At 38.8% G+C, this 65,546-nt stretch overlaps 1 protein-coding gene across 4 annotated transcripts; it reads left to right on the top strand.

The window, feature by feature from the left end:
- The first annotated feature begins 4,811 nt into the window (after positions 1-4,811).
- Smad4 (SMAD family member 4) lies at positions 4,812-62,592 on the top strand. 4 transcript variants are annotated; one of them, XR_011373476.1, is made up of 13 exons: positions 4,812-5,205; positions 28,155-28,531; positions 32,209-32,383; positions 33,018-33,047; positions 39,385-39,597; positions 45,170-45,289; positions 45,386-45,502; positions 46,780-46,830; positions 53,978-54,161; positions 54,837-55,005; positions 59,608-59,746; positions 60,210-60,322; positions 61,096-61,182. XR_011373476.1 is itself a non-coding variant. In XM_070029128.1 (13 exons), exons 3-13 carry the CDS (start codon positions 28,283-28,285, stop codon positions 61,305-61,307), a joined length of 1,659 nt encoding a protein of 552 aa, XP_069885229.1. In that variant the 5' UTR covers positions 4,812-5,205; positions 26,242-26,392; positions 28,155-28,282; the 3' UTR covers positions 61,308-62,592. The 4 variants fall into 4 exon arrangements, 3 of the variants coding, with proteins under 3 accessions (XP_069885229.1, XP_069885228.1, XP_069885230.1); XM_070029128.1 differs by lacking the exon at positions 60,210-60,322 and adding an exon at positions 26,242-26,392 and having other exon boundaries at positions 61,096-62,592; XM_070029127.1 differs by lacking the exon at positions 60,210-60,322 and having other exon boundaries at positions 61,096-62,592.
- Positions 62,593-65,546: the final 2,954 nt, after the last annotated feature.

Raw genomic sequence — 65,546 nt, 5'->3', positions numbered from 1 at the left:
GTAATCAAGGCCAGTGCTCTACCACTTGAGCCACAGCTCAACTTCTGGCTTTTTTCTGAGTAGTTTATTGGAGGTAAGAGTCTCATGGACTTTCCTGCATGGGTTGGCCTAGAACTGTGATCCTCCGATCTCAGCCTCCTAGTTGCTATGGTTATACGGCCTGAGCCACCAGCACCTGGCCTCCATGTGATCCTTTTTTTTTTTTTTGTCAGTCATGGGGCATGAACTCTGGGCCTGGGCACGATCCCTCAGCTTTTCAGCTCAAGGATAGTTCTCTACCACTTGAGCCACAGCATCCCTTCCAGATTTTTCTGCTTATGTGGTGCTGAGGAATCAAACCTAGGGCCTCATGCATGCAAGGCAAGCACTCTACCACTAAGCCACCGTCCCAGCCCTCCATGTGATTCTCATCTCCTATTAGTCACCAAATAGCTGAAAGTGAAGATCTGGATCAAGTGGCAGAGTGCCAGACTTGAATGAACACACCAACCAAAAGAGGGCCTGAATTCAAGCCCCAGTATCAGCACAAATGCGCACACACACACACACACATGCATACACACAGAAGAGGGAAAGTGTGAGTGGACAATTGCTGGAGAAAAGGTGATGTTGTTGATTAGGACTGGGAAGCATTGCCTTAGTACAGGGCCTTGTGCTAGCTAGGAGCATGGAACTGCAGATGCATGATGGAGACAAGGCAGAGAAAAGGCTGGTGTGTGGGTATGGGTAGCTGTGATAGTGGGATTTTGTGGAAGTTTTTGTCCCATTGTTTTAGTTTCCTCAATGAACTAGGAAGCAAGATTGTTCAGTGATAATGAGAGTAAAGAGGAGCAAGTATAGGTTAGAGGCAAGAAAAGCTAACAAATCTACAAAGAATAGAGGAGGCAGATTGCTGGGCAGGACTAAGAGTCAATCCAAGAGTCATGGTGATGGAATTGAAGGGAAAGTAGTCTGTGTGATTGTTCTCAAGAAAACAACCAGAAGAAGTTGGGGGGGGGGGACACAAGGGATTTGAGGGTATTCAGGAGTGATTATAATGACTAGCTGGGGTTTAAGCTGGGTAAAGAATGGATGGGGACCCAGGCGAGGGTTGATCTTTTAGTTTAATTCAGAAAGACCTGGAAAGAAGCAAGTTACGATAGTGTAAGCTAATCTAAGGTGACAAGGAACTGAGGGGGACTCCAGATGACAGCATAGGGGCTGATGTCCCAAGTCCCACTCTGTAAGCAACTGCAAAGAGGTGGTGATAGGAATGTGAGATATTTGAAATCCTGATTATGAAGAAGCTAGAATTTACAATGATTAGAAACAGGAGAGGGAGTGGCTGAGCCAGGAGAGAGAAGATCTTTGGAGTGGGAGGAGTCAAGGAACTAAGAGGCCAGGCCGGGCACTGGGCAGACCAACTAAGTGGCACATCACTAAGTGTGATGAAAAGGAGGCTGAATGAGGGTGATGGAGGGATTACTGGGTAATAAGATTTGAAGCGGCTGGTTGAGAGGGGTCACTGGTCTACAAGCATTCTTGCGGAGCAAGAAGGACTCCCTTCCACACCACCAGGCAGAGTCTAGGAGGCTTAGGGTTGTAAACACTCTTGCTCCTCCTACTTTACAGGTGGAAGGAAAAACAGCATCCAAGGGGGGAAATGTCAGCTTTTAAGAAAAAGTTGAAGGGAACCTGATGGGAAATTGGGAGAAGAGGCTGAACCTGTACGGAATGTCATTTGTATAAGCAAATGGCCTGACAGACAGACTATCATCTAGACTCATAGGATTCTCCTATCCTTTTTAGTCCTGTCCTTTTGAGTGAAGTTAGATAGACCCTGCATGAGTCTCCTCATGTGAGTCTATGCATGTGATTGTGGTACACAATATGATAACCAAGCTAGAAGTGGTGGTGCATGCCTGTAGTCCTAGCTACCTAGCTGAAGCAGAAGGGTCACTTTGAACTCAGGTGTTTACTGCCAGGTTGAGAAAGAAACACTGACTCTTTAAAAAAGTGGCATTGGCTGAGATAGGAGGATGGTGACTCGAAGCCAGCCTGGGTAACAAAGTCCGTGAGACTCTTCTTCATTTAACCATCAGAAAAACCAAAGTAGTAGCTTGGCTCAAAGTAGTAGAGCGCAAACCTTGAACAAAGAAAAACTCAGGGACAATACTCAGGCCCTGACTTGAAGCCCCGTAACCAACTTAAAAAAAAGTGGACTTCGAGTTCAAACCACAAACCGTAGTACCACCAGGCGCGTGTGTGTGTGTGTGTGTGTGCACGCGCACACACACACACACACACACACACACAAAGTAACCAGCATCTTGATGTTTTGATGAGATTCTTCTCTTTGCTAGCCGTGATCAAGCAAACTGCCATCAGAATGAACCTATGAGAGGACTACATGTCAAAGAATGAGGGGTACCTCAGGTGACAGCCACTGGTCTGCTGTCCTCAAGTTACTAAATGCTGCCAATGACCATGGGAACCTAGAAGCAGCTCAGTTTTCCTAGTGGAGCCTTACTTTGTAAGGCTCTGTACTCCATAAAATCTACAAGGTAATAAATGCGTGCTGTTTTACCTTCTAAATTTGTTATATTGTCACACAACATTAGTACAGATGAAATGGAAGATCCCTAATTAAAAAAAAAAAATTCCTAGGAAGAGTGCTGTGGTTCAAAGCAGGAGAGCTCTAGCCTTGAGCAAATGAGCCCAGGGACAGTGCCCAGGCTCTGAGTTCAAGCCCTACAACTGACCAAAAAACAAAACAAAACAAAACATGTATGCCTATATATGTGTGTGTGTGCGTGTGTGCTTGTGCACGCGCGCGCTCACACACACACCAATTCAAAAACCTCCTGAGGTGTATTACTGAAGAATCACATTGATCTATTACTAAATAATTTTTCATGACCTATCATATGACAGATCTTTCCTTCAATTTTGTTGACCTCAGGCAATTACAAACCACCTGACTTGCAAAATAATTTCATACACATTTATTATAGTCATTTCCTTTCTCAGCACAGATATGCTTTTGAACTCACCCTATTGATTGTCCTGGAACTTTTTATATCTTGAGTCACCTCACTCATGAGTGAGAATTAGAAAACAGTTCACAGTACATGGAAAATCTGGAAATGGATTCCCTTAAAACTAGTTTTGAAAAGTCTTCATAAATCACAGGCATCAGGGAGCACTAATTTGCAGATGGCAGCTTGCCATCTGGCTGTCACCTGGAGTACCTCAATTCTTTGACATGTGGTCCCCTCCACAGGTTCATTCTGATGGCAGTTTGCTTGATCACAGCTAGCAAAGGGAAGAATCTCATCAAGACATCAAGATCCTGGTTACACACACACACACACACACACACACACACACACACACACACACTGTCTCTCTCTCTCTCTGTCTCTCTCTCTCTGTTCCTAGTGGTACTATGGTTTGCGGTTTGAACTCAAAGGCCATTTTTTTTTAAAGTTGGTCATGGGACTTGAACTTAGGGCCTAGTGTTTGTCCCTAAGTTTTTCTTTGCTCAAGGCTAGCACTGTACTGCTTCCTGGTAGAAGAGGGAAGAGACCAGGCTATGATGTCTAGGAAGACACTCCCTAAGACATGACTTAGAACTGCCGAATAACTGGTCTTGGGGGGCTCCTGACAGAGGTAGTTCCTGGCTGCCTGCACATGGAAGGGAGATGCTTCATATAATTAGTATGTGTTTACTGGAACTTAAAAAAAATTTGCTGCAAAGGTTAACCCTATGGCCTTGCACATGCTAAAAATGTGTTTTTACCACTGAGAGTCACATATCTACCTATGGGTTGTATGTGTGTGTGTGTGTGTGTGTGTGTGTGTGTGTGTGTGTGTGTGTGTGTGTGTGCAGGAACTGGGGATTGAACTCAGGGCAGTGTTGTTGTTGTTGTTGTTTTTCCTCAAAGTGTTTTACTTTAGTGGTTAATTGGAGATGAGATTCTCATGGACTTTTCCTGCCCCAGCTGGCTTCGAATCTGGATCCTTAGATTTCAGCCCCCTGAGTAGCTAGGCTTACAAGTGAGAGTCACCAGCGTGCCTGGCTGACACTTTTAAATGATAAAAGAAATGCATATGCATCCTACTAAATTATCAACTACACAAAGTATATAGTCAGCGCAGCGACTGTGCCTTTCCTCCACCCCATCCACTGTTTTGTTTTGCACTTCCTTAGTTCTAGGCGAACTAGTGAATGGGACAGTGACAGGTTTGAGAGGTTGTTTCCAACTCGATTCCTTGCAGGTCTCTTCCAGCCGGAAGCGCAGCTATTCGGGAATCCCGCAAGGCTCCTTCTGCAGGCGTGACTCCCTGCCTGTCCAGCGCGTCTCTCGAGTTCGTGATTCCCAGTTGGTGGGAAGACAAGGCCAACTGCTTCTCAAAGAAGACCATGACCACACCACCACCACCACCCCCGGGCCCTGCAAAGTCTCGCATTCCCCCATCCGCTCAGGTCCTCCAAACAAAACAGAAGCCGAAGCCCGGGAGGCAGGGCCGAGGGACCTTCCTCAGCACTTCCTGCACGCAGGACTCGGACGCGATGCTCGGCTGTACTCGCCAGCACCGGGTGGCACTTTCTCCGACGACGCCCTCCAGGAGTAGCCAGTCCACGCGGAGACAGCGCAGCGCGCTCCGCCAGGGCAGGGCCGGGCCACTGCCCGCGGGCGCCTGCGCAGAGCGACCCTCTCGTCTCGGGGCGGGAGGCGGGAGCAGCCGGGAGAAAGGAGAGCAGCTGGGGAGAGGAGCCAAACCCTGAAATTACCCGGATGTGGTCCCCGCGTGCGCATGCTCAGTGTCCTCCCGACAAGTTGGCAGCAACAACACGGCCCTGGTCGTCGTCGCCGCTGCGGTAACGGAGCGGCTCGGGTGGCGGAGCCCGCGTTCGCCGCCACTGGCTCGGCTCCGGAGGTCCTCTCCGCTCCGTTCTCGGCCCTGCGGCCGTCCGGGGGGGGCGGGAGCGCGGGTGAGGGCTAGCGGGCGTCCCGCGGGAGAGGCCCTCCCCCACCCCTCCCGTCGCGGGGCCGCCCGGGAGCTCGAGGCGGCCCGGCCCGCGCGAGCCGCGGCGCCGAGGAGGGGCTGCCGTGCCCGGCCCGGACGGCCGGGGCGGGGGCCGAGGAGCGAGCGGGCGGGCGCCCCAGTCGGCTCCCCGGGAGCGACGAGCCGCGGCGGGAGAGCGGCGCCCGAGCCCAGGTAACGCGCCATGTCCCCTCCCCTTCCCCCGGGCCCGCGCGCCCCGCCCCGGGGCGGGGGCTCCCGGCGGCGGCGGCGGTCCCGGCCCGGGCGGCTGCGGCGAACGGGAGCGCGCGTCCGGGTGCGTCCCGGTAGCGAGCGTGGCCGCCGGCCCGGTCGGGCCGGGCAGGGTAGGGCAGGACCGGGGCCGGGCCGGACGGGCCGCGGTGTGCCCGGAGCCCCTCGGTCTCCCAACTTGGTCTCGCGGCCCCAACTCCACTCGCAGTTTGGCGGTCCATCCCGTTCAACTCCGGCGGCAGCCGCTCCAGCTCCTCTTTGTTGTTCCTGCGGAGTTGCGCCGGGGCCCCCGGCCGGGCCGGGCGCGGGGCGGGGGGCCGGGGCGCTGGGGGGGGGGGAGGCCGCGGCGAGTCGCTGCCTTTCATCTCCTCGGAAGAAATCGCTCCATTCCTTTTTATTTCCCCCTTCCCTTCCTCCCCGGCCAGGTTTTGCGTCCTCATTGTGCCTCACTTTCTCTTCCCGGTTGTATCTTTCCGGTCCGGGTCTCCCGCTTTGATTTGTTTACTTTTTGGGTATTGTGGGTGATGGCGGCGTGCGGGAACCCCCACCTCTCGGCCCCGCGCGGAGCCTTCGCTTCCCGTAGCGCCGGTCTCGGGGTGGGGTGGGGCGGGGTGGGGTGGGGGGGCCCTAGTTCACCTTGTGGTGGGGGCCGGGCCCGCGGGGTTGAAGTCGGAGTAGAGTTTGGTGTGGAATGGAGGGCGTTGGCTTCCGCACGCGTCCCCCGGCCGCTGTGCGGGTCTCTCCAGCTCGGTGTCCCCCGGACCCTGCGTGTGTTGAGTTCACTGATCCCCGTTACCGGGTGTGGAGGGAAAAGCCACGGTGAAGATGGATGGGTCTCCCGCTCGCTCTCCACCGCCGTGGTGAATTTGTTTTTGTTTTGAAAACATTAAAAACCTATTTTGGGGCTTTGTTTCGTCCCGTGTTGTAAGTGCTCCCGGTTACGGACCGCCGCTGAAGGTGGGATTGCTCCTTCCGTAGGAATAACATCCCAAGACAGTCAGGGGGTTAGACTTTTTGCAGGCTTGGAGTCTTGGGCCAGGTTTTGCATCCTTTCTGTTTCAGGAGCGGTTTGATTATTCCAGTGGTGTAAGAAATAGATTCGATACTTTTTTTTTGCTGGCAGAAACCAGGTAGAATCCCTAATTAAGAGATCCAGAAATACGCAATTGCAAACAGTAACCATTAGGACGCAGCGTTTGGGAATTTTTAAAGATAATTTCATAAATTACGTTTACTGTCTGGTGTCAAGACTAAATATCTTTCTGCTGAAATATATGCGGTAAGTTCTAACGCGTAACTTTCCCTTCTAAGGGCTTCTCTATATTGGCAAGTTCTGATATTAGCACCCGCTCTTCCAAAGTGTAAATAAATGGTCGATACATCTAACAATAGGGTTTCTCATTACTACTCGATAATGCTGCCCTAGTTTGTGTTTCTGAATGAGTTTGTTACAGAACAAATAGAGGTGGACCAGAATTAATTATTTTAGTAGCTTTAGCTCCAAATGTAGTGAGGAATTATGTAAATTACTGACATTAAAAGTCTTCCTCGGGAAAATATAACATTTTATGAAGTAGAAGTAGCATTTTCAGGTTTTTCGATGAGTTTTCTTTAAAAAATACTTCATGTTAAGTTTTAAATTCTTGAGGCAGGAATGCCTATTTCTAATTAGCTAAGTACCTTCAGTGCAAATCTTAAAGTCAGAGAAAAGAAACAATTGCAAGTCATTTTCAGAATTAATGAAAATTAGTGCTGAATAAGTCACTTGGAGATACTTTGTAGTGAGTTTTATAAGGACCATTCACTTTCTATGATGGCTTTGCTCTTGAAACAATTCGCTTGCATTAGGATGCAGCAGATGTTATTTTTGAAAATTAATCTTCATTTAGGTTACACTTCAGTTGAGGTGTTTCTCTCTTTGTGTATGAATACTTTTTCTGGATCTCTTTACTTTTCCCCTAAATTAAGCATCAAATATTTAAACTAATTCATGCAGCCCAGTCACACTCCAGCTCTCTCACTTGGAAGCTGTTTTTTTGTTTGTTTGTTTTTGTTTTTTGGTGCACTCCCCCTCCCCCATTAAGCCAGTGTTGTAGTAACATCATTAGACATCATTCTAAGTGAACTGTGGATTGCTGGCCTCCGGTGGGGCAGTTAACCTTACGGAATCTGCCTGGTTCTTTACATTTAAAATACATGCCTAATGTGGTGTTAAGTTTTTGTATTTGTGAGAACATTTTTTTTTTCTGATACTTTTGCCAGTTCTTTCTTTCCTCTTTAGTTCATGTCTTTTTCTTTCAGTTTTCATTGAGTGATTTTAGAATGAGTGGTTCTTGAATCACCTTGTAATAGCCATTTCAATACTCATTGAACATGACTGGATATCTTGTTTTACCCAGAAGATTATGTTAGATTGTTGTTTGTTTAAAATAATGAGGAGTAGTGACTCTGTAGTAACCCTTGGTCACATATAAAACTAAACTGAAAGGCTGGGGTGGTGGTTTACACTTGTACACCTCAGTTACTCTAGAGGTTGGGAAGATCTTGATTCATAAAAAGTTAAGGAGATTCAGGCCCATATCTCAACTGTGTATTATAGTGAGTGCCTGTAATATCATCTACTTGGGAGGCAAAGGTTAGGAGCATTGCAGTCCAAGGCCACCTTGGTAAATAGTTTAAGACTCTACATGAAAGGTGTATGTGCGTGACTCATGTAGAGCATCTGCCTAGCAACTTTGTTAAGGCCTTGAGTTTAAACCTCAGTAATGCCCTTTTCCCCCTCCCCCAATGTTCCCCTCCCCAGAGCCTCAATAGAACAGTTACATTTTATTATTTTCTGTTCTAAGTTGAAGTTAAAGGAATTAGACCAGTATAACAAGGCATCTAAGACAGTTTTCTTACATTATCAAGTTTTAAGCATTTTGCCCAAAATTGATGAAGACTCAGTCATTTGAAATAAGAATTTAAAACAGTTGACAAATATGTAAAGATTTTATTCACTTGAGCTATGTTCAGTGTGATTCTGTGGGCATCCTAATATTCCAAATATATGATAATGAGTCAATTTAGGATTGCTGGATTTTTTTTTCTTATTTTAAAATGTGTAATTTAGGCAATGGAAAATTTGACTGAATTTGTTCTTTAGGAGCAAGATAGTTTAGGTTGGGTCAACTTGACATTGTTACATGGTATAATGTGGCATCCAGAAAAATTTATTTTAAACAGGAGGAGTGAATGAAGACTAGGTAGTGCTTATGTTTGCAAGTCTAAGATGGTAAGTGGTCCAATTCTTATAATTATATGTATGTATGTATATAATTTATGGTAGTACCTGTGCTTGAACACATGGTCTTGTATTCTTTGGCTTTTTGTGTTCAAAGCGGGAATGCTACTCACATCTCCACTTGCTGTTTTTGCAGCTTAATTGGAGAGAACAGTCTCAGACTTTTCTGCCATGGCTAGTTTTGAACTGAAATTCTCAGATCTCAGTCTCCTGAGTAGCTAGAATTACAGGCGTGATTATAGTGCTTGGCTATAAACTTAATAATTGAGTGGTGATAATGTGGCCCTGAAGATTAGATCATAGGACAGCTATAGGAGCTGGTGAATTTATTGTTACATCTTAATCAAGTTAAATTTAAAGATAATTATAAATACATTCCAATACTAGTACTCTACATTTCATATTTATGTTTATATTTTATTTTTTGTCAGTTGTGGGGCCGAACTCAGAATCTGGGTAGTGTCCTTGAGCTCTTTTGCTCAAGGCTACCATTTGGAGCCACACCTCCACTTCAGTTTTCTGGCCTTTCCTACCTGAGCTGGCTTTGAACCGTAATCCACACATCTCAATCTCCTGAGTAGCTAGGATTATAGGTGTGAGTCACTAGTGCCAGCTTTAATTTTTGTGTTGATATCAGAGCTAGACACAATGTCTAGGTGCTGCCCCTTAGCCTTTTTACTGAAGGCTGGCTTTCTGCCATTTGAGCCCTAGTTCCACTTCCAGATTTAGGTGATTAATAGGATATAAAGAGTTTGGCCGACTTTTCTGCCTTGGCTGGCTTTGAACTGCAATCCTCAGATCTTAACCTCTTTAGTATAGGATTACAGGTGTTAGCCATAGGTGTCTGGTTTCATATTTTTATTTTAAATGAGAATTTGTAGTGGTTTAGAAAACTCGTTGGTATATGGATTTTCCTTTTCTCAGTTGTGCCTTGGCTTACTTTCCCACTGGTAGGAATGAAACATAGGCTATATGAATGATAGACAAGCACTCTTAACACTGAACTGCACCCAAGTTTTAGAGCAGAAGATTTCAACCTTGGCCATAAATGGAGATTTCTTAGTGAGCTACCCACAGAAATTTTGATTTCAGTTGGACTGAGGTGGAGCCAGGTTCATTGAACCACAGTAGGTTAGCCATTAGGGTTCTCTTTTTCCCTGTGTCAACTTTACATTCTTTTAAAAAGAAAATAAAATTTTTATTTCTTGCAAGGCTGTCTGTCTTTCTGTCACTCTCATCTTGTCTTCACCCTTCTCTTAATCTTATTTTTAAATTTTTGCAATACTGGACATTGAACCAAGGACCTGTAGCTTCAGCACTATACAACTCGAGCCACATTCACAGCCATTTGGTTTGTATTTGCTTAGAGACAGGATCCTTTGCCCAGACTGGCCTTGGACTTTCTTCCTGCTTCTACCTTTGCCTTCTCAGTAGCTAGGATTGCAGCATGTACCATAGTATCTGGCTTCTTTCCCCATTTTTCAGTTTACTTGTAAGGAGCAAGTTTTAGGAAGCTTTAGTTTCCATGATGAGAAGTTAGTATATCATTATTTTAAGTAGGAAGTTGGTCTTGTTTTAAAACATTATTCTCTAAAGTGTTACTTTGTGTTTTTTTTTGTAGAAAAAAGATGACTTTAGGTCCCTAAATCAACATCTAAGCTTCCAGTGGAATTTCATCTTCACAGGAGGCTACCTTGCTTGGAAATCATAAAATTTTCTAGCTCCCTGCTAACTAGTTATTTTACTGGTTTTAAAGAAGGAAGTTATATTGATTTAGCTTTTGTTGTCAGGGATTAATTATACACTGAAGAAGTTGCTCCACTATCTCAACTAATTGACAAGTCTAAAAAGCTCATTCAAGAGCATGTTTACTTTTATTTCTTTTAGCAGTACTGGGATTTGAACTCAGGTCCTTTTGTTTACTAAGGAAGTGCTTTACCGCTTAAGGTACAGTTCCAGCCCTACAGTTCTCTTTACTTTTTTTTTTTTTTTTAACTGGTAATGGAGATTGAATTTGGGACCTCCAACATGGGTAGACAAGCATTCTACCACTGAACTACACTAGCCCTTAGTTCTCCATTTATATCACCTGAAGTAGCTCTCAAGTGCTGGTCAATACAATAGTCACTTTTGTCACTGGAAGAGCTATTAAAAAAAAAAAAAAAAGCAGTATTTTTTTGTCATTCTATGTCAAACCATCCTGATTCAGAATGAGAATGAAGAGGCATTATTTTTTGAAGAAGCATTATTAAGAACAAACAAAAAATGAAAAAAGAAAAAAATTAAAAACTTTTAAATTGAAACAGCTTTGATTATTGATGATTATTATTTGTTTTAGTTTAGTATACTTTGTTTTTAAATCAGTACACTGGGACAATTTTTTTTTGGGGGGGGGTCCGGTCGTGGGGCCTGAACTCTGGGCCTGGGCGCTGTCTCTCAACTCTTCAGCTCAAGGCTAGCGCTCTACCACTTGAGCCACAGCGCCACTTCCGGCTTTTTTTCTTTTTGCTTATGTGGTGCTGAGAATTGAACCCAGGGCCTCATGTATGCAAGGCAAGCGCTCTACCACTGAGCCACCTTCCCAGCCCCTGGGATAATTTTTTTAAATGTGAATGAATATATGCAGTTCAGGTCTTTAAAAATTGGTGTGTGTCTGTTTTTGTGTGTTCTGAGTGCAGGTGGCTCACACCTGTACTCCTGCTCAGAAGGCTGAGATCTAAGGATTGTGGTTTGAAGCCAGTTTGGACAGGAACATCCATGAAATTCTTGTTTCCAATAAACTACTGAAAGAGCTAGAAGTGAAGCTCTGGCTCAAATGGTAGCACGCTAGCCTTGAGCAAAAAGCTCTGGACAGTGCCTAGGCCCTGAGTTTCAGTCCCAGGAGTTGTCGTGTAGGCCTAGCTAGCCTGGTACTTGAGATCCACCTGCCTTAGCCTTCTGAGTATTGGGATTACAGGTGTGTGCTATCATACCAGAGTTTGAAGTTTATTTTAATTTATTTATTTTTGGTAGTAATAGGGGTTGAGTTCAGGATCTAGCACTTGCCAAGCATCTACCATGTGAACCATGTCAAACCCCTTTTACTTTATATATATGCCATATGTGTCTGGACCATGATCTTCCTATTTATGCTTTCTACATTCCTAGAGTAAGATAGAGATCTTGTAGGTCTTTTGCCCAGGCTAGCACTCTTGCTGATCTCTGCCCTGCAAGTAGCTAGGGTTACAGGTATGAACCACTATGTCTAGCTTCAAAATGTGCTTCCAAATATAAAACAATTAAAGTTATTTATCAGTAATATTCATTGGGTAAGTAGGTAGGTAGGCAGTCATTGTAACAATTGAATTGTTTGGTGAAAGAAGTGCAAGTAGTACTTAATGAACTAACTAAGCCAGCAATCATTGTACATAAACAAAGTGCATCAATGTCATTGATATCTCCTACTAAAATTAGTTGTAGAAAGAATTTTGTATTTACAAATACTGAAATAATGCAGCTAATTGTCAGAAAAATGGCACAAATTCTTTGTAATTGGTCTTGAAAATTAGTTGCATGTAATTATGTTGTTGTACTTTGTTTCACTATCTAGTTTGTAATCTATAAAGTGACATTTGTAAAGTACATCAGTGCCTAGTAAAACTGATAACTGAGACTCTTAGAGTGCTTTCTAAAGGCAGACGATCCACCGTGATTGCTGTTAGTAGACTTGGGCTACCCTGCATGGGATTCTTTTCAAAGAGTAAATTAGATAATATTAAATAGGTGTTTCAGTTGTCAGTTATTAAAATTCAACTTATTTTCCAATGTCCTAAAATAGTAGACTGGCTGTGTTCCATGGCTCATTTGTAATCCTAGCCACTCAATAGACTGAGATTGGAGGATCATGTTTTGAGGCCAGGAGACTTCATCTGATTCAGTGAATGTCATCCCAGCTATTTTGGCAAAATGGAAATAGGAGAACTGAAGGTATAAACACGATCTGGCATTTGAAAAATAACAGAAGCAAAAGGGCCGGGGTATAATGTTGCTCAGGTGATAGTCTAGCAAGCACCTGCCTAGTAAGCACCAGGCCCTGAGTTTAAACCCTAGTATTGCCAAAAAATAAACCAGTGATTCCCAAATGATAGTGCATACATTCCTGGGGATCCCTAGGACCATTTTATTAAAGTGATTCTTGAAATCAGAATTCTTTCCTTCCTTCCCTCCTTCCCTCTCTGCCCCCTCCTTCCCTCCTTTCCCTTCCTTCCTTCCTTCCTTCCTTCCTTCCTTCCTTCCTTCCTTCCTTCCTTCCTCCTTCCTTCCTTCCTTCTTTCCCTCCTTCCCTCCCTCCCTCCCTCCCTCCCTCCCTCTCTCCCTCTCCTTCCTTCCTTCCCTCCCTTCCTTCCTTCCTTCCTTCCTTCCTTCCTTCCTTCCTTCCTTCCTTCCTTCCTTCCTTTCTTTTTTTCTTCCTTCCTTCCTTCCTTCCTTCCTTCCTTCCTTCCTTCCTTCCTTCCTTCCTTCCTTCCTTCCTTCCTTCCTTCCTTCCTTCCTTCCTTCCTTCCTTCCTTTCATCGGTCCTGGGGCTTTGAACTCTGGGTCTGGGCACTGTCCCTGAGCTCTTCAGCTCAAGGCGAGTGCTCTACCACTTGAGCCACAGTGCTACTTCCAGTTTTCTTGTGGCTAATTGGAAATAAAGAGTCTCATGGACTTTCCTGCCTGGGCTGGCTTTGAACTGCAATCCTCAGATCTCAGCTTCCTGGGTATCTAGGATTGCAGGTGTTAGCTACCAGTGCCCAGCTCAGAATTATTTTCATAATGCAGCTAAAATGGTAATTTTCTTTCCATTGTTCAGATTTACAGTGAGAAGGCAAAAGGGGGGGGGGTGCAGAAAGGGAGGGAAGGAAGGGTAAACAAATGCAATCATGCTATTCATTCAGTATGTATTATGTGGAAAATGACCTATGTAATTTGTGCAGGGAGAGGAGGGCTGGGGATGACATTCAAAACAAGAAATATATTCATTACCTGACTTATGAAATGGTAACCCTTCTGTTCAACATCTTAATAATAACAATAAAATTATATTTTAATTATTTCTGTCAGTCGTGGGGCTTGAACTCAGGGCTTGGACAGTGTCCCTGAGCTTTATCACTCAAGGCTAACACTCTTCCACTTTGTGCCACAGTTCCACTTCCAGTTTTCTGGTGGTTAATTGAAGATAAGAGTCTTACAGACTTTCCTGCCTGGGCAAGCTTTGAACTGAGATCCTCAGATCTCAACCTTCTGAGATCAGCTAGCTGTAGCCACCAGCACCTAGCACTACATTAAAATTACAATGATAGTGGGATAGTAGTGGTAAATTGGTAATGTCCTAGAGTAAATTAGGATAGTTGCACCAAAACTATGAATCTTTATTGTATTCTTCACACATGGGAAACATTTGAAAATAATTTCAGCTTCACTTAAGAATGACATTGGTAGAGCACTAAAAAGTTGTAACTTTTAAAATCTATGCCCTTGAGTGTATGTCTTTAATATTTCATGTGATTAAATAGAAAGTATAAATACACAATTTCTACAACTTGAAGTACAATGTCCATTTCTTGGAAGTGTATTTGTATCACTTGAGTTGCATGCTGAACTTACTGCTTTTTAAAATGGAATAGTTAAACATTTTTTTTTTTGAACTTTATTATTTTGGTCCTGGTCCTCAGGTTTGAACTCAGGGCCTAGGCACTGTCCTTGAATTTTTACTCGTCTAGTGTTATACTACTTGAGCCACAGCTCCACTTCTGGCATTTTTCATGGTTAATTGGGGATAAGAGTCTCATGGACTTCCTTGCTTGGGCTGGTTTCTTATTGCATTCCTCAGATCTCAGCCTCCTGAGCAGCTAAGATTATAAGTGTGAGTCACTGGCACCCAGCTTGTTTTTATATTTACTTAAGAAATGACCAATAATGTGATAATATAAAATAATACTTAGGGGAATGAACTCCAGGAAATGGAAACAAGGGTTTTTTTTTTTTTTCCTGCTTTGATTCTGCTTTTGTTTTCTGTCATGCTTGTTTATCTGTCTTTGGGAGGATAAGGGGGCCACGGAAATGGAGGGACAAGGGGTGGACAAATACAGTAGGGGTACTCACTAGACCCTATGTTGAAAATGAAATATAAAACTTGTGGGTGGAGATGATAGGGAAAAACTGGGAGAGAGCAAGGAAAGGGGTGACATTGTCCAAAAAGAAATGTACTGTTGACCTGAGTTATGTAACTCTAACCCTGCTATACATCACCTTTATGATAATAATTTAAATTTTTTTATGTTTTTTGCTTTTTTTTTTTTGGTTGTGGGACTTGAACTCTGGGCTTGGGCACTATCCCTGAGCTCTTCAGCTCAAAGCTAACACTCTACCACTTGAGCCACAGCACTAGTTCTTTAAAAATTTTTAAAAAAATGACCAATAGATACATCATACTTCTTAAGATCTAGATATTTGGCAGGTATTTCTTTGAAAATGAATGAAATAGGCTCACCACATCAAGGAAACAACTATTGTTGCCAAAGATAAAATCTGATCTTTTAAAATGATAGTTACATTTTTGGAGAACTTGTATCTGTGATTGTAAAAAAAAACTGTATGTGTGTATGTGTATATGTGTATGTATTCTTTAGGGAAATGGGTCAATATGTGGCAGAATTTTCCCAAATGGCTAGTTATGTAACAAAATCATATAGGGTTAAGAGATCTACTCCCAAGTATAACACAGACCTATGGATTTTGTTTTTTTTTTCCCTGATGCTAAATCTTGTGGAAATTAAGATATCAATCCGGCTTTGCAATTTTCTTATCTAGTGTTGTTAGTATAGGAGAATGGGACAAACTGTAATAGCTAAAATATAAAAATCAAAAGTATGCTGGGTGCCAGTGGCTCACACCTATAATCCTAGTTATGTAGAAAGCTGAGGTCTGAGGATCATGGTTCAAAGCCAGCTGGGGTAGAAAAGTCCGTGAGACTCTTATCTGCAGCTAGCCACCAAAAAGCTGAAATGGAGCTATGGTTCAAGTGGTAGAGAACTATCTTTGAGTAATAAAGCTCAGGGACAGCACTAAGGCCCTGAGTTCAATCCCCAGGACTGGAACACACAGGAAAAAGCAAGTCAGAAGTATCTGTTGTTTAAGTTTAAAACGAAAAACATTACTAAAAGGAGAATGCAAGGAGGAGTCAGAAGACATCCAGCTAAATAAATTACTTAGGGAATCCTTTTTTGAAATAACTATATGATAATGGACTAATAAAAAGATACATGAGTTTTCCTTCCATCAAGAGTTGTATGAAAATATTTTAAAATCAAATAATGATAGATGCATAAGAACTTAAAAAAAAAAAACACAGTGGTCCAGTGGAACAGAACAAAAGGTCCAGAAATAAACCCATAGACCTACAGCCATCTATTATTTGATAAGGGAGCTAGAAACATAGGCTGAAAGACAGACTCTTGAACACATGGTGCTGGGAAAACTGGATATCCACATGCAGAAAATTGAAAATGGATCCCTATTACTTTGTACCAGTATCAAGTCAAAATGGATCAAAGACCTCCATGTAAGACCTGAAACCATGACGCTATTGCTGGGAGGAGTAGGAGAAACATTAGGACTCCTTGGTGCAGGTTAGAACTTTGTGTGTAAAGTTCCAGAAACACAGCAAACCAAAGAAAGTTTTAATAAATGGGATTGTATCAAACTAAAAAGTCTGCATGTCAAAGGACCTAGCCAACAAGCTAAAAAGATAGTCTACAGAATGGGAGATTTTTACCAACTGTATAATGACCTAATATACATATTATAGAGAGAGAACAAATTAAAACCCAACCAACAACCCAATTAATAAATGGGCTAATGAGCTAAAGAGTCTTCTCAGAAGAAGTAAAAATGGCCAATACATGAAGAAATACCTAGCATCTCTGGCCATAAAGGAAATGCAAATCAAAACAGCACTGAGATTCTATCTCCCCCCAATTACAGTGGCCTCTATCAAGAAGACAAACAATAACAGATGCCGGGGAAGTTGTAGCCAAAAGGGAAACCGGATGGGTTATGTAAATTTGTTCAACCACTATGGAAAGCATTATGGAGGTTCCTCAAAAAAACTAAACATAGACCTACAGACAATCCAGCAGTTCCACTCCTGGGCATTTATCCAAAAGATTACAAACCAAGGTACAGCACAAGCCACCAGCACAACCATGTTCATTACAGCACTATTCACCATAGTCAAGGTATAGAATCAGCCCAGATGCCCCCCTTAATGGATGAATGGATTAAGAAAATGTGGTATATATACACCCTTGAGTTTTACGCATCTATTAAAAAGAATGATATTGTACCATTTGTAAAGAGATGGAAAGACTTGGAAAAAAATTATGTTAAGTCAGGCCAAGAGACAAAAGTTGCATGTTTTCCCTCATAAGCTAGAATTAGTTTTTCAACTAATAGTTAAATTCATTTGTTGGTATTCAAGGGTATACAAATGTTTTAACCAAAATATGGCAGATTCAAGGGAGAGTTCAAATAGTGTACCTTAGAAAGGCATAGTCAAAGTTCAACAGATGAACACCAGGAGACAATTCTTGAGTGGGGAGGGGTCATGGTATGAGAGGCAGACAAATGAAGGGGAGAAATAGGGGAGAAATGCAGTTAATTCAGTATACTACAAAATTTATAAGAGTGAGGAAAAGAGTAGGTTGGGAGGGATAGATGAGAATGTTGAAAGAGGTGACATGATCAAGATGCATTATATTAATAAATTGCTTTGTTAAATGGCAATTTCCTTCTACAATTACTTAAAGATAATAAGATATTTTAAAATCCCAGTTTTGGTTACTTGTTTTACAAGCGCTAACACAAGTGACTATTTCTGACCATTTCCTCTTTTGTTTGAATAGTGGTTATTTTATTTTTAATTGTGTGTGTCTGAACAGTTTTCTCTGAAGATTCTACTGATTAATTACTCTGATTTGGCTTTTAATGCTCCATCTTTGCTAGAATTACCTTTTCCCCAAATGCCCCACAGTAGAGGAAGCTACAGATAGATCAGGTGGGACTCAGCACCAATGAGGAGCTCTTGGACAAATTTAAGCAACAGAGTTTTAGAAGAAAGTGTTTTTAGGCGGGGCTTACCTGGCATCCATTCTTGTCTTACTTCTTTCTGTCCTGTAGATGATGTCCTAGTCTCTGAAAAATGCTACACAACAGAGAACATTACAAAGTTTCACAAGGCAAACACAAAACCAAGTATTAATAAAAACCAACAGCAAGTATTAAAAGCTAACTCATTTGACAGGTAAATGCTTGATAGTCATTGACCAAATGTTTGAATGCAAATGCTTCAGAAGGATCCAAACAGACAAAACTTAGTCTAATCATGGCTAAAATTTTAGTGGTTAACAGAATAGTTATTACCATTTCACACAGCATTTTTGTATAATAATTATGATGTTATTGTCAACATCATCAAGCTCTTCTTGTCAGAATTAGGACTACCAGGATATAAGCCTGCAGAAGGCTAGCATCATCAACAATTTATTTTAGAGGACACCAGCTTGGCAAACTGTTCTCAGATTTTGCATTCTAGCCAGGTGTCAGTGGCTCATGCCTGTAATCCTCGCTACTCTGGAGGCTGATATTTGAGTATTGTGGTTTGAAGCCAGGCCAGGCAGGAAAGTCTGTGAGACTCTTATTTCCAGTTAACTACCAAAAAAAAAAAAAAAAAAAAAAAGCCAGAAGTGGAGCTGTGACTCAAGTGGTAGAGTGCTAATCTTGAGCAAAAGAAGCTCAACGACAGTGCTCATGCTTTGAGTTGAAGCCTCAAGGCTGGCAAATAAATAAATTCACATTCTAGAAAGCTTACATTATTTGGGAAACACAAATACACTTAACATACAAAAGAGCTAGAAACAATTATCACATTTACACATATGTCACACATACATATGAGTTTAGCTTTTATTTTTGGAATGAAATTTTGAATCTTAACCTATGCAGGGAAATAGGTGTCTGTCACTGACTCAGTGCCAATGACTTAGTCATGACTGTTTCTTAATTTTTTTTTTTGCTAATCCTGGGGCTTGAACTTAGGGCCTGAGCACTGTCCCTGGACCACAGCACCACTTCTGGCCTTTTCTGTTTATTTGGTGCTGAGGAATCGAACCCAGGACTTCATGCATGCTAGGCAAGCACTCTACCACTAAGCCACCTTCCCAACCCTAGTTCCTAAACACTTTGAAAGAGAGTCCCATGCTAAAGTTTATTAATCACATATCAAGACACATAATTTCTAGAATACAATACATTTGGCATGTGTAATGTAGTAAGCTCAAAAGTAAACAAACATCTTAGAAGTCAATGCCAACCCTCATTAACTAAAACAATTTAAATGTAAACCTTAGATTGATTCTCAACCTGTTTAATTTTAGAGTCTTTTAACAAGTTTGATTACCTGGCTTTGTAGTTTAAGAATTTGTTTTTCTAGTGAAAAACAGCTTATGATTAATAGCAAAGCTAGACGAAAAGTACACATTAGATAGATACAAGAACAAACCTGTTTCTGTTGCTGACTTTATGTCCCATTAACTCTTACCATGACTGTCTAGCACCTGTGTTGTTGTTATTGACTCTCATATAGCCCTAATATCTCTACTAGTTTTTCAGACTGAGCATATGTAAAACTGAATTTGTTTCCCCCTTTTAAAAGCTTTTATCCTTTATAATTCAGTTAACTTGGTTGGGAAGTGTATCATGTTTTTGCTGTCCTTCCCCCCTCTTTCCCCCCAATACACCCCCCCACTGACTCCGCTTTTTTCCTGTGCCCATACCCCAGTAGGCCTTTACTGTTTTGCTCATCATTGTTCTTTGATTCTTTCTTCCATGTTGTCACTGAAGTTTTTGTTTTATTTTGTTTTTCCTACTACAAATCTAATGCTGTTATTTTCCCTCACAAACCTAATCTATAATATAATACAAATCTTATTTGTCTGCTTTTTTTCCTGGAATTTTTCTTTAGCCTGCCTTTTTTTTTTTTTTTTTTTTTTTGCTAGTACTGGAAGATTTGAACTCAGGTCTCACACTTACTGGGCTTGCTTGCTCCTCTGGAACACTTGAAGCGTGCTTCTTTTTGTTAGTTATTTTGGAGATAGAGTCTTGTGGACTTTTCTACTCAGGTAGGCTTTGAACTGTGATCTTTCAGCTCTCAGTCTCCTAGATAGTGAGGATTTCTGGCCTAAATCATTGGCATTCTGCTTTGCCTGGAAAGTTTTTTTTTTTTTTTGGGTCCGGTCATGGGGCCTGAACTCCGGGCCTGGGCCTGGGCCTGGGCGCTGTCCCTCAGCTCTTCAGCTCAAGGCTAGTGCTCTACCACTGGAGCCACAGCGCCACTTCTGGCTTTTTTCTTTGTTCTTTGTGGTGCTGAGGAATCGAACCCAGGGCCTCAGGCATGCAAGGCAAGCGCTCTACCACTGAGCCACCTTCCCAGCCCCCCCTTTCAAAAATTTTTTTTATTTATTATTTTTTTGTGTGCTGGTACTATGGCTTGAACTCTACCTGGGTGCTGTCCCTGAGCTTTGTCTCTCTCATTGTGTCTGCCCTTTGAAACTAGTCATAGCTCAATTTCTCAGACTTGACATTCTAACACTTCAGGTTGGGTATTTGTCTTTGTTCTGAGGACTATCCTTTGTATTGGAGGATGTTTAGTAGTGACCTTTTCCATACCACTAGATTTCCGGTAGTACTAGCTCCAATTTTCTCCTTATATTTGTGGCTTTGTTCTGAGGACTATCGTTTGTATTGGAGGATGTTTAGTAGTGACCTTTTCCATACCACTAGATTTCCGGTAGTACTAGCTCCAATTTTCTCCTTATATTTGTGGCCATCAAAATTATCTCGAGCCAGACACTGGTGGCTCACACCTTTAATCCTAACCATGTAAGAGGCTGAGATCTGAGGATCTTGGTTTGAAGCTAGCCCAAGCAGAAAAGCCCCCATGAGACTCTTATCTCCAATTAACTACCCCTTGGTGCTGTGGCTCAAGGGGTAGAGAGCTAGCTAGCCTTGAGCACAAAGAGGCTCAGGGACATTGCCCAGGCCTTGAGTTTAAGCCCCATAACTGATCCCCCCCCCCAAAAAAAAAATCTTGTAAGCTGGGTGCTGAGATCCGAGGACTTTGGTTCAAAGTCAGCCCAAGTGGGAAAGTCAGTGAGACTTACCTTCACTTACCAAAAAATGCAGGAAGTGGAACTGTGACTCAAGTAGTAGAATGCTAGCCTTGAGTACTAAAGCTCAGGACAGTGCCCAGGCCCTGAGTTCAAGACCCAGGACCAGCACCAAAAAAATAAAAAATGCTAAGTATTTATCTAAGCTGGTTGCTGCTTGAGAATTGTTGTTATGGCCATATGACTCAGACCCGTCAAATGTGAGCATAAGCAATAGACTTTAGAAAACCATTTGAGCTATACTACTCCCTTCCTCTGTCATTTAATAATTTCATAACATATGTAAAGAAAAGTGTCTGTCTTCCTATTCCCTAAGAGATGGAATGAACAGTGCCACCATTTGACCTGTGATGAACAAGTAGCATATACAGAACATTGTTGCTTTAAGCAGTTGATGTTGTGGGGGTTTATTATAACTGCAACATACCCTATCCTATCCTGACTGATACATTATACCAAGGCATAGGTATAGTATAGTGTATACATACTATACATATATATGTTTAATAGGTGTGTGAATTTTCTGGGTTCCTTCTTATGTAGTCCCAAATTACTTTGCCACCCTGCCTCTTTTAGCATTTGTTACTTAAAGTGATCACGTATTTGAACTTCTTAGATCAGTATTTTTTTTTTTTTTTACTGAACCTAGAATTTCACACAAAGGCTAAGTAGATGTATACTACCAAGCCCTTCCCCATCCTCTAGATAAGGTTCGTTGTTATCTATAAGTGGTAATTCTCATTAATATGGGAGTACCAATTCCCTAGTAGTTGAGACTATAGGTGCACACCACTATACCCAGCCAAAATCAGTAATTCAGTAATTAAAAAAAATTTAAGTAGTTGTACAAAGGCGTTGCCATTTAATGCAGTAATTCTTTTGTTTTGTTTTTGTTGGTCCTGGGGCTTGAACTCTGGGCCTGGGCATTGTCCCTTAGCTCTTCAGCTCAAGGCAAGTGTTCTACCACTTGAGCCACAATGCCACTTCTAGTTTTCTGGAGGTTAATTGGAGATAAGAGTCTCATGGACGGACTATCCTGCTCAGGCTGGCTTTGAACCTCAATCCTCAGATTTCAGCCTTCTGAGTAGGATTAGAGGTGTGAGCCATTGGTGCCTGGCTTTACTGTAGTAGTTCTTAATGGAGTAAGAACTGTTTTTGTCCCTCCCACCCTTTTCCCCCCTACCTGGTACTGGGGCTTAAATTCTGGGCCTCATGCTTGTTTGGCTGGCACCCTGGCACTCTCCCACTTGATTTGGGGATAGAGTTTTGCAAACTTTTTGCCCAGGTTGGCCTAGATTTCAACCTCTTCAGTAGAACTGCTTTTTAAGCAGTGTTGTGAGAATTCTAGAAAGGCGCATTGGTGGTGTGTGGTGAAATGTCATTCTGTAAGAGACTGAAAAATTGAGCTCACAAGGTCTTTTAATTCCCCCGAAATCCATGTAGTAGGAAAACATGGTTTAGAACCCAGTTCCATTTTAATACTTAGGCCATTTTCTAGGAAATACATTTTCTCAATTTCTAAATTAGTTTTATTGAGAGCTTTTTCAAGAGTTTACTGTATGGATTTGGAGGCATGGAGCTCAGGTGGTAAAGTACCAGCCAATGAGCAAAAGTGTCAGATACTGAGTTTGAGTTCTGGTTTCTGGTGTTGGGGAGAGTTCACTGTATCAAACTAGGTGCAAGCTGGGCTCACACCTGTAGTCCTAGTACTCAGGAGGCTGAGATCTGAGGATTACTGTTCTAAGCCAGCCCAGGCAGGCAAGTTGACCGGGGCAGGGGGGTGGGGGTGGGGAGAAAGAAAAGAAACTAGGAGCTGAGATCTGAGTTGCAGTTTGAAGTCAGCTTAGGTGGACAAATTTGCTGCAAGACTTTGATCTCCAACTAATCATCAAAACAGTTCAGACTCCAGTACCATCACAAAAGAAAAGAAAAGAAAAGAAAAAGAAAAAAGTTCACTGTGAAAATCACGTTGACATACACTTAGGTCTGAATTTCTTTTGCCTTTTTCTGTTTATGTGGTACTTAGGAATCAAACCCAGGGCTTCGTGCATGTTAGGCAAGCACTTTCTCACTAAGCAACATTCCAGCTCCCAAAGTTCTGAATTTCTAACTGTCATGTTTAGGATGCAATCATCTACTTTGTGTGTGTGTGTGTGTGTGTGTGTGTGTGTGTGTGTGTGTGTGTGTGTGTGTGTGTGTGTGTGTGTGTGTGTGTGTGTGTGTGTGTGTGTGTGTGTGTGTGTGTGTGTGTGTGTGTGTGTGTGTGTGTGTGTGTGTGTGTGTGTGTGTGTGTGTGCGCGCGCGCGCTACTGAGCCTTATTCTTGTTAGGCAATACTACTGTATCACTGGAGCTATACACACCCTCAATTCTTCTAACTTCTTTATTACACTTTTTTTTTAAATTTAATTTAATTTTATTTGTGAACATACTGTACAGAGGAGTTACAATTACATGGGCAGGATAATGCGTACATTTCTTTTTTTTTTTTTTTTTTTTTTTTTTTGGTCGGTCGTGGGGCTTGAACTCTGGGCCTGGGCGCTGTCCCTCAGCTCTTCAGCTCAAGGCGAGTGCTCTACCACTTGAGCTACAGCGCCACTTCCAGTTTTTCTGGTGGTTTATTGGAGATAGGAGTCTCACGGTCTCTCCTGCCTGGGCTGGCTTTGAACCGCGATCCTCAGATCTCAGCCTCCTGAGTAGCTAGGATTACAGGCGTGAGCCACCAGCGCCTGGCATGCGTACATTTCTTACCAAGCATTGCAGCCTCCTCCTGTGTTTACCCTTCACATCCCTTCCCAGCCTCCCCCCTCTTCACATCCCTTCCCAGCCTCCCCCCTCCCCTTTATTACACATTTTTAAGTCAGTGGGTAGGTATGGCTGAGCATTTATGATGTATTGGCATACATATTTGATTATGTGTTACTTTTTCACTCTTGGTCTTTTTTTTTTTTTTTTGCTGGTCGTGGGGCCTGAACTCTGGGTCTGGGCGCTGTCCCTAAGCTCTTCAGCTCAAGGCTAGCGCTCTACCACTTGAGCCACAGTGCCATTTCCAGCCTTTTTCTGCTTATGTGGTGCTGAGGAATCGAACCCAGGGCCTCATGCATGCAAGGCAAGCACTCTACTACTGAGCTACCTTCCCAGCCCCACTCTTGGTCTTATAGTTAGGACATTGTTAAAATTTTTATGAATATGAAAGAAGGTTAGAATTTATTTCAGGAGAGCCTAAGAGATGGTACAAATTAGTTAATTACAAAAATGGAAAATTGGTTTGACAGAGTTGAGTACTACTTTGATTATACATCTACTTATGTTTGTAGTGCTGTGCAAATGAGAGATACAACACTGGCATTGACAATGCTACTTGCTTTCTTCCTTTCCCTTTCTCTTTCCTCCTTTCTCTTTCTCTTTCCCTTTCCCTTTCTCTTTCCCTATCCTTTTTCCTTTCCTTTCCTTTCCTGTCAGTCATGGGGCTTGAACTCTGAGCCTGGGCTCTGACCCTGAGCTCTTCAACTCAAGGTTAGCACTCTACCACTTGAGCCACAGTTCCACTTCCAGTTTTCTGGTGGTTAATTGGAGATAAGAGTCTCATGGACTTTCCTGCTTGGGCCAGCTTTGAATTGCAGTCCTCAGATCTCAGCCTTCTGAGTAGGAAAGGTTACAGGCATGAGCCACTGGTACCTGGCTTTGTTTTTATTTATTTATTTGTTGTGGTTCTGGGGCTTGAACACAAGACCTAGGCAGTGTCTCTGAGTTTTGTGGGTTTTTTTCCTTAAGACTAGTGCTCTGCCACTTGAGCCACAGCTCCACTTCCAGCTTTTTGGAGATAAGAATCTCATGGATTTTACTGCTCTGGCTGGCTTCAAACCATGATCCTCAGATCTCAGCCTTCTGAATAGCTAAGATTATAGGTGCCTGGCCATTGCTCCCATTTTATAGATGATACTATTGAAAAGGATGTTAACATGTTCACTCATTCTAGAACTTTACTTATTTATTTATTTATTTTTTTGGGGTCCGGTCATGGGGCCTGAACTCTGGGCCTGGGTGCTGTCCCTCAGCTCTTCAGCTCAAGCCTAGCACTCTACCACTTGAGCCACAGCGCCACTTCCGGCTTTTTTCTTTTTGCTTATGTGGCGCTGAGGAATCAAACCCAGGGACTCAGGCATGCAAGGCAAGTGCTCTACCACTGAGCCACCTTCCCAGTCCATCATTCTAGAACTTTAATTGAAACATGCAATTGTACTTATACCAATATCGTACTATATATAGTATAGGAATATATTTGTATATCCTTGCTGGTGCTGTTCTTTGTATGGAACTTAAAAATGATCTGTAGGTACCTGTGGTCATAGGAATATAACAAATACAGATATGAGAAAGTTGTGTTTAAAATCAAGGTCATTATCACTTGTGTTCACAGAAACTTGTGATTAAAGCAACTTTTGCAATACCATTAGGTTCCCAAATAGCACAAGTTTTAGAAATGATGATATTTGATAGGGAAGTTGTAGAGAAGCAGTTACACTCAAACATTTTTAATTATAAATTGTTAGAGATCTTTTGGATTTATAATGTATCAATGATAGTATTTGTAGTCTTAAATAACTTATAATAGAACAAGCTAAACTGTAATAGGAATGTGTTTAAATCTGAACTGAGAGAAGATTGTCAAGAAATGCAAGAAAAAGAGTGAGTACACTAGGAAAGTAACTTTGGAATTGAGAGAAAACACATGCTAGGAGAAAATTCTTGGAGAAATTAGAAGATACAAATGACACTTTGAAAGACAGGACTTTGTTGAGTAGCTAATAAATAGGACTACATGTTTTAGGCAAAAGAAATAGCATGACAAAGCATCTGAAAGCATATACAAAATTGTATAAAAACTTGTGTGTATGTGCATGCATCTGTGCACATGCATGCACATGCACATGGGTCAGTATGGGGCTTGTCAGGGCCTTATTCTCTTGCTTGGCTTTTTCACTCAAGAATAGTGATGTACCACTTGGGCCATATCTCTGTTTTCTAGCTTTTTGTTGCTTTATTGGAAATAAGAGTCTCTTGGATTTGTCTGCCTGGGCTGGCTTCAGAGTAGCTAGTTTCATAGCTACTGGCACCAAGGCAGCAATGTATTCATTGGAAGATTTACCTTTTGTAGGAACTGAGTATGTAATGGTGAAGACATTAATAACATTTAGTAATAGCTGTATCTACAAGTGCTAAGTACAGTCCTTGTTCCCTAGAGCTTGCTGTCTGGAAATTAAAATTGTGAATTTGGCATTGAGAGATATCAAATTGTTGGTTCTCTTGGATGAAATTGGAAGGCGTTTTGTTTTTTGTTTTTGCTTTTTTTTTTTTTTTTTGTACTGGGATTGAATCTAGGGCTTCTAATATGTGACAAGCACTCTACCACTGAACAACATCCAAGCCTTTAAAAATTTACTTTTTTTAGGAGGCTGAGATCTGAAAGATGGTGGTTTGAAGCTAGCCTGGGCAGAAAAGTTTGAAAGACTCCATCCCAAATGAAGCATCAAAAAGCCAGCTGGAGATGTAATTCAAGTGGTAGAACAATATCTGTGAGCAAGAAAGAGGACCAACTGACTGTGAGGTTCCAACATTAACCCTGGTACCTGGGAAAATAATTACATGTATGACAGGTTTCTGCTAAATTGCCCAGACAGGCTTTGAGTTCCTGCGTCAGCCTCCTGAGTAGTTGGGATTATATGTATATATCACCATGCCGCTCAGGTTTAGAGTGTTTGCTTTGGTATTTGCAATGATTTCTTTTGCTTCTCGTCTTTATTTTCCCTTCAAATTAAATCACCAGCACCTACAACTGATAGTTCACATACCTTGGGCATTCTTTAATTTGTCTTTAAATTGAAGATCTGGTAGTAGTGGGCTAGCATTCTCAAATGTCACTTCTTTAAGTGAATAGTGGCTATTGACTTGATGGGCACAGACTTGGCACATTTCATTCATACATATAATTTGCCTGTTCCTGTTGTGTGCCTTGAGTTCTTACATTTTCATTGTATTTTAGGATAATCTCCTTTTAAACCAATTAAGATAAATATTTTAGAACGTTTTGTCCAGGTCATGGGAGTGGTTATATCTTGCTCCAATCTTTTTTTTTTCTTTTGGTCAGTCGTGGGGCTTGAACTCTGGGCCTGGGCACTGTCCCTGAGCTCTTCAGCTCAAGGTGATCACTTTACCACTTGAGCCACAGCACCACTTCCAAATAAATATTTTAGTATTATTTTATACTGAACACTATATGCCATAAAATTTCTGATTTTCTCCTTGAGTTATCCTTTTAGTACAGTTTCAGAGAGTTGTAAGTTATCTGTTCTACTACTTAGTGTGAAAATTGGGATCCTTATTGAAGATCTGTGACTACAAAACCCCCAAGTGCTAGTAATCTTTAATAATCTAGAAAATGTGTCTTCAGCATGCATTTATCTAATATTGGAAAGTGTAAGTATTCAAAGACATGAAAAAATTGCTTATTTCTGTAGAGGTTATAATGAATTGAGGACATAGGCATTTATTTAAAAGACCTAAGGGAAGCATTGTTAAATACTGAGTGATTATTAATTCTTTTTTTTCTTTTTTTTAGGGGGGGGTCCGGTCGTGGGGCATGAACTCTGGGCATGGGCGCTGTCTCAGCTCTTCAGCTCAAGGCTAGTGCTCTACCACTTGAGCCACAGCGCCACTTCCAGCTTTTTTCTTTTTGCTTGTGTGGTGCTGAGGAATCGAACCCAGGGCCTCTTGCATGCAAAGCAAACTCTCTACCACTGAGCCACCTTCATAGCCTATGATTATTAATTCTAAGAAAGTTTGAAACTAGAATAGTGCAGGAAAAATAGAAAGCAGTGAAAATTTACTTTAGTACATTATACTTGATAAGAAGTAATTGAGTATGTTTCTAATAAGAAAGACTAACTTTTAAATGTTTTTGGAATGTCAACAATAGTAACTTTTTTTCCTTTGTTTTGTTTTGGTTCTTAGGTTTGAACTCAGGGCTTGGGTGCAATCGCTGAGCTTTTTGGTGGTTAATTGGAGATAAGAGTCTCACAGAATTTTCTGACTGGGATGGCTTTGAACCATGATCCTCAGATCTCAGCCTCCTGAGTAGCTAGGGTTACAAGGGTAAACCATTGGTTTCTAGCCCCAAACAGCAGCATTTTTGCTAAGTCTTATTAAAATCTAAGCATCAGTTATTTAAAAACTTATTTGCATTGTGTCTTTCTACAACTTAACTAAAGTGTTTTTATCTTTTCCCAAATAATTGAATCTATTTTGTGAAATGTGCATTGTGTTCTCACATCTCTCTCTCTTTCTCTCTCTTTCTCTTTCTTTTAGATTATCCTGAACACCAGATGTCTTACAGTTTTCCTTGCAATATTAGCTATTTTTCACTGCCTCTAGAAGATCAATATTGCTCTGGAAATTGGAGACATATTTGACTTAAAAGAAAAAAACTTGAACAAATGGACAATATGTCTATTACGAATACACCAACAAGTAATGATGCCTGTTTGAGCATTGTACATAGTTTGATGTGCCATAGACAAGGTGGAGAAAGTGAAACTTTTGCGAAAAGAGCAATTGAGAGTTTGGTAAAGAAGCTGAAGGAGAAAAAAGATGAATTGGATTCTTTAATAACCGCTATAACTACAAATGGAGCTCATCCTAGTAAATGTGTTACCATACAGAGAACATTAGATGGAAGGCTTCAGGTTGGTCTCCAATAGTTTTTTTTTTATGTCCTTTGTGATAGCAAATTTAAAAGCATTGTTCTTTCCTCTTAAGTTATTATAGGATAATTTAATGCAAGCTCCATCTTTGTAAATCCTGTGTATTCTGTTACCAGTATGCATTGTGGGAATATACAGATGACTATTTAAACTCAAAGGTCAGTCAAGAAATATTGAGAAACAAAAATAAGAAACAGAAGAAACCTTGTATCCTGAGAAAGCTATGTTTAGCACTTGTACTCAACTTTAAAAACAATTTGCTTATTCTTTTATAATTTAGAGGTGTGATACCTGCTTTACCAATACCAAATATTTCACTGGTCACATTTTTCATGTAGAACTATATAATATATCTTCTATGCATGAGTAGAAATTTTACATAGATTTTTAAAACATACTAGATTTTAGGTATAGTGTCTGTAACATTAAAAAAGCAACCGAGTGCAAGCTTTGAAAAGTTTCATATTTTAGCTTAAATGTATTACCATAGTTGAGATAGTATACATGTGTGTGTATATATATATATATATATATATATATATATATATATATATATATATATATATATATATATATATATATATGTATGTATGTATTTTATTTTGTAGTACTAGGATTTAACTTAGGATTTCATGTTTGCTAGGCAGGTACTCTGCCATTTGGGTTGTACCCCAGCTCTATTTTTGCGTTAGTTATGTTTTCAGGTGGTGTTTCTAGTTTTGCAGTAGACTGGTCTTGGGCTTTGATCCTCTTTGTCTATGGCCTATCAAGTAGCTGGGGTCACAAGCACTTACTACCTTGCCATCTGTATGGATTAAAATAGAATCATGTTAACCTATTGCCTATGCTGATTTTGTTTTTGTGTTTTTAAATATTTTTAATTGTTATAAAAGTGATGTACAGAGGGATTAAAGTTATGTAAGTCAAGTAAAGACTACATTTCTTTTGGGGCAGTATCACCTCTTCCCTTGCTTTCTCCCAGTATTTTCTCTTCCATCCCTACACAAGTTGTATAGTTCATGTTCAACACAGTTTCCAGTTAGTACCATTGCTGCATTTTTTCACCTTTGTCCCTCTATTTATGTGTCTCCTCTTACATTCCTCAAAACATATAAATGAACGAACAGAACACAAAGAAAACAAAAGCAGCAAAACAGAAAAAAAAAAGAACTTGTTTCCATTTCCTGGAGTTCATTTCGATAAATATTATTTTTATGGGGGCTGGGAAGGTGGCTCAGTGGTAGAGCGCTTGCCTTACATGCACGAGGGTTCGATTCCTCAGCACCACATAAGCAAAAAGAAAAAAAAAAAAGCCAGAAGTGGCGCTGTGGCTCAAGTGGTAGAGCGCGCTAACCTTGAGCTGAAGAGCTGAGGGTCAGTGCCTAGACCCAGAGTTCAGGCCTCACGACTGGACCCCCCCCAAAAAAAATATATATATATATATATTATTTTTATGATCAGATCTAAGCTGATTTTGAGCTGCAATCTCTTCTTCCTGTGTAGCTAGAATTACTGGTGTGAGCTACTATGTCCTACACACCCTACCCCCACCCACCCCACTTTTTTTTTTTTTTTGGGTCCAGTCGTGGGGCCTGAACTCTGGGCCTGGGCGCTGTTCCCTCAGCTCTTCAGCTCAAGGCTAGCGCTCTACCACTTGAGCCACAGTGCCACTTCCGGCCTTTTTTTTTTTCTTATGTGGTGCTGAGGAATTGAACCCAGGTCCTCAAGCATGCAAAGCAAGTGCTCTACCACTGAGCCACCTTCCCAGCCCCCCTTTTTTTTTTTTTTTAAGAAAGGATTTTACTGAAGTCTGATCCACTATACTCTGCCTTTCTGAGACAGGATTTTACCAAGTAGCTCAGGCTGATCTTGAACTGCTACTTTAGCCTTGGGATTATAGGTATAAGCCACCACATCTGGTTTAAATTATTTATTTTGAGCTTTTTCTCATTTATGAAATGGCAGTTGTATTTGGAAAATAAACCTTTCAAAGCACTGTTCCCATTGTAGACTTATAACACATATCACTTCTGTGAAAATTCTTCAGAAAGAAAAGGAAGTAAGCAGTTATGCAGGAGATACCAGTTGGGGTTTTTCTAAAACTTCAGTTTTGACCCTGGCCACCTGGAGATAGTGTCACATTCCACAGATTGAGGAATCCTCAAGATACTTCTTCCATCTCTGATTGCAATCACAAACCTCAGATGGTATAAATAGCCCCCAATATCCCCCTCCCCCCTTAGGTTCTGTTAATTGGTTGCACTTAACAACTCAAGGAAGCATATTTACTGGTTTATTATGAATGATACTAGTATACAGGTGTGAATAGATGAATAAGGAGTGGTACATTTTCGATGCATACTCCAGGACTCTCCATATGTTTAAGAGGCTCTTATCCCAACCTTGTTCTTATGGATTTTTTATATAGGGTCCAGTAACTACATAAGCATGATTGATTATTAAATCTTGTTCATTAGTGATGAACTCTAGCTCTTTTCCAGTAGGAAAGTGGGGTTGAAGTTCCACCAGTCCTTCATTGGTCTCAACTAGCTCCCATCCTGCAGGCTGGGGGCTGCCAGCCTTTATTCAACTCATTAGCATAGGAAAAAAGACATCACTTTGAAGGGTCCAAGATAGAGTTGTATACAAGGAAAGGGCAAAACCAAATGCTTATTTCACAATGTCAAAAATCCCAAGAATAAGAAATGTGATGATGAAGTAAAAACATTTACAAAATACCTTGTTTAATGTCTAACACATAACGGATGTTTAATAAATGGTTGTTTACTACTCAGGAAAGTAGTATGGAGGTTCCTCTAAAGACTCCTGAGCATTTACCCAAATGATCATAGCCTAGGCCACACTAAAGCTACCAGCCCAACTATGTTCATTGAAGCATTATTTACCATAACAAAGATAGAACATCAACCCAGATGCCCCTCAGTAGATGAATGGATCAAGAAAATGTGATATATATATATATATATATATATATATATATATGCATACACACACAATGGAATTCTATGCTTCCATCAGAAAGAATGATTCCGCCTCACTCATAAGGAAATGGAAAAACTTGGAAAAAAATAGTATTAAGTGAAGTAAGCCAGATCCAAAGAAACATAGGCTCCATAATTTCCTTTATCTGTAATAATTAGTATATACCTCAGATAGTCCTAGCAGAATATTACAGTAGCTCAGTAACTATGTACATAGGACTATATAAAATGATGCTAATTAAAACGGAAACAAAGGATTTTTTTAATGTACTGTTTGCAGTTATTTCTTTTTTATTTTGTTCCCCCCTCCTCTGGTTTATTCCCTGTGATTACTGTTTTTTATTTTGGTACCCTTTATCTTGTATATTGGGTAGGGAAGGGGAACCACAAAAACAGTGGGACAAAGGGTGAACCAATGTAACTGTGATACTCACTAGACACTACATTGGAAATGACCTTTACAATATGGGGCGGGGGGAAGAGGAAGAGTTGGGGGGTGGTGGGAAGCTGGAGAAAATGAGGGAGAAGGTAACATTGTTTGACAAGAAATGTACTCATGAGCTTATTTATGTAACTGTAACCCCGCTGTACAATAAAATAATACTATAAAAACAAATACAATACAATAAAAACAAATGGTTGTTTATTTTTCCTCAGGTTGCTGGTCGGAAAGGATTTCCTCATGTGATCTATGCCCGTCTGTGGAGGTGGCCTGACCTTCATAAAAATGAACTAAAGCATGTTAAATATTGTCAGTATGCATTTGACTTAAAATGTGATAGTGTCTGTGTGAATCCATATCATTATGAACGAGTTGTTTCACCTGGAATTGGTAAGTAGACTATGTTTCTCATGACACATAAATAAAAAGATAAGAAGTGTTTTAATTTTGCTAAGACAAAGTTTATATTTGGGGATTACTAAGGACTTCAATTCAGGGTAAAGAATCTTACATTTTTAGCTGGGTACTAGTCACTCACACCTACCTATTCAGGAGAATCAAGGTTGGAAGCCCTTTGGGCAGCAAATTATTCAGACTCTTTTCTCTAACTGATCAACAGAAAATCAGAAATAAAGGTGTGACGGAAGTGGTAGAGGACTTTTCCTTAAGGAAAAAAAGTGGAGTGAGAGCCAAGGCCCTGAATTCATAAATCAGTATTGACACCAAAAAAAAAAAGCCATTTTTTTTATGAAATACAAATATTTAAATTTGAACTTGGGAATAAACCTTTATTTTGAAAGCTAAAGCTAAAAATTGGTAATTTGTCCATTTAGCACATGATTTTTGAAAACTAAGAATCATAAAATCGAATAATTTGTATATTTGATAGCATTTATGCTATTTCTGAAATGGTTCATAATTTTGTAATTTCTAGTTTAAATTTATATTCTAAAATTTAAAATAATGGAAGATAATTTTATGGTAATAATTAATGGTCCTTTTTTTTTTCCTTTAAAAAATTTAGATCTCTCAGGATTAACACTGCAGAGCAATGGTAGGTAATCTGTTTCTTGTAACTTGCTCCTTTTCACTTATCCTGTCTCCTTTGTCTTTTGGGTTACATGGAAGTAGTTTGTATGAGTGTCAAAAACCGTTATCAAGAAAAAAGCTTACTGCTTTGGAAATGTAGATTTTTTTTAAGGGTATGCATTAACAAAAATTGAAATTAAATTGGCATTTGGCTCCTTGGATTTGAGCTGCCATTTATGAATTAAAATACTCTTAAAAATATGATAGAAGTCAGGTGTCGGAGGTTCATGCCTGTAATCTTAGCTACTCAGGAGGCTAAGATTTTAGGTTCATGATTTGAAGCCAGCCTGGGCAGGAAAGTATGTGAGACTCTTATTTCCAATTAACCACCAAAAAAACCAGAAGTAGAACTATGGCTCAAGCACTATCCTTGAACAAAAGAAGCTTGAGGATAGCGCCCAGACCCTGAGTTCAAGCTCCAGGACCAGCACACAAAAAAGATAGAATGCACCAACAACAATAATATACCATTCAACTTACTAGATTTTGAATTCATAAAAATGAACTATTTTGTTACTATCTGTAGTGTATAATAATTTTAGAATTGTATGTAACAAACATAATCTTTTAGGAAGGTCAGTAATCTAGGTTTTTTTTTCTCATTTTACCCTAACTTATACGGATAATAATGGGAATGATTTAAACGTATATGAATTCTTAGTTTTTATATCTTATGTTTGAAATGAATAAAACAAAACTATTTTAAGGTATATGCCAGTGATAGATGATCTAATCCTATTTTAAGAAAAAAAATATTTTGAGGGGCTGGGAAGGTGGCTCAGTGGTAGAGTGCTTGCCTTGCATGCATGAGGCCCTGGGTTCGATTCCTCAGCACCACATAAGCAAAAAGAAAAAAAGCCAGAAGTGGCACTGTGGCTCAAGTGGTAGAGCGCTAGCCTTGAGCTGAAGAGCTGAGGGACAGCGCCCAGGCCCAGAGTTCAGGCCCCATGACCGGACCCCCCCCCAAAAAAAAAAAAAGAAAAAAAATATTTTGAGATGAGAAAGTGAAATCCAGTTGGAATATGTTGTGTGTGTATATGTGTGTGTGTAATATGTGAGGATGGAATTTTAAATCTTCAGCTCTGGTAGAAGTTGTTAATCTCTGTAAGAACCTATTAATTTGTAAAGAAGCTCTAATAGAGAGTCACTGTCTTCTTTGAAAGGTGCTTGTTCTGGAAGTAGCTTGGCACCTCTTTTCATTGTACCTCTTTTCAGTGCATCCTTAAAATTTAGGAAGAACATTCAATCATACTTGTTTTTATACTCCTGTTCTCCCTCATCAGTAATAGAAGAAGAATCTAATACTTTATAGCATACCATTGTTCCTGATGTACAGATCTCTGACAAGTGTGGGTTAATGCGAGCTGTAGTGTTTTGGGAATGGTAGCTTTAAGATTGCTTAAAACTCTGCTTCTTTGCCATTAAGGTGGTATCATCTAGCCTCTTCTTTTGAAAGCAAACATCTTTTCTGTCTTCACCATCCTGCATGTTTTTGGAGAACATTTAACCCAATGGGTATTAGGGATAAGAAGACCACATTGGTGATTTCAAAATTTTGCTATGGAAATGGTTGTGAAGGGTCTGAATCCTAAAGGCTCCTTACAGATCTCTATGCTAAAATAATTCCTATTCTGAATAGTTGTAATGGATGGGATTGTGTACGTTGATATCCTCTCTTTAGTGTTTCCCCCCTAGTAGGGGTTATTTAAAGGCTTACTTTCTCAGAAAACGGGTACTTCTCAAAGTTCCTTCAAAAGTTTGACTAAGAAATAATACAGGGACAGGTAACTAAAAGTTAAGAAAATGGAACAATTATTTAAGGGTCAGTTCTTATGGTTATCACTTCTAGTCTGTCTCATTTCCTTTTAAAAATGGTCTGCAACTATAATGACCTGTGTATTTTACAAATATTTAATGAGCATGTATTGCCAGTACTTTGTTAGGTTCAGGGACACTGTAATAAATACATGTTTTGTGCACTTCAATCTGATGGAGGAAAATAATTTAAGTGAGTACCATACTATTAGACAAGTGCTGAGTCTGCCTTCTGGTAGTGAGGAAAACACAGACATGGGATAAGATTCCAGGGATGGAAGCATTTTTGTTGTTGTTGTTCTCTATAGAGGGAACATTTTTTACCCCTTCTAGAATTAATTTATTAATTAATTTATTTGTTTATTCTTGTTGGTTGTGAGGCCTGAGCTCTGGGCCTGGGTGCTGTCCCTCAGCTCTTCAGCTCAAGGCTAGTGCTCTACCACTTGAGCCACAGCATCACTTCTGGCTTTTTCTGCTTATGTGGTACTGAGGAATCAAACCCTGGGCCTCATGCATGCCAGGCAAGCACTTTACCACTGAGCCACCTTCCTAGCCCCCTCTTATAGAAATGTTACAATCTCTCTGTATGTGTTACTCCTCAAAAATTATGGTTAAATAACAATAGCTAACACTGACCTGAGTAGTCATTATATGTCAGGTACTGAACTAACTGCTTGATGAATATTATGTCATCATTGTTTTTGTGCTCCTACATGTCAAGTGAAATTATCAGTACTTTTCCAGGTGAAGAGGTTGGTGCCTGGAGAGGTCAAGGAACTTATCCAATGTTAGTTAGCTAGGAGGAATTGAAATAATTGATGTTGCTATTGAGTGTATAAACGACAGAAGATTTAAACTCCAAGAGGTTAGGGATATTAATTTTATTGATATATCCCAAATGTTAGAAGAGTACCTGGAACATAAATGCTCAGTAAATATTTTTTCAGTGAATGAATTTGTTGAATGCTAGCCCACAAAGAGAAGTAGTTTGCAGTTTAGTGTCTGTTTTATGGACTTAATATATATATATTTTTAATTTTATTTTTTGAATAGGCAATACATGGTGTACAAATCAAAATACTATAAAAAGGTATCCAGTGAAAAGAAGTGCTCTCACCCCTACTTCCATTCCCCCTATGTCAGGCAATCAATTTGATTAGCTTCTGGTGTTTCCAGTTTTCTTTTTTTTGGGGGGGGGGTCCAGTTGTGGGGCCTGAATTCTGGGCCTAGGCTCTGTCCCTTAGCTCTTCAGCTCAAGGCTAGCGCTCTACTTCTTGAGCCACAGCGCCACTTCTGGCTTTTTTCTTTTTGCTTATGTGGTGCTGAGGAATCGAACCCAGGGCCTCATGCATGCAAGGCAAGTGCTCTACCACTGAGCCACCTTCCCAGCCCCTCCAGTTTTCTTTATGCAAAAACAAACATGTATTATTTCCCTCCTTTCTTACAGAAAAGCATACTGTGCACACTATTCTGGACCTTGTTTTGTTTATTTTTTTACTTACAATGTAAAAAAATATGCACATGGTAATAGTGTATAGTAGTGTTTTGTAACATTTCTTCTTGGCAAAAATATGTTACAGAACTCTGTCCTTATTGATACCTTAAATTTTACGTGGTGAATATACATTATAGGGTATTTGATATAAAAGATCCATAAATAGTAATTTGAAGGTTGAATTTGGGAAAGTTTAGGCAGCATATTCAGGGAAGAAAAATTTAGGAGGCTTAACAGTGTAAAGTACAAAACAGTTGGTAGTTCAAAATCTTATGGTTACCCATTAAGACTTTTCAGGGTAAAAAATGAGTATTAGCTACAATAGTTTTTTCCTTTTCTATTAGCAGTATTGGTGTGTGGGTAAAAAGATCTTAGTCACTATTACAACAATATCCTTAAATGTCCAGGAATTAAATAGAGATGACAGGATCTATATGAAAAATGTTGCAGAACTTGAGTATTATACTGAATGAGTGCAGAAATACCCACTTCATGCCTGGAACAAATTTTCTGGGTTATTTTTATTATTTGGTCAGTATTAACAATAGAGTGGTTAGGTCCAACTTTTTATTGATATATTACTGATATATAATGACATGTCAAGCATTCTTTTTGTTTTGTTTCTATGGAATTTTTTGTGCTGATACTGGGGCTTGAACTCAGCCTGGGTGCTGTCCTAGTTCTCTACCTCTTGAGCCACAGCTCCAGCTTTAGTTGGTTAACTGGAGATAGGTATCTCATGGACCTTCTTGCCTAGGCTGGCTTCAAACTGTGATTCTCAGATCTCAGTTTCCGGAGTAGCTAGAATTACAGACATAAGCCACCAGTACCCAGCTCAATAGAATTTTTTTGGTTTTTATTTTATTATTATTATTATTTATTTTGAAAATACTGTATAGAGGGCTTACAATTACATGGGCAAGATAATGAGTACATTTCTTTTTTTGGGGGGGGAGAGGGGTTCTGGTCGTGGGGCCTGAACTCTGGGCCTGGGTGCTGGCCCTCAGCTATTCAGCTGAAGGCTAGTGCTCTACCACTTGAGCCACAGCGTCACTTCCAGCTTTTTTCTTTTTGCTTATGTGATGCTAAGGAATCGAACCCAGGGCCTCATGCATGCAAGGCAAGTGCTTTACCACTGAGCCACCTTCCCAGCCCCTGAGTAAATTTCTTATCAAGCATTGTTGCTTCCTCCTTTGTTTCCCCCTCCCATCCCTTCCCATCTCCACCTCCCTCCCTCAAAAGAATTTTTTAAAGATAAAATTTGGAGTGAAATTTATTGGTCTTTAGAATATTATCTTCAAGGCTTTTGATTATCTTCAAGACTTTTGATATATGAATTTGCTTTTTAATAGATGGTACATAAGAACTTAATAGATTATTCTTACCACTTTGAAATAGTCTGAATTTAATTTAAAAAATAACCATGTAACTAATTGAAATTTTAGTATAATAGTTGTTTTGTTTTGTTGTGTTTTCCCAAGATGGACTTAGGGAAAGATAAAGGAAATGACATACTGATTCTTAATAGGAAGGAGAATATCTTTTTGTGGACTCTTAATTTACTGCTTTAAGAAAAAAGCCCTGATACTAGTGTCTTTTAAAATTGTGGAGTAACATTAATTCAGAAAGCGATTCAGTGCGTGTTAGTAAAGTTAAAAAGCAAAAAACCAAAACAATATCCCAGAAACAAAATTGACTTTATGAATGCAATTCGGTTTTCTTTTTCATATGCAGCAAAACAAATTGTTCCCTAGTTGGCTAGTGGAAAAGAGTTACTGCTTCATCAGCTGAAGTTTATAGTTATTAGAAGTTCATTAAACTATAACCACAAGCTGGATGCTGATGGCTCATGCCTATAATCCATGCTAGTTATCTCCAATTAACCACTAGAAAACTGAAGTAGCACTGTAGCTCAAGTGGGTAGAGTGCTAGCCTGGAGCAAAAGAGCTCAGGAATAGGGCCCAGGCCCCAAGTTCAAGAACTACGACTCCCCCCCCCTCTCTCTCTCACACACACACACACACACACACACACACACACACACACACACACACACACACACACACACACACACACACACACACACACACACACACACACACACACACACACACACACACACACACACACACACACACACACACACACACACACACACACACACACACACACACACACACACACACGCTCTCTCTCGCTCTCTCTCTCTCTCTCTCTCTCACACCACATAGGTGAATGATATTGATTACTGAGTCTTGCATATCATGTATTTATCATCATTCTTATGTGGATTGGGATTCTATGATGAAATTTCAATTTGATTTTTTTCTTTTGTGTATGTTATAGTTATTGTTGTTTGATTTTATTCCAGAGTCTCATTTACTCTGTGGCTCAGGCTGGACATAAACTCATGATTCTTTCACCTCAGCTTTGTGAGTGCTAGAATTATAGTCATGCACCACCAAGTCCCACTTCAGTTTGATGTTTTTTATGTTTGTTTTTAAACAGACACCGAGTATCAATTTCAAAGGATTTGTTACTTTATAATTCTAGATACTGAAAGTGGATTTGTCAGATTACCTTCACATCCCTAGTTTGAACTGAATAGTAATCGGCCTTCTCAGATGAAGAAACAGTTTTGCATTTGGTTTTTACTTACCTCATATTATATATTTAGATAATTACTTTTTTCTAGTTTATCAAGAGATTGAGGAATATCTCTTTAGGATCATTGCTAGAAGCCTTTGGAGTATGGTCTACCCTCAGATTTCAGTCAGGTTGATAAAACATATCTGGTACTCCTATATCTAAATCAATAGTTTTTGCTGGTAAAGTGTGTGCTTTTAAAATAATATTAGAAAGTTAGAAGTACTAAATATTCAAATAAAAATTAGGATTGTTTATATTATAGATTTTAATGTTGTATGCGTGATTTTTCTTCCTGTGAATAGAAACTTGTAAAATTTTGAAATGTATTTAATGTTTTGCACAGCTCCACCAAGTATGTTGGTGAAGGATGAATATGTTCATGACTTTGAGGGGCAGCCTTCGTTACCTACTGAAGGACATTCAATTCAAACCATCCAGCATCCACCAAGTAACCGTGGGTCAACCGAGACATATAGCACCCCAGCTCTGTTAGCCCCATCTGAGCCTAATGCTACCAGCACCACCAACTTTCCCAACATTCCTGTGGCTTCTACAAGTAAGTTACACAGACAGTGTCAGCAAATTGATTGTTCCTATTGAATATTTATCTTTAGTCACTTGGAGGGAAACTCAAAGCAAGTACAAAAATTGAAAGTGCTGTGATATCTTTCATAGGTAAACAGTTTCTTTTTTAAGATTTTGTAGTGTTGGTTATTGAACTCTGGACTTGGGGCTTGTATGCAAGCTGTCTACCACTGAGCTATATACAGCCTTGGCCCCTGTGGGGGGGAGTGGAGGGGGGGAATGGTGTTTATTTAAAGATTCTTTTGTGTGTGTGTGTGTGTGTGTGTGTGTGTGCTGGTACTGGGGCTTGAACTCAGGGCCCTGCTTGTCTTTTTTGCTAATGACTGCACTCTACCACTTGAGCCACACTTCTGGCTTTTCACTGGTTAATTGGAGATAAGAGTCCCTTGGATTTGTGTCCTGGCTGGCTTCAAACTGGGATCCTCAAATTGAAGGCTCCTGAGTTGCTATGATTCTAAGTGTGAAACATGCAAGTACTTGGAATTTTTTAAAAAATTTTAATTTAATTTAATTTTTTAGTACTTGGAATTTAAGTGATGACTTCAATTACAATATTATTTTAATCATTCATTAACACAATTTCTGGATAGAGAAACATTCAAGAGTTAACAAGTAGTTTTGTTGTATTTTTTTCCTCCGGATATTGAGAATTGAATCCAGGACCTTGTGCATGCTAGGCAAGTGCTCTCCTCTCTGAGCCATGCCCCTAATACATTTTGAACTAAGATGAGATTTTGTTTTGTTCTGTAGTATTTTACAGGTTCAAACAGAGGGCCTGGGGTTCAAACAGAGGGCCTGGGTTCTGTTTCTGAGCTTTTATGCTCAAGTCTAGTGCTCTGTCACTTGAGCCACTTCTGCTTTTCATTGCTTAATTGGGGATAAGAGTCTCGGGGTCTTTTCCTGCCTGTGCTGGCTTTGAACTGTGATTCTCAGATCTCAGCCTCCTGAGTAGCTAGGATTACAGATGTGAGCCACCAGCAACTAGTAAACCAAGATATTTTTAAAGATCCTGTTATTATAATTGCATCCTTCTTTTTAGTCCAGTATTCCAAATTTGCTTTAGCTGAGGGAATATTAATTTTATAACAGCCACCTCAGTTTTCCCTTGTGAAAAAAAATCAACAAACTTATTTATAACTAAATCATTAAATGCATTAGCCAATTTTGATACAAAAATTAAACTTTATACATTTTTTTCTCTTTTTTGAACTTTTTTATTAAGTCTGTTAGAAAAAGATTCTTCCTGAACAGGTGCTGGTGGTTTATACCTATAAACCTAGCTATGCAGAAGGCTGAAATTTGAGCATCCCAGTTCAAAGCCAGCTTGGGCAGAAGAGTATGAGAACCTCTTTATCTTCAGTTAACCAGCCAAATGCGAGTGCTAGCTGCAAGTGAGAAAACAGTGAGAATGTAAGGCCCTGAGGTGCTGAGGAATTGAACCCAGGCTCTCATGTATGCAAGGCAAACACTCTACCACTGAGCCACCTTCCCAGCTGCAAACATTGAACTTTTTCTTCTTTTTTTTTCTTTTTGGGTCCAGTCGTGGTCCCTGAACTCTTGGCCTGGGCGCTGTCCCTCAGCTCTTCAGCTCAAGGCTAGCGCTCTACCATTTGAGCCACAGCGCCACCTCTGGCTTTTTTCTTTTTGCTTATATGGTGCTGAGGAATCGAACTCAGGGCCTCAGGCATGCAAGGCAAGCACTCTACCACTGAGCCACCTTCCCAGCCCAAACATTGAACTTTTTATCTATGGAATAGATAGATTTTTTCCCCCCTTTTTCTAAGGTGCTTGGGATCCCACTAGGGTATTACCCATATTAGATCTACTTTGCCCACTGAGTTATATCCTTAGCCACCATGATTGTGTTTTTAGCACTTTTCATTAATCCATTTTATTACTTTAAAGCAATATCTTTTGGTTTGCCACATGAAAGATGACAATATCATTATGGATGATATTTTGTATTTATTTAGTATAGAGTATCGCTACTGACCACCAATCTACTATCTAATTTTGTCTTGGTATTTTGGAGGTCAATTTCCATAATTGAAGAGTAGATCTGTATATTTTAGGATTTGTGGCAAAAGGTTTCCATATAGGCCCATCAGCTGCACTGGACTTAGAAGAAAAAGAACTAAGCAGCCCAAAGACAGCGATGAAAAGAATGAAAGAGAAAGAGGGAATAGCCTACACTAAGCAAAAGGAAAGAAATGTAATCATCACCTGATGTGGAAGAAATAATTTGTATTGTCAAAGCTCATAGAATTCACAAAATTTATAGACTGTGATAATAACAATTTGTCTTGTGAATGTTACAATGTGTTTGTTACTTTAAGTATCACTATTCTGCAATACCGTGAAATATGTGAAATATATGTAATTACCTAATCTCAATTTAAAAAAAAAAAAAGTGAGAGAAGGTATGGATTAGGAGCAATGGGTGACAATGTTATCAGACACCTTGTACTCATATACTGTTTTGTAGAATGGGAACTTCTTTTGTGCAACTACTTAAAGATATAATAATAAAAAATGTAAAAGAATGTTTCCATATATTTCAAAAAGATATTTTGATAGGGGAAATGGAGCTATGGTTCAAGTGGTAGAGAATCAGTCTTCAGAGAAAGCTATGTGACAGTGTCCAAGTGCTGAGTTCAAGCCCCATTATTGCACAAAAATAAAATGAAGCAAAATAAAAGAAATGTGTTGATGGAATTAAAATAAAGAAAAGCAATTGAGGTGAAATAGAGGTATTGGAAGGCTATTTCATATGTTCTATTATTGATTTTGTTCTATTATTTATCTTATGTACCTGGAATTACTTGATGGAAATATTTAGAACAGATAACTTGTGGGCCATTTTATAATTTGTGTTCATTTTAGCACCTGAATATCTTCAGGGTTTTTAAGTATGTGTAAACTAAAATAATTTAGTTTCTTCAGTGTAATGACAGTTTTTATAAATTAGCTAAGAGTATGTAGTATGTAGAGGTGTTGAAACCAAGAGTAAGAATGTAATTAACCTTTAAAGATAACTGAGAATTTTAAGAGATAACCTTTAAAAATAACTGAAAATTTGAGGGATGAGTATGAAGATAATTTGGTAAAAAACATTATTTTTAAAAAGAAATAAAAAGCTGTTGATAATATAATTTTTAACTTTAACGAAATACATGGTAGGTAGAGAGGGGAAAAAAGTTCCTTGTGTTTGTTACTTTGAGTAGTGGTGACATTTACTCTTTTCCTATACATTCCCATTTGATGAGAAAAGGAAGATTATGCCAGTGACAAATAACAACTATATAATTTCAATGCTATCCAAATAAACAGTTGGCTTAATGGTGTGTGTGTGTGTGTGTGTGTGTGTGTGTGTGTGTGTGTGTGTGTGTGTGTGTGTGTGTGTGTGTGTGTGTGTGTGTGTGTGTGTGTGTGTGTGTGTGTGTGTACAGTTGGCTTAATGGTGTGTGTGTGTGTGTGTGTGTGTGTGTGTGTGTGTGTGTGTGTGTGTGTGTGTGTGTGTGTGTGTGTGTGTGTGTGTGTGTGTGTGTGTGTGTGTGTGTGTGTGTGTCTTTGGGCTTGAACTTAGGGCCTGGTTGAAACTAGCACTCTAGCACTTGAACCACAGCTCCACTTCTGGTTTTTTGGATAATGGAGATAAGAGTCTCATGGACTGTCTTCGATCCTTGACCTTCAGATCTCAGCCTCCTAAGTAGCTAGGATTATACGCCCCAGCAGGCTTGAAAACCTATTTTTTAATTTAAATTTTAATGTAAAGGTGATGTACAGAGGGGTTACAGTTACATAAGTCAGGTAATAAGTATACTTCTTTTTTGAACAGTGCTCTCCCCTCCCCTCCCCATCCCGCCCTGGTTGTAAAGTTCATTTCCAACATAATAATCTAGTGCTATTTCTTAAAGAGTGCATTAGTTGGATGGTGCTGGTGGCTCATGCCTGTAATCCTAGCTGCTTAGGAGGTTGCGATCTAAGGGTCCAGGTTGGAAGCCAGCCTAAGTAGGAAAAGTCCATGAGACTCCTATCTCCAATTAACTATCCAAAAAACCAAAAGTAGAACTGTAGGTTGAGTGGTAGAACATCAGCTTTGTGCAGAAAAACTAAGGGACAGCACCCAGGCTTTGAGTTCAAGCCCCGGTACTGGCACCAAATAAGAGACAAAAGAACTATATTTTCAATTTAAGAAGAAAATCCCCAAAAATGCCAGACAGTAAGCAATACAGTAGGATTTTTTTTTTTTTTTTGAGACCAACTTAGGTTTATTTAAAGCTGAAAGTCTGCTATCCTGGAAAACCCTCAGTCTTTGGCCAACAAAGTTGGTTTATAGACATCAAATTATAATGGCCCAAAGTTTTTCTCTGCTTGTTTTAGCGATCACTTGTAGAGAGTGACAAGACATTTCACTCACTGGGGCATCTTCTTTCCTGGACACTATTGGAGAACACTGCCACATTTCAGTTTTTATAGTGTGCAGACCTTTGTGATTGTCCCATGCTTTCTTCCTTTATCTAATGTTGTAGATCATCTGGAGATGATTGGTCAGCACAACAGATTGGCTCACTCAGTGCCTACTGTTCATGAGATGATTTTTTGTTGTTGTTGTTGGCTGTGTGGCTTGAACTCAGGGCCTGGGAACTGTCGTCCCTCAGCTCTTTCACTCAAGGCTAGCATTTGACCATTTCAAACCACGGCACCACTTCCGGTCTGCTGACTTACAACTGTGATCCTCAGATCTCAGCTTCCCAAGTAGCTAGGATAACAGGCATGAATCACCAGCACCCAGCTGTGACGTGATTTTTGAGTAGAATAAAAGCCAGCAATTAGTCCTTTGAGAGAGAGAGAAAGAGAGACTAATTTCATGTACATCTGGGCCTATAATAGTGTTCTTGTAAAGGCACAGTTCTTGGTTTTTAAAGAAAGCACATGAAAAAAAAATTTAAATAGGCTGGTAGTATTATTTGAACCCAAATGCTGCATTGGACATTGGAGCTGGGTGTTTTTATCCTCATCTTCTCCATCACATTCCATTTAAAATATTTTCCTGATCTGCTTTTTAAAAATCAACTCTAGCATTCTGTCATTACCAGTACCAGTGTCTTTATAATTATAAAGGTAATTATAAATTATTAGTACCCATATCTTTATAATTATAAAGATTTTATTTTATTTCAGTTTCAGCATTTGCGTGAGCCTGGGTTTTAGAAGTCCAAATCAAAGTCCAGAGAGAATTAGATGATGTGGCAACAGGTTGAACTGATACTCTTCTGAAGTTATGGTAGACTAGACATGAAGTGGGATTTTACTGTCATTTGAAGAATATTAATGAGCATAAATCCACTAAAATTAGGCAAACATTATTTGAGATGGAACAATTCTGAAGATTTGCCTTTATAGATATTTTTGGGTTTTTTACTTGATAGGCAATGAATATAGTTTTGAGTTATGAGATATAATTGGTCCTTCACATATTGTATAAAACCATAGGATTGCTTCCATACATGTACCATGTTAATGTCTTCTTGTTTCTCTAGGTCAGCCTGCCAGTATTCTGGCAGGCAGCCATAGTGAAGGACTGTTGCAGATAGCTTCAGGGCCTCAGCCAGGACAGCAGCAGAATGGATTTACTGGTCAGCCAGCTACTTACCATCATAGTATGTACATGCTTTTCAAAGTCTTTTAAATAGCTGAGAAAAAAAATAGGCAGCCTTTATAAAAGCAAATTAATCCATGTGGGCCTTAATTTTTAGACAGCACTACCACCTGGACTGGAAGTAGGACTGCACCATACACACCTAATTTGCCTCACCACCAAAACGGCCATCTTCAGCACCACCCGCCTATGCCGCCCCATCCCGGACATTACTGTAAGCTCTTGTTTTTGTTGTAAGGGCTTTTTCTTTTATAGGACTTTTTTCTTTCTGTTTCTTTATTTTTAAATGTTTTTTCATCTTTCATTCATCATCAGTTTAGTTCCATTACTTCTTTTTGCTATTTTTTTTTGTGTTTTTGGTAAACAGTATTATTTATAGTTATACCATTCTCTGTTGCGGATGATTCATTAACATCACATTGATTTCCATTCATTTGTCTGTTTGCTTTGTATGTGATTTTAGATTTCATATGTGTCTTGAATATCCTCTCAAGGTTTCCCTCACCATAGAACAGTGCCATAGAAACTCAGATATTGAATCTGATTTTACTTGGCAGGCATGATTGGGAGGTAGAGCACACAGATAGCTAGCAGTTTCAGGCAGCATAGGAACATTGCCCATTTGGCTTATTAAAATTAGGAATATAAAACTTCCCTTTTCTTCTTGTTTTAAAACTAATAATACAGACAACTTGGAAGATGTTGAGATGCATAAATAAAAAAATTTTAAATACCTAGAATTCTACAATTCAGATATAATCACTTTTGGTATTTTGTTATTTTCATTCCAGTCAAATAAATGTATATTTATTTAAAAAATGGGGGAGGGATCATGCTATATGTATACGGTTATACATTGTTTTTTATTAGTTATTATTATTTCTAAATGTGTTGCAAGAAAGGAAGTTTTAATGGCTTCTTGGACCACCATTAGTAGTTAAGTATGCTGGATTTGGCTGTATGATGATTGCCAACTTACTTAACCTCATTTAGTCTCAAGGACAGTAGTAGCTATGTATTTCAAGGAGTCTTGTAAGAATTGAGTGAAATAATTGATGTGAGCTTTTTTAAAAAGCACAGTGACTTAATGCATAATGTTTTGTTATGTTAGCTACTACCTTATATAGCTTTAATTCAGTAAACATGCACACTTGTTTTTATAATAGTCCTGTTTAAATTGTGGATTGTCTTATAATTTATACTGCATTAAATGTTATATGAATAATTCATTTATAATCCACATTAAATATAGCATGTAAAACTATAAATTGCTTAATAACACTTGATAGCACTAAAATGTTAGCTATTAAGTATCCACAAACGTAACTCAAAAGTCTTTGCTCATTATAATTATAAAGAACTTTTAAGTTCTTAGGCATTGCATAAGATTGATCTCAGTAAAGTCCTAAGTTATTATAAGGTTTATTAAAAGTTTTAGCATTGGAAAACTTTTAATAAATAAAAATGAGATTTTTATTGTCTTTTCTTTAGGGCCAGTTCACAATGAGCTTGCATTCCAGCCTCCCATTTCCAATCATCCTGGTAAGTGTATGTCAAAATTGATTCCCAGTAATTAGATAGTCATTATGGTAATTGGAGTATACACTCAGGTTTTAATGTAGTTAGAGGACAGCTTCTAAAGTATGTTATATATTATGATACAGGTTAGTCAGCAGTTTTAGTGTAACTGATAGAGTCATACATAATATGCCTCCATTTGCTTCATTTTACTAGTCTGAAAGAAAAGACAAGAAATATTTAGGTTTAGTACTGGATACATAAATATGCAGAAGAGTAAAAAAGTAGCCTTCAAAATACAACATCTGAAGAACTGTGTAGCTTAAAAAAAAATAGGAAAGAATCTTAAATAGATACTGAAAAGAAAAAGAGTTCAGCTGTAACTGTCTTAGAAGAAAGATTCAAGTCTGGGAAAGTGGCTCAGTGGTAGAGTGCTTGCCTTGCATGCATGGGGCCCTGGGTTCAATTCCTCAGTACCACATAAGCAGAAAAAGCCAGAAGTGGTACTGTGGCTCCAGTGGTAGAGCCCTAGCCTTGAGCTAAAGCCCAGAGTTCAGGCCCCACGACTGACCAAAAAAAAAAAAAAAAAAAGCCTCAGAACTGATTTTTAAGCTGGGTGCCAGTGGCTCATGCCTATAATCTTAGCTAGGCAGGAGGCTGAGGTCTGAGGATCACGGTTCAAAGCCAGCCTGTGCAGGAAAGTCTGTGAGACTTCCATCTTCAATAAACCACCAGAAAACTGGAAGTGGTGCTGTTGCTCAAGTGGTAGAGCACTCACCTTAAGCTGAAGAGCTGAGGGACAGCACTCAGGCCCAGAGTTCAAGCCTCATGACTGACCCATGACTGAGTACTAGAATTCAGAACTTATGTGGTTATATTATGTTCAGAAGAATAACAGCTAGGTAGCTTTCTTCAACTAAAAGTTCATATATAATTAATTATTTATTACCTTTTGAAGTAATAAAACAGGGCTAATTTTTTTTTTAAGTATCAAAGATCACTGGGTGCTGGTGGCATATGACTGTAATCCTAGCTACTTAGGAGGCTGAGATCTGAGGATCGCAGTTCAAGGCTAGCCTGGGCATGAAAGTCTGTGAGACTCTTATCTCTAATATCTTAAACTACTAAAAATAATCTGGTAGTGGAGCTGTGGCTCAAGTGGTAGAGTGCTACCCTTGAGCAAAAGAAGCTCAGGGATAGCTCCCAGGCCCAGCATTCAAGCCCCAGGACTAGAAAAAAAAGAAAAGATGAGAAAAAAGTATCAAAGGTCCCCTCTAATACAAAAATACATTTTGAATTTTTTTCCTTCTCAGAATTGTTTTTCTTAATTTAAAAAAGATGCAGATACAATAGTTGTGTCTTAGAATTTGCAAGGGGAATGGTTCCAGGATGCCCCTGAGATAGTAAACTCTGTAGATATATGTGTCTCTTATGGAAAATGACACCTGGACCTTATCCCCCTGTGGATACGGAAAGATAATGTATATGTTTGCAGTAAAGGTTATTAAAAGATAACTTGGACATTCTAAGTATTTGTTCAACTTTGTGTGACTATATCTTCCAGTTTAAAAAAATTGAAGAGATCGTTGTGCTTATAATTTTCTCATATTTCAGTTTGGGAGATTAAAAGTACTTCTGGATCAAAAAGGCAAATTGCTTTATAGTAATAGTAATAAAATCAGCAGTATGAGAACAGTTTTACATGTTCATTAGCAGCAGATCTCATTCATTTAGGAGACAGATCATATTTCCTTTCGGTTGAAGAAAGTATACTTGGTGAGAAACAACAAAACTTTTTTTTGACACTTGTGGGGCTTGAACTCAGGGCCTGGGTGCTGTCCCACCTTGTACCTGTGCTCAAGCAGTTTACCACTTGAGCCAGAGCATCACTTTCAATTTTTGAGTAGTCAATTGGAGCTAAGAGTCTCACAGGGATTTTGTGCCTGGGCTAGTTTTGAATCGCAATCCTCAGATCTCAGCCTCCTGAGTAGCTAGGATTTCAGGCATGAGCCAGCAGAGCCCGGCAAGAAACACTTTTCATGCCCTACATGTTTACTAGTTGTTACCCTCTTAATATATTTTGTATATATGTGTTATGTATTTGTTACATTCTTTTGTGGGTCAAGACCTTTTACCTTTTCATATACTTTTTAAAAAACTGTAATATACAGGAAAGCACATAATATATAGCGTAAACTGGGTTATGAAACTTTTGTTCTGCCAAGGGACATTTGGATATTATAATATTTGCTGGCCATACAAAATTGTTAGTGTTAGGAAATTGAGTCATGCGTGTTAGGAGAGATTAAGCAGATGAAAGGAGAGAAAGAAGGCAGAGGCCTCAGTAGATTAGAACAGGCTGCAGAGGGATGCCATGTAATATCCAGCAGGGTTGGAGAAATGAAGAGTGGGGAGTGTGTGTGTGGGTGGGGGTTGTAGTTTTTATACATCCTAGAATGACATTCTTCTTTGGAATTTCTTTGTCCTGTACTGCTGGAGATTTATTGTCCAAACTCTCCTGTTTGGGATTTATGGTAGGGGTATCCTCCTGACACCAGCAGTCCTGTACTTTCAGATAAGGTCAGGGGTGAAGTTTTCCTGTGAACCAGGTGGGGTCCCTGGGGGCAGGTGGTTCAGTGGGCCATGGGAGCAGCATGGAGTTATGAGAACAAGTAATTCCCATCAGTTAGTACAGGCAGCTGCACCATTGGGAAGCTGATAAGAATACCTGTCTGTTCCATCATATATCAAATAATTTCTCAGGCTTTATATAGCCCAAGGTTCAGACAACTTCCCTCCTCTGGATAAATAATATTAAAGCCAACACCTGTATAACTGCCAGCCCACATTGAGAACTAGAACATTTCAGCACCCCTATGAATACTCCTACCCCTTGCATTTTTGTCTTACTGATAAACCTTTTCCTCCTTTCTCCTCCAAAATAACCACCATACTGTTTTGGGTAGTTTTTTACTTCATTTTGGTTTACTTCATTCTCATAGTAGAACTTCTGATTAGGTTGAACAACCTCTGGTGTTCAGACAGTAGCATTGACTTAGATGCGTATATGCCTTTTCTGGAGCCTGCATATCACTGACGTCTCTGTCTTTCAATAGAATAAGAAAAGCATTGTATTCATAAGCTTCTTTGTAAATTGGCAACTCCTTTTATACGTCCACTTGAAGATGATAATAATTTTTGGAAAGGACTAAATGGTGAAGGACAAAGAAAAGGACTAAATGGTGAAGATGATCTGGAATGGTCTCTGTTCAGCTACTTTCAGGAGAAGACTAGCTTTGCATATGTACTTTCAATGATTTTAGAAATTTGGAACTCCCAGATAGTTTTTGGTTGTAGATATTAATTACTCCCTGAGTAGTTTTACTTTAACAGTTTTTCATTTCTCCTTTTGTTAAAAGAATAATCAAACTGCTCTCTGTTGGGAGAGCTCCCCATCCTTCTATCATTCTCCTCAGTAATTACTCTACTGCTATGTAGTTTTCTTTTAGAATTTGATTTTATACTTTTTCTCTGTGCAAGAACTTGTTTTCTTCCCCTGCTTGTTGCTTGGTTGCAGGAGATACTTCCTTAGTTAGGCAGAAGGGAATCTCTGATCCTATTCTATACTTTTCTAGTCTCATCTTATTTTAGGCTTTAACCATTTTCCACTATTTAAGCTTGCTGGGTACATTTTTTTCTTTCTGCTTTTTTTGTATACACTGTTTGTTGACCTGATGAATACTATATTCTAGTATATATTGCAATATAACACATTATTCCAAAACATGGCAAGTAAAAGCAATAATACTAACTGGTTTTATTACTCCGTTTTTATGCATAGATATCTTTTTTATGTCTTAGCTGGATAGTCTGACTTGAGGTCTGGTGAGATTATGATGAAGTTGTTAGCTTGACTGCCAGCTAACAACTAGTAGTCAGGAGATAGTTTGTCAGTATACTTAGCAAGTTAGTGTTACATATGGCAGGAAGCTCTAAGTTTTTCTCAGTATGGACTTCTTTGTAGAGCTCTTGACTATCTTACAACCTAACCAACAAGAGATCAGGAGAAAGTATGACAGAATCTCAGTGTCTTTGTGAACCACAGAAGTTATACCATCGTTTCTGTCTTAAATGTGTGTGTATGTCAAGGGAGGGGGTAAGCGGGGGGCAGGAACTGACTATACATGGGTATGAATATCAAAACACAAGAATCATTGGAAGCCATCTTGAATTCCAGGAACCAGGCAACCCCTACTTTTCCATATGTAGCTCAGGCACAGCACCGTTGGGAAATTTGTTGGGTCCTTTGTCCCTAGCTACTTAGTACTTTCTCATCATACTAAATTACAGTTATGCGTTTACATGTCTGTTGTCCTTATTTAGGTAACAAATAGGAAAGAAAATGAAGTCAAGCTCTCTCCCCACTAATAGTAGGGATTAGATTTGGTACCTTATTTTTTTAGGCAAGTACTTTACCACTTGAGCCATACCCCCAGTCTTGAAGTTTTCAGAAAGGATAGTCTAGCTAATTAATTTTCACAGACTTACTTGGTATTTGCTTTACTTAAATTGACATATTAATCAGATTCATCAATTTGATTACAAGTTAAAATGAAAAGTTTCTTCTGTGTCTTTGAGGTTGTTTTTTCAAACTCAGAAATGGATTTGAGACCTACAGCTGTTCCATTTTGGGTGTGTTTGGTACTTTGGAGCTATTCACCATATGAAAGATATTACCTATATGTGTTAATAAAAGATTCTAATGGGGCATCTTAGAGATCTAAATAATAAAAGGAATGATTTGTAGTTATTTGTCCAGATTTTAACTTTTTTTGATGACTGTTTTCTCAAAAATGAAAGATAGTATCTTGGAGAGATGCATTTTCCATTATAAGTGAACAATATTTATATTTATTTGTTAAAAACTGTGTTTATAATCTAATTCCCTGAGGGGCCTGGGCATTGTTCCTGAGCTTCTTTTGCTCAAGGCTAGCACTCTGCCACGTGAACCACAGCATCACTTCCAGGTTTTTCTGTTTATTTGGTACTGAGGAATCGAACCCAGGGCTTCATGTGAGCACTAGGCAAGCATTCTACCACTTAGCCACATTCCTAGCCCTAACTAAGTTCTTACATTGTAACTCAGTCTTTCAAAACAATTTTTTTTTGTTGGCCAGTGATAAGCAAAGATTAGCTTTTACTTTAGGAGCAAAAATTAAAAATTAAAATCTTAGCCTGGCGCCAGTGGCTCATGCCTGTAATCCTAGCTACTCAGGAGGCTGAGATCTGGGGATCATGGTTCAAAGCCAGCCTAAGCAGGATAGTCCATGAGACTCTTATTTCCAATTAACCACCAGAAAACCAGAAGTGGCGCTGTGGTTTAAGTGGTAAAGCACTGGCCTTGAGCTGAAGAGCTGAGGGACAGTGGCCAGGCCCAGAGTTCAAGCCTCACTACCAACCAAAAAAAAAAAAAATTGTAATCTGAGTGCCTGTGGTGCACGCCTGTGATCCTAAGAAGACTGAGACGCAGAGAATTGTGATTTGAACCCAGCCTGGGCAGAAAAGTCCATGACATTCCCTGTCCTAAATAACCAGCAAAAATCTGGGTTCATGAAGTAGAATACCAACTGAGCAAGCAAGCCAAACAAGTTTAAGCTCTCAGTTTAAACCCTATACCAGCAAAAAAGAAAAAAGAAAAACAAAGTCAAGCACATAACAATCCTTTATTTCCTTTTAACTAATTTAGAGCATTAAGAAAGCCATCTGTGCCAGATGACAGTGGTTCATACTTGTAATCATAGCTACTTAGAAGTAGCTATGAGGAACGTGGATCAAAACCAGCTTGAGCAGGAAAAGTTTGTGAGATTTTATCTCCAATTATAAACCTGCAAGTGGAGCTATGACTCAAATGGTAGAGAGAGCCTTGAGCAAAGAAGCTCAGGGATAGCACCAAGGCCCGGAGTCAAACCCCAGGAACAGCAGAGGGGAGAGAGGGGGAGAAAGGAGGAGAAAGGGAAGAGAGAGAGAGAGAGAGAGAGAGAGAGAGAGAGAGAGAGAGAGAGAGAGACAGAAAGAGACAGACAGAGAGACAGAGAGAGAGAGAGAGAGAGAGGAGCAAAGTGAGTAATTTCAAATGATTACTTTTATTAGACTTGAGAAGCTGCAGGGTTGTCATTTAATAACATTTACTCATTGGTACAAGAGTGAAGAAATATCCAGAAATGTTTAATGTTTAATGAGTATTTTCTATCACCTTCCCCTGTTTTAAAAATTTAAGAATGTGATGGGGCTGGGAAGGTGGCTCATTGGTAGAGTGCTTGCCTTGTATGCATGAGGCCCTGGGTTCGATTCCATATAAGCAGAAAAAGCTGGAAGTGGCGCTGTGGCTCAAGTGGTAGAATGGTAGCCTTGAGCTGAAGAGCTGAGGGACAGCACCCAGGCCCAGAGTTCAGACCTCACAACCAGGGGGAAAAAAATGAAAAATAAATAAAAATAAGAATGTTGAGAATAGAAGAGGAAAGTGTGTGTGGTATTTTGTAGCCTAGCCCCATCAAATTTTCTTCAGTGTTCATCATAGCTTGAATTTTCTTGTTCATTTGGTTACTGATTTGCCCCTGTAGAATATGGATTATGACTGCTTTGTTTACTGCTGTGCGAGCAGTGTTAGATTTCTAATGCTGTGTAAAAGTCTGTTTAATAAGCCAAAAAGGAAAACCAAATAATTTTAATGTATGTGAGTTCAATGTAATAATTGTATTTGTGCAAAATCAGAAATACTTGATCAACTATTTGTAGTCTAAACTATTGCCCTTTTCCTCAGTCATGTAAAATTATTTAAAATCATTTGTTGTCCAAATTAATATGCTAAATATGGCTTATAAAGTTAAAATGGTCATTGTTGACATGAATTAACTTTACAGAAAAATGCCTCTTGTGAAATTAATTACATAATTAAAATGATGTAAGAGTTACTGAGTTAGAAAATAGAAGACATGGAAATTCGTACTTTTTAAATGAACTTTCAACATGGTTTTAAACCATTTTTATGTACTTCATTTCCCTCTTGTCTCCCTTGACCTTTTCTTTTAGGAAAAGCCTGGTCTTATGGAGTGAAAATGAGTCCTATTATCTTTCTCACATGGGTGGATGTTTTCTTATTTATTTCATACAGCTCCTGAATATTGGTGTTCCATTGCTTACTTTGAAATGGATGTTCAGGTAGGAGAGACATTTAAGGTTCCTTCAAGTTGCCCTATTGTAACTGTTGATGGATATGTGGATCCTTCTGGAGGAGATCGCTTTTGCTTGGGTCAACTCTCCAATGTCCACAGGACAGAAGCTATTGAGAGAGCAAGGTATTGATGTATAGTTACTTATTTTTTTTTAAAAATTATCTAGTACATTGTCTTTTAATCGAGATTCTTTTCCATGTACTCAATTTATAAGTTCTTAAATAGAAAGAAAGGTCATTTATTTTATTTTATTTAATAAATAAATTTTACTTATTTAATACACCATATATTTAATAAAATATTTATTTAACTTTGATATATTATTTATATTTCTCTAATATATAATAAAAATAGTCAAATTTCTGTGCATTGAATAGTAACTGTATCTGTGCTATAGAATTTAATAGCCATTAGCCACATACAGCTTTTAAGCACTTAAGCTTTGATTCATATGATTAGCTGAATTTTTAATTTAATTTTAGTATATTGCTAATGACTATTGATTGGTAGTTTATAAGTCTTAGTTTCCTCATAAAAATAGAAATTGTATTTATCTTATTCAATTATGTTAAATGAGACTTCATGTTAAATGTTTCTAACAAACACTATATATATGCTCATTATTATTGCTATGAGAAGGAAAAGAAAGAAGGAACTGTAAAGTCAAACAGGGCTAGGTTATAGTTATGGTGTTATAGTATGTCCTTATTTTTAATTTCAGTATTGTATATGCAATAGGAAATAAAGTTTATTTGTAAATACATGAGATGAAATGTAATTCTGTGCTTCCTTTCTAAGGTTGCATATTGGCAAAGGTGTGCAGTTGGAATGTAAAGGTGAAGGTGACGTTTGGGTCAGGTGCCTTAGTGACCATGCAGTCTTTGTGCAGAGTTACTACTTAGACAGAGAAGCTGGACGTGCACCTGGAGATGCTGTTCATAAGATCTACCCAAGTGCATATATAAAGGTTAGTTGTAATTTTATTCAAATATTTTAGATTTAGAAACTTCTGTTTGTTGCTTAAAGAATTGAAAGGGAACTGGGCACTAATGGCTCATACTTGGAAGGCAGAGATCAAGAAGATCATAGTTTGAAGCCAATCTAGGCAAAATGTTCATGAGACTTTGTCAGTAACTGGCATGGTGTCATGAATGTGTCAGCCCAGCTATGCAGAAAGCATAAAGGGCTCGGGACATGACTTCAAACCTTCACAAATACATACATCCAATTGAAGTGAAGGTGACAGAAAGAAAAATATCTTATGTTAATACATAATCAAAAATTGTGTTTAACTGGGAGTGGTGATGTGTATTTGTCCTCTCAGCTATATGGGAGCTAACATGTAGAGAATCAAGTTCCTGGCTAACCCAAACAACAAAAAGTTTATGAGAGCCTATCTTAACAGAAAAAGCTGGGCATAATAGTGTGCAATCTGTTACCCTAGCTATGATAAGTATAAATAAAAGGGTTATAGTCTAGCCTCTTCAGGACAAAAAGCAAGATACTTTTTAAAGAATAACTACTAGAGCCAAAAGTGCTGGAGGCTTGATTTAAGAGGTAGGATTCTGTGTAATAAGTATAAAGCCCTAAGTTCAAACCTTAGTACTGAAAAAAATTTGAGTTTGTTTTGAGTGTGGAACACATGAGTAGTTGTAGTTTTGTGATTGCATTCATGCCATACAGTTTTATTAACAGATTTGTCAGATGTTTTAGAGTTATACAATAAAATAGTGAATAGTGAATGAAACTTCCAAATTCGTATTCCTTTAACATGAAATTGGTAAAAATCAGCTTCTAGAGTTTCATTTTAGCCAGTGTTTACGATTTTGTGGAAGGCAGCGTGACCATTAATAGCATTTCAATATTAATAACATTCAGCATAAATAGCATTTCAAATTAAGATCCTGAGGAGCCTGAGGTGTTTTTCACTAGTTATTACATATTGCACACGTTTCAGTTTGCTTTTGTGATATCTACTATTTGGGGAAGAGAAAAGTAGATATAATTAACCTTAAAAGGTGTGTGTGTGTGTGTGTGTGTGTGTGTGTGTGTGTGTGTGTGTGTGTGTGTGTGTGTGTGTGTGTGTGTGTGTGTGTGTGTGTGTGTGTGTGTGTGTGTGTGTGTGTGTGTGTGTGTGTGTGTGTGTGTGTGTGTGTGTGTGATATCTACTATTTGGGGAAGAGAAAAGTAGATGTAATTAACCTTAAAAGTGTGTGTGTGTGTATGTCTTTTCTGCTCTAAGCTAATGCTCTATCACTGAGCCACTGCTGCGCTCACTTCTGGCTTTTGATGGTTAATTGGAGAGAAGAGTTTTACTACCTTTCCTCCCCTGGCTGGCTTTAAACTGTTAGGATTACAGAAATGAACTACCAGTGCCTCACAAATACGTTTTTAATTTCAGATTTTCATCTTTAAAATAGTTATGATTAAAATATTTTTAACTTAAATTTTATTAATTTCAGATTGCAATATTTTTATTTGCAGATATGCATTTTTAGCTATTGTATATCTCATCACTTATTTTCAGGAAGTTTCTTAAGATACAAATAATATGGCCAAATAGTATTGACAGAAATGCAAGTGCGGGCTGGGAAGGTGGCTCAGTGGTAGAGTGCTTGCCTTGCATGCCTGAGGCCCTGGGATCCATTCCTCAGCACCACATAAGCAGAAGAAAAAAAAAGCTGGAAGTAGTGCAGTGGCTCAAGTGGTAGAGTGCTAGCCTTGAGCTGAAGAGCTGAAGGATAGCTCAGGCCCAGAGTTCAGGCCCCACGACTGGACCCAAAAAATAAAAATGAAATGAAAATGCTTCATTGTTTAAAATAGTAAACTCAATATTGTCACACTCAACTATAGTTCAAAATTTTAATGTGAAGCTATTTTTTCTTTCTTTCTTTTTTTTTTTGGGTAGGGGGCTCATTTCGGGCTTGAATTCAGGGCCTGGGGACTGAATGCTCAGTGCTATGCTCCGTGCTTATGCTCAAAGCTAGGCTCTGTCACTTGAGTCACAGTTCCACTTCTGGCTTTTTGGTGGTTAATTAGAGATTAGTATCACACAGACTCACCTGCCTGGTTTGGCTTTGAACCACAGTACTCAGATCTCAGCCTCCTGAGTAGCTAGGATTACAAACGAGGGTTACAACTTTGACAGTTACTAGGTTCTTCCCAATATTTATTTTGCTCTCCCCATACTTTTTTCTTTTATGGAGTAATTGGATTTCTTGTTTGTTTTTAGTGGTACTAGAATTTGAACTCAGCTTTGTGCTTGCTAGATAGGTACCCTATCATTTGAGACACACCTCCAGTTCTTATGGAGTAATTTTAAAAAATTGTTATTATAAAGGTGTTGGACAGAGAGATTACAGTTTCATAAAGAGTACATTTCAATTTGGAAAGTGTCAGTCCTCTCTTGCTCTCTCTGTTTATCCCTCCCATCCTCACCCACGAGTTACATAGTTCATTTTCAACACGGTGTCTAATGAGTACCACTGCTGCATTTGTTCACCCTTTGTCCCTCAGTTTTAGAAGTTTCTTAGAAAATGAAACACATTCTTACCATACAACTCAACAGTCACATTACTTGGCATTTACCAAAATAGTTTGAAAACCCTTGACCACAAAATAATCCTGCATACAGATGATCATAGCAGTTTTTCTTTTATAGTTGTCAAACTAGAAAACAACTAAGATGTTCGTTAGTACTTGAATGAACATCAGACAATGGAAAGGTATAAAAAACAAGTGAGCTATGAAGCTATGAAAAGACATGGAGGAAAACTTGATTGATATTTCTAAGTGAAAGAAACCATTCTGATAAGGCTACACATCAAAGTATTACAGAATACTGGAAAAGACAATAGAGTTGGGTGCCAGAGGAGCACCGCCTCTAAGCTACTCAGGAGGCTTATATTGCAATTTGAAGCCAGCACAGACAAGTCACAGAGACTCCTAATAATGGGCAAAATGACTGACTAGAGCCAAAACAGAGCTTAAGGACTTGAGTTTGGTCCTTCAGTGGTGTTAATGAAGGCAGGCTTTTTTTCTTTCAGATAAGCACTTAATAGAGAAAAGTGTTTTACTGTCTGGAGAGTTTATTATTGTTACATTTTTATGGTTTATGTAAATACCTATGTTTGAAGACGGTTTTTAAAAGTATCTGAGAATTTATGGTTTGGGTTCCAAACCTGTTTTATTTGTCACCAACTTGTAGGTCATGCATTCTTTAATTTCTTTTATCTTCAGTGATAAATATGGTTGCTCATATTTGGTTTGTCTATATGCCAAGAGAATTTTTTTTAATTTAGTTTATTTTTAAAAAGGGTAATGTAGCTACATGATTCAAAAACTAACATGATTTTGGAAAGAAGTTTATATTGAGTAGCCTTGCTTCTGCCCTCTCTTTGTCCTGTTTTCTTGTAACTTAGATGACTACTCTTTCTTTGTAATTTTCTCCAGTTAAACATTCTAGTATTAGAAAATACATTATTTTAGGAAGATGGCATTTTCTTGGGAAAAAGGGTGATATGATTTGTTATCTCTAATTTATTACTTTTTGGAAGAATATTACAGTGGTTTCACCAGGATAGATGTGAAAGTGACATTCACTCCTTCCTCACTTTGACAGTCCTTGCAAGGGATGCTATTTGATAAGGAGCAATGAAATTACTTACTAGCTCTTCTTTGCTCCTCCTGAAAAAGTGGCTTACTGGTACAGCCTCACCAAAAAATAATAAGTAACATTTATTAATAGCTTTTTGTGTACTATGCCTCATTTACAATTATCCTATTAAAGTATGTGTATTTACTATTCTCATTTTATAGATAAGAAAGCTGACATTCCTGTGAGGTTTTAAAACTTTTCCCATATGATTAGTAGATGTCTGTGGTGGGGTCCAAATTTGGCCTTTTTTTCTTTTAAAAGTATAAATATTTTCAAACTTTGAGAAAATAGAAACTAACTTAAGGAGACCCCACATAGTCAACAGATAAATTATGAGTTTGTATTTGATCTATCCTGGATTTTCTTTTTTCTCTGGAGTATTTTGAAAACAAATCTAATATACTATGCTCCTCTTAGGTACAAGAATATGCTTCTGTGATAAAAAGATCTATTTTCTTATTAGTGACATTGAAATTTGTTTAATTCCTTCATATACCATGAAGGATAACAAATGTTCAGGAAAGATGGTGGCCAGGTAGTCAGATCATTGACTTTAGCCTAATACTTAGCAATTTGTCTCTGGAAGATTAGGGCAATTTCTTAACTATTGTTTAATGTAGATAGGTGGCATTTCACAAACAGTAATGGCTTGCCCACATTGCCCAGAGCCTTTATTTAGAGCTCCTATGGCAGATAATTCATCGTGACAGAGAAAATGTACCTGTTGGTGAGCTTGGACTTTTCCTAATTAGTACCACACAAATTACAATCTACCATAGAAATTTAGTAATTTCAGACATTATTGGAAGAAGCAAAACAAAGCTATGAGTTTTCAATAAATTATACATTTTTTGATGTATGAAATAATCCTAACATTAACTATTTTTTTTGTTGTTTTTTTTTACAAAAAAGGTCTTTGATTTGCGTCAGTGTCATCGACAAATGCAGCAACAGGCGGCCACTGCACAAGCTGCAGCTGCTGCCCAGGCAGCAGCCGTGGCAGGAAACATCCCCGGGCCTGGATCAGTAGGTGGAATAGCTCCAGCTATCAGTAAGTATGCTTTTATTATTATTTTTAAATCTTGAGTCTCTAGGTGATTAGTTCCTCATATGGTGGAATTAAAATTTTTTACTGGGGTGATAACAGTTTTGAACTTGTAAAAACTTTTCTTCTGTAATAGTTGCCTTTGCCTAGAATAGGACCCTTTTTGTATTCTTTTTTATAGAACAAAGGGGAATCTGGGATACAGGGGGCAATTACTTTTTGGTTGACGCTTATTATTATTATCTCACCAGCCAGGGTGGGTTTTAAACAAGGCGTGATTGACTTTATTCTGGTAAGGAAAGCTATTTCAGTTTCAGAATTGGACACCTCTTCAACTTTAAAAAGTATGCTAAGCATGGAAGAAAACTAAATAAGGGTGGTATTTTGATAACTTGTAGACATTTTAAATTGTAGAGTAAAATTGAACTGTGTGCCAAGTTTCACACTGATGGGGAATTTTTTACTGCAGAGTTAAACTCCTGACTATAGACTTTTATGATGGAAACACGTGGCACCCATCTTCCACGTCTGAAGGCATAACTAGTGATTCATTCAACCCCTGTTCTTAACCTCTTCAGTGTGGTAAGCAAATCACACTGGCTAAGAAAACTGCAGTGGTCCTGCAGGTTTCTCTACAGTACATGCAAATTCTTCCCATTAGTTTCATGGTAATATTAATAAATGCAGATTGACTATATGACTATATGTTTGACTGGAAGATTAGATATAGACTCCATTGTGACTTATGTTCAGGAGTTTTCAACATAGACATAGATACCACATACTCATTAGAGAGTTTGATTTTTAACAGATCTGAGCATCAGTATCATTTGCTAGTTTTAATGTTACAAATGCTTTTTTCTCAAGAGTTCTAACTAGTATTAAATTTTATATTACCATCTACCTGCTTCCATTGAGTTATACTGCGAAATTGAGAGAGAGAGAGAGACATCATCGGGGTCAGCTGAATGTGGAATCAGGCATATGTACTGTCTGCGTAGTAGTCATGTCTTACTCTGAACTGTGCTGTTTAGATAGACATAGGTTCTTAGAACCAGTCTGTAGACATGGTCTACTTTTTACAAGCAAATTGTTTCTAAGCCCTTCACCTCCATTTCTAAAGAGGAAATAGGGGTGTTGGTAGATTGTGCTTACTTTCTAATTGGTGACTAGAAGACACCTGGTGGAATATAAAGCTGCTTAAACCAAAAGTTTTCAGCTCCTGTTGAGGTTTAGGACTACAGTTACTTCTTGGCACTTTAACAGAGAAGATAAGTTGTATGCTGAGGAAAATAAAATAGGGAGGATGGGAAGAGATCACCTATCTCTCTGACATTTCCAAACTTCTCTGTTAGGTCTGTCAGCTGCGGCCGGCATTGGTGTTGATGACCTTCGTCGCTTGTGCATACTCAGGATGAGCTTTGTAAAAGGCTGGGGACCTGATTACCCAAGACAGAGTATCAAAGAAACACCGTGCTGGATTGAGATTCACTTACACCGGGCCCTCCAGCTCCTAGATGAAGTGCTTCACACCATGCCTATTGCAGACCCACAACCTTTAGACTGAGGTCTCTTGCCATAGGGACCCTTATCACTTCAGGATGGTGGACTATAAAATACAGTCCTGTTTATAATCTGAAATTTATTTCATTTTTGTTCTGCTTTATAAAGGGTTGAAAAAATGTGTTTGCTGCCTTGCTCCTAGCAGACAGAAACTGGATTAAAACAATTATTTTTTTCCTCTTTAGACTTTTCAGGCATGGCTCAGAGCTTGAAGATCAGGAAGAACACACTTATTAATTGTCATCAGTTATGTATGAAGGAGTCATTCCAGTGCTGGAAATTTTAGTCCTTTAAAATGTCTTAGAGCCTTTTATATGCAGAACATCAGCGTGTGTGTTATTACAGAATAAATTCAATATTGCTGATTTTAAAGGCAGAGAAGTTCTCAAAGTTAATTCACCTATGATATTCTGTGTGCAAGTTGTTATTATTGAACGTACTTTCCTCCAAAATACTGTGCCATGTGGGTGAGTTAATTTTACCAAGAGCAACTTTACTCTGTATTTAAAGACTTAAGATAGTAATGTATTATAACCTTTTATCCAAAATATTTTTTGCAAGTTAAACTAGATTTCAACTCAGATTGTCTTGCAACTTCAATTTTCTTTTTGCCAAGACAAAACACTAATCTATGTGTATATTAAGAATTCGTTAAAATTACCAGACAGATGTCATTCAAAATTACATTTGTTATCCCCATTGGATGACTTTATCAGGAAGTGTACTTTTGCCCTGTTAAACAGTAGATGTATTCTTCTATATTTCTAGGCATAAGGTTGGTTACTTAGAGGCCTAGAAGAGAAATTCTTTTTCCTTCACTAATTCATAGGGGAAATTTTTGTATTTTTAAAAACACTAAAAGCAGTGTCACTATTATCTCACTGTTCTGCAAGGTGGCAGTGTTTAAATAATGAGTATTTTGGAAACTGCTAAATTCTATGTTAAATACTGTGCAGAATAATGGAAACATTGCAGTTCCTCATAGGTAGTTTGGATATTTTTGTACTTGATTTGATGTGTGACTTTTTTTTCATATACTGTTTAAATCATGTATTAGTTATGACATTGTTTAAAATTCAGTTTTTGTATCTTGGGGCAAGACCGCAAACTTTTTATACCTTTTGGTTATTCTAAGCCTTTTGCCATCAATGATCATATCAATCGGCAGTGACTTTGTATAGAGAATTTAAGTAGAAAAGTTGCAGAATGTATTGACTGTACCACAGACACAATATGTATGCTTTTTACCTAGCTAGTAGAATAAATAAAACTGAATCTCAACATACAAAGTTGAATTCTAGGTTTGATTTTTAAAATGTTTTTCTTTTGCACTTTTGAGTCCAATCTCAGTGGCAAGACACCTTCTACTGAATGACAGCCATCAGCCAGATGTATTGGGCAGCTTTGGTTTCCCCTCACACTCTACCAGGACTTTCCCATGGACATTATGTATTGGGTAGAGTTGGTTATTTTCTGAACTTTGATTTTACTAAAGCAAAAATTGGCCTATTGGTATATATGACAAATAGATTGTCTTCTACAAGGTAGTGTGAAATAAAATCAAAGATTAGCAGATACTTTTACTTTTTAGCTTGGAGGGTTTCTATAAGCTTTCTATTAATCTTTAAGGTGTGTTTTCTACATTTGAGCTCTAGAAACACTCATTAATAATTTTTATGTCAACTGAAATGAACAAGTCCTACAGCCTCACTAAGAAGGTCTTTAATCAGACTATCTTAGAGGCCACTGAGTGCTCACTGCTGTGACTTAAATCTACATCTCCATCCAAGTTACATGACTTTTTTTTGTTTGTTTGTTCTTTTGCTAGTCCTGGGGTTTGAACTCAGGGCCTGGGCATTGCCCCTGAGCCTTTTTGCTCAAGGTTAGTGCTCTACCACTTGAGCCACAGCTCTACTTCCTGCTCTTTGGTGGATAATTGGAGATAAGAGTCTCATAGACTTTCCTGCCCAGGCTGGCTTTGAACCTTTATCTTCAGATCTCAGCTTTCTGAGTAGCTAGGATTACAGGTGTAAACCACTGATACCTGGCTGCACGTCTTGTTTTTTAACCAGCTTTGCTACCAATTCATTTCTATTCTTAACCGCTCACAGATGCTTTAGGTAAAGACTTAAATTTATGTATGTAAGTTTATTGATTTTTTCTAACAAAAGTTTTACTGGCAAAATTATAAAAAGGTATCTTTAGACATTTTTGTCTTTAGGTCCATTTTACTATGAATGATGAATAAAAATGTGAGGAGAGAGCTTTAGAACAACAGCTTTTTTTTAAAAATCCAGATTATGAATTAACCACGCAGTGCTATAATTTGTTGCTTCTTTTTCTACTTTAAAAAAGGTTTTCATGTTAATCATCTTCAGAAAGTATGTGGAAGATATTTGCTGAGAAGTATCTCTTCAGAGCCAAGCCGCCTGTCTTGGTTTCAAATAAGAGCCATAAACTATAGAAGTACTTCTAGTTATTGTTTGCTTGTATTTGACCTATATTGTCTTATGCTTTTGGGAAAATACCTTGTATGTTACCAGTTACTGTCTGACAACATGGTTGTCAAACTGTATTTCCATCGCTTAGAAGTGGTCATTTTTCATGAATAAGACTAAAGAATCTCACTGTTTAAACTGTATGTCCACTTTAGGGTAAAATCATTTCTGTACTGTTCTTAAAGTCTGATTATTATGTGGATATGGTTCTGGGTGGCTTTTCTCTAATTCATATCTCAAAGAATCTTAGAATCTCAGATTTCAATGAGAGATGAACCAGTTACATCCAGCTTGAAATCCATTCCACTCTCGTCTTGTGCCTTTCCTTGTATTGTCCAAGAAAATCCTTAATGGTGTTGCCTTTTTTTTGCCTGGGAGTACATTCTTTGGTGGGATAGAGTCTATTTTTTTTAATAGTTTACTGCCCCTGGTTTACTAATGTAATGATAATAAATCACTGCCATATATAACCTTGCTTTTCCAGAAACATGGATCATTTGTATTGCCCTAACCACTAAAGGGTGGGAAGGGGAGGGGTTTTCTCGGCCATTCTTCCTATAAATAGTACAGGTTTATAAATCAGGTGATCCGGCTTAATGTAACTGTACCTGGAAAGTCCAGTTAAACAACAAATTACTCACTGTGTTGTATTTCAAAGTTTATAAAGCCATTTTTGTGGTGGAATGGCAAATAAAATGTACGGTCTTTCAGATGGTAAATCCCGAATTGTAAAAGTTGACTGCTGTTTTAAGAAGGTGAATTGTAGGCATCTTTTGGACTAGCTATCTGGGGAAGAAAATGTGGACTTTTCCCATAATGCTCCCTCAGTATCTGTTGAAGTGAAATATTCCTGTTCCTGTTCTTGTGGTACCTGGTGAATAGTCACTCACTAGCTGTTTTATGCAAAGTCAGATTAGTTGAGGCCCTTAATGAGAGTCTGTTGGGAGGAGTTTTAGTCTCTGAGCATGTCAGAGCTCTCTTTTTAATAGTTGCTATAATTTGTTTCCTTCATGGTCATTTTATTAGCATTTTATTTAATGTTAGCAGACTGGCAAAATGATGAATTTAGGTTACTGAGATAAATTTAATACATGAATGTGATTTTCTGTAAAGTTGGTTAACTCTTATAGGTGGGGTTAGGATAACACAGCATGAAGAAACTTCTTTTATTCTAAAAGCAGAAATCATCTTGTTATAGTTAGTGATCTGTAAATAATTATCTGAATCCTACTTTGCATGATTATAGAGAGTAGGCTGTAAGATTTTTGTGCAAGCTTTTCTAGTTTTTAATCTTCTTTTCCAGTATACCAAGAAAGATGTAAAAATTCAGTGGCCTTATTTATAACAGTATTCTTGGCCCTGCCTTATTCTTAGCGCTTGTCCCAGTGCTGCTAGGTTATTTATCTGGTATTGTAATGGAATGAAATTTCCCACTAACTTGCTCTAGTTAGCAGGAAAACCTTTTATTTCAGCTATTTTTGATGCGATTATTGAAGACATTCATCAGATAATGTATTGGATATAACATTTCTGGGTTTTTTGTTTGATTTGATGGTACTGAGGATTGAACTCAGGGCCTTGTTCTTGCTAGGAAGGTGAATCAGACTTTTGGCTCTCTCTTTTATAGTAAGTTTCTGTATTGATGAGTGTAAGTAGTCTGTAATAAGCTTTCGATGAGCCCCATTGTGATATGTTGTTAGGAAACACTGCTCATGACCCCTATTTCAGCCCTTTTTTGTATTGGT

The sequence above is a fragment of the Dipodomys merriami genome, unplaced genomic scaffold, assembly GCF_024711535.1.
Source record: "Dipodomys merriami isolate MVZ:Mamm:240054 unplaced genomic scaffold, mDipMer1.0.p SCAF_2, whole genome shotgun sequence".
Classification (NCBI taxonomy): domain Eukaryota; kingdom Metazoa; phylum Chordata; class Mammalia; order Rodentia; family Heteromyidae; genus Dipodomys; species Dipodomys merriami.
Note: the sequence above shows the minus strand (reverse complement) of the source record. Positions and strands in the feature narration are given on the sequence as shown.

Bases quoted from the DNA above. Each gene is read 5' to 3' on its own strand.
- Smad4 (XM_070029127.1), top strand. From the start codon at position 28,283: ATGGACAATATGTCTATTACGAATACACCAACAAGTAATGATGCCTGT. The intron at 32,384-33,017 runs GTAAGTAGACTA...TAAAAAATTTAG, and splicing joins AGTTGTTTCACCTGGAATTG to ATCTCTCAGGATTAACACTG. The intron at 59,747-61,095 runs GTAAGTATGCTT...CTTCTCTGTTAG, and splicing joins TGGAATAGCTCCAGCTATCA to GTCTGTCAGCTGCGGCCGGC.